The following is a 72,089-nucleotide window of genomic DNA, read 5'->3' as shown; positions in this document are numbered from 1 at the left end:
CTGTGGCTGAGGATGTGCCTCAGCTGGGAAAGTACCTAATTAGCAAGTACTTGTTTCTGGGATTGATCTCCAGTACTGCACAACACTGAGTATGGTGGTATACATCTTTAATCCCAACAACCTGGAAGTGTAGGCATGAGGATCAGGAATTTAGTGTCATCCTAGACTATATTTTGAGTTCAAGAGATAGCTACACAGAGAAGAGCATGGTTGTGACAATACTAACTAGTTCTTTGGATGCTGTACACACTGGAACAAGTTCATTAAGACTTTACAACTCACTGGGTGGTGGTGGTGCACGCCTTTAACCCCAGAACTCGGGAGGCAGAGGAAGGCAGATGTCGAATTCAAGGGCCTGCCTGGTCTACAGAGCAAGTTCCAGGACAAGCTAAGCAGAGAAACCCTGTCACAATAAACAAACAAATTTAAAAAAAGACTTTACGACTCATCCTAGCTCTTACAGATTACAGAAGGAAATGATGTAAAGCATGTATATTCTGAGATGTTGTGAGTACTGAATAATATAATTTATGATAAGAATAACAATAGAAACGTTAAATGAATTAAGATTTAGACCAGTAACATTTATTATTTAAACTTCTAGTTAGAAAGAGGTAGGGCCATCTTTAGAGCTCAGCCATGCTTTTAACCCTGGTCCACATTATGTTCCTCACTATATCCAGTTCCCTGTCACTTTGTAATATATGATGCACTCCATAATCTTCAAATCATTGATATAAGAAATGTTACACAACAAGGAAGGACCAATGGAAAGATGGAGGTGCAAAAGATCATCTCCTTATAACAGCCTTATCATAGGATACACATCACCATTCTTTAACAGATGAAACCATGGCTCTGAACAAGAAGGGACTTTGTAGAAACAAGACTTTTTTGCCAATTGTCTCTACTACTTAATATGCTCTTTTCCTGTCTATGAAGTGAGTACTTGGCACACGGGAGATGGCTCACTATAAAGCCTTTGCCATGTAATAAGAACCTGAGTTCGGATCTCCAGCATCCATCCACATAAAAACCAGATATGGTGGCATATCTATGACTCCCTCTGTGGGAGAGGGTGGAGAGAGGAGGATCTGAGGAGTTTCCTGGCCAGACTAATCCATCATTAAGTTACAGTCTCAAGGAGAGTCTTTACCTCAAAAAAGTAAGAAAGATAAAGAGTAACTGAGTCTGATGTCTAATGTTGATCACTGACCTCCCCACATGTACACTTATACACATACATGAACACAGATAGAAACCCATACAAACTAAATTGATTATTCTGTCCTTTTGATTTCTCCTCAAGCTAAATCATCTCCTCTGCCATTTCAAAGCCACATTCTCTTTTTTTAAATGATACCAATTAACTGAGGAGTTCTCACTGTGCTATCAGCTATCTTTCCAAGCTACTACATATACAAGTCCCTGAGGGGAAAGAGTTGTCATTCACTTCAAATGGCCTCTTCACACACACACACACACACACACACACACACACACACTGGCTCTGTATCTGTCTCACACCCAGAAATTGCACTCTTAGACTCCTGAGTTTTTTTCCTTCTCTTTTCTTCCTAACCAAGACAACACATGAAGATATACTTTCCAGCAGACCATTCTCATTGACATGTGAATGTTGTCATGTCACTTCCCTTCTAGAATAAATCATTCCCAGGCAATCCTTATCTTTCACACCAGTAATCCCAATTGTTTTGGGAGGCTGAGATAAGAATTGCCTATTTGGGCTGGAGAGATCATTCAGGAGATGGAGAGAGGTTAAGAGCACTATCTGTTTTTTCAGAAATTCTGAGTTCAATTCCCAGCAACAAGGTAACTCTCAACCATCTATAATGAGATCTAGTGCCCTCTTCTGGCATGCAGGCATACAGACAGACAGAACACTATATAAATAATAAATAAATAAATCTTAAAAAAAAAAAACAATTGCCTATTCAAGGCCTGCCTCAGCTATCGGACAAGTTCCAGTTCAGCAGTTTACTGGAATTATGGTTCACAATAAAAAGTAAAAAGAAAGGGGCTGGGATGATCACTCAGCAATTAAAAGCATTGCCTGCTCCTTTAGTGGATCTGAGTTCAGTTTCCAAAATTATCGTGTAGACTTAAACCATCTATAACTTCAATTCTAGGAGATTCAGTGGTCTCCTCTGGCCTTCTCATGCACCAAGAAAGTGCATGGCACATGGACACACATTTATGGAAAATACCCATACACATTTTTAAAACTTTGGAAAAGGAAACACAATGCTGAGGATGTAACTAGAATCTGCCTAGAATCCCCCAGTAGTGATGGACTTGGCAGTGTTACTCAGTGGTGGAGCACTTATATAGTATCCCCAGTAAGGTTCAGGATTCATCAGTGCAGCATTTGGCTAGCACATGAGAGACATTACATTCAGTTGAGAGTGGAGGAGAGAAGCAGAAAGGAGAAAAGAAAAACATAAGCTTTGTTTCATTGAAGAGATTTCTTCCCCTGAAAAGAATTTATAGCTATAAATTAAAAAAACCTATAAATATTATTTATATTTCCTTACCTCCCCACTTCTCCTTAACTCACTGCATATTGATCCATGTCCCTGTCACTGCACCAAATTGGCCTCATCAAGCATGTGGACTCCAGGTTGCCAAATCCAATGAATCATTTTCAGTTCTAATGCTGATATCTCCCAAAGCACAGTACCAATTAGACACCTTTTTCCTTCCTAAGTAACATTTCTCTTGTGCTTTAAGATAACAAAAGATGTACAGAGCACATTCTTAGTTGCTTTTATATCTCAATGGCTGGATGTATAACCGCCCAAAAAATCATACTGCCTCCACTTGATGTTTTATAAGTGGATTCAGCTTGGGTCTGCATTCTTGTAAGGCACATACTTACAGACTAACCCTTCTCCCCATACCTCCAACTGTATTCTATCTTCAGCATATTCTAAACCATGAACTCTGAAGTCACCTATTGAAAGTAAATGTTATACTGAACATCTCTGCACAGGATTTTAGAAAGTTTCCATTATATAACAGACATTTAAAAAGTAAGTTTTCAGTTGTTGGAGTATGACTTACCACCAGCTGAGGTCCTCTTCCTATGGCTAACTTCTGGGTTCCTATGGTGTAACTGAAGCAACTGAATGTCAGGAACATTTACCACAAGCTATTGCAGGTCATAAGACAATTACAGCTGATTCTGAAAATTGTGGCTTTCTTCTGCAATTTCACTTGTGCAGTAACAACTATACTATCTTCCCATCACCATGCAGTTTCATATAATGTGTACATGTACTCTTATGATTGCATCTCAAACTTATGGGCACACACATCCATGGATGGTGAAATACATGACTTTTCATTTAGCTATATAGTTTGTTGTTGTTGTTGTTGTTTACTATAATACTGTTTTAATCACTTTCTAGGATGTAATACATTGAGTTTTTATTACTTTATAAATAATACCAATCAAAATTCCCACTTCCCTCTTCCCAATTCTCTCCCACTCTCCCACCCATCCTCCCCCACTCACCTTCCTTCCCTCTCCCTCCAGTCCTACCAGAGGGCAGGGTACCCTGCCCTGTGAAAAGTCCCCCCTCTGTCCAGGCTTAGGAAGGTTTGCATACAAATAGAATAGGATCCCAAAAAGCTAGTACATGCAGTAGAGACAAATCCCAGTACCATTATCATTGGCTTCTAAGTATGCCTCAATTGTCAGCCACATTCAGAGGATCCAGTTTGATCCCATGCTCATTCAGTTCCAGTCCAGCTGAATTTGGTGAGCTCCCATTTGCTCAGACACACGGTCTCCGTGGGTGGACCAACCCCTTGTGGTCCTGAATTCCTTGCTCATATTCTTCCTCCTTCTGCTCTTCAACTGGACCTTGGAAGCTCAGTCCAGTGCTCCAATGTGGATCTCTGTCTCTATCTCCATCTGTCGCCAGACGAAGGTTCTATGGTGATATTCAAGATAGTCATCAGTCTGACTGCTGGAAAAGGCCAGTTAAGGCACCCTCTCCTCCTGGGTCATCTCCGTAGACTCCTGGGAACCCTTCTAGAGCCAAGCCTCTTGCCAACCCCAAAATGGCTCCCTCAATTACGATATCTCCTTCCCTGCTCCCATATCCGTCCTTCCTCCATCCTAAGCTCTCCCCATCCTCCCTTTCTTCCTTCACTCTCCCCCTCTCCCTTCCCCCCCCACCCCACCCATATCCCCATACTTCCAACTTTTGCCTGATGATCTTGTCTAATTCCAATTTCTAGGAGGATCTATATATGTTTTTCTTTCGCCTTATTACTTAGTTTCTCTAGGATCGCGAACTATACACTCAATGTCCGTTGTTTATGGCTAGAATCCACTAATGAGTGAGTACGTACCATATTCATATTATTGGGTATGGGTTATCTCATTCAGGATAGTGTTTTCTAATTCCATCTATTTGCATGCAAAATTCAAGATGTCATTGTTTTTTACCGCTGAGTAGTACTCTAATGTGTAGATGTGCCACACTTTCTTTATCCATTCTTCCATTGAGGGGCATCTAGGTTGTTTACAGGTTCTGGCTATTACAAATAATGCTGCTATGAACATAGCTGAACAAATGCTTTTGTAGGATAATTGAGCATCTCTTGGGTATATTCCCAAGAGTGGTATTGGTGGATCCTAAGGTAAGTTGACTCCCAATTTTCTGAGAAACTGCCACACTGATTTCCAAAGTGGTTGCACAACTTTGCATTCCCACCAGCAATGGATGAGTGTTCCCTTTACTCCACATCCTCTCCAGCATAGGCTATCCTTGTTTTTTTTTTATTTTAGCCAATCTGACAGTGTAAGATGGTATCTCAAAGTTGTTTTGTTTTGCATTTTCCTGATAGCTAAGGAAGTTAAACATGCCCTTAAGTATCTTTTGGTCATTTGAAATTCTTCTGTTGAGAATTCTTTGTTCAGTTCAGGACTCCATTTTTTAATTGGGTTATTTAAAAATTTTAGTGTCTAGTTTTTTTGAGTTCTTTATATATTTTGGAGATCAGACCTTTGTCTGATGTGGGGTTGGTGAAAATCTTCTCCCAGTCAGTAGGTTGCCTTTTTGTCTTAATGACTGTCTCCTTTGCTTTACAGAAGCTTCTCAGTTAAGGAGGTCCCATTTATTCATTGTTGCTCTTATTGTCTGTACTACTGAGGTTATACATAGGAAGTAGTCTGCTATGCCCATGTATTGCAGGTTCTATCAGGTTCAGTGTAGTCAGATTTATATTGAGGTCTTTAATCCATTTGGACTTGAGTTTTGTGCATGGTGATAGATACGGATCTATTTTCATTGTTCTGCAGGTTGACATCCAGTTATGTCAGCACCATTTGTTAAAGATGCTTTTTTTCTTCCATTGTACAATTTTAGCTTCTTTGTCAAAAATCAGGTGCGTTTGCCAGGCGGTGGTAGCACATGCCTTTAATCCCAGCATTCAGGAGGCAGAGGCAGGTGGATCTCTGTGAGTTAGAGTCCAGCCTGGTCTACAAGAGCTAGTTCCAGGACAGGCTCCAAAGCTACAGAGAAACCCTGTCTCAAAAAAAAAAAAAAAACCAAAAAAGAATCAAGTGTTCATAGGTTTGTGGATTAATATCCAGGTCTTCAATTCAATTCCATTGGTCAACATCTCTGTTTTTATGCCATACCAGCTGTTTTCATTACTGTACCTCTGTAATAGAGTTTGATGTCAGGGGTGGTAATGCTTCCAAAAGTTCCTTTATTGGATAGGATTGTTTGGGCTATCCTGGGTTTTTTGTTTTTCCATATAAAGTTGATTATTGGTCTCTCAAGGTCTGTGAAGAACTTTGTTGGGATTTTAATGGGGATTGCATTGAATCTATGGATTGCCTTTGGTAAGATTGTCATTTTTACTATGTAGATCCTACCAATCCAAGAGCATGGAAGATCTTTCCATTTTCTGGTATCCTTTTTAATTTCTTTCTTCAAGTACTTAAAGTTCTTGTCAAATAGATCTTTCACTTCCTTGGTTAGTGTTACCCCAAGATACTTTATGCTATTTGTGGCTATTGTGAAAGGTGATGTTTCTCTGATTTCTCTCTCAGCTTCTTTATCCGTTGTGTATAGGAGGGCTACTTATTTTTTTTTTTGGTTGATCTTGTATACTGCCATATCACTGAAGGTTTTTATCAGCTGTAGGCATTCTCTGGTAGCGTTTGGGGGGGGGCACTTATGTACACTATCTTATCATCTGCAAATAACAAAAGTTTGACATCTTCCTTTCTAATTTGAATCCTCTTGATCTTATGTTGTCTTATTGTTGTTGCTGGAACTTAAAACACTATGTTGAAGAGATATGGAGAGAGTAGGCAGCCTTGTCTTATTCCTAATTTTAGTGGAATCACTTTGAGTTTCTCTCCATTTAATTTGATATTACCTATTGGCTTGCTATATATTGCTTTTATTATATTTACATATGATCCTTGTATCCCTAACCTCTCCAAGACCTTAATCATAAAGGGGTGTTGAATTTTATCAAATGCTTTTTTTGGCATCTAATGAAATGATCATATGTTTTTTTCTTTCAGTTTATTTATATGATGGATTACATTGATAGATTTTTGTATGTTGAACCAGTCCTGCATCTCTGGGATGAAGCTTACTGATCATAATGGATTTTTTTGATGTGTTCTTGGATTTGGTTTGCCAATATTTTATTGAGAACTTTTGCATTAATGTTCATGAGTGAGATTGGGCTGTAATTCTCTTTCTTGGTTTAATCTTTGTGTGATTTTTGTATCAGGGTAACTATAGCTTCATAAAAAGAGTTTGGCAATGACTTTTCTGTTTCTGTTATGTGGAACACATAATGGAATATAAAAATTAACTCTTCTTTTAAGTTCTGGTAGAATTCTGCACTAAAACCATCTGGCCCTGGGCTTTTTTTTTTTTTTTGGTTAGGAGGTTTTTGATGACAGCTTCTATTTCCTTGTGACTTATAGGTCTACTTAAATTGTTCACCTGGTCTTGATTTAATTTTGGTATATGGTGTTTATCTTTTAAAAAAAGTCCATTTCTTTTACATTTTCCAATTTTGTGGCATACAGTCTTTTGCAGTAAGAACTAATGATTTTCTGAATTTCCTCAGTGTCTGTTGTTATATCCCCTTTTCATTTCTGATCTTGTTAATTTGAGTCTTATTTTTGATTAGTTTGGATAGGGGTTTGTCAATCTTGTTGATTTTCTCAAAGAACCAGCTCTTTTGTTTCATTGATTCTTTGGATTGTTTTCTGTGTTTCTATTTTGTTGATTTCAGCCCTTAGTTTGATTATTTCCAGTCTTTTACTCCTCCTAGGTGAGTCTATTTATTTTTTTCTAGAGATTTCAGGTAAGCTGTTAATTCTCTACTGTGAGCTTTCTCTGTTTTCTTTATATGGGCACTTAGTCCTATGAATTTTCCTCTTAGCACTGCCTTCATAGTGTCCCATAGGTTTGAGTATGTTGTATCTTCATTTTCGTTGAATTCAAGGAAGACTTTAATTTCTTTCTTTATTTCTTCCTTGACCCAGGGGTGGTTTAGTAGTTGACTGTTCAGTTTCCATAAGTCTGGGGGTGGTACTGTTGTTAAATTCTAACTTTACTCCATGGTGATCCGATAAGACACAGGTGGTTACTCCAATTTTTTGTATCTGTGGATGTTTGCTTTGTAACTGAGTATGGGATCAATTTTAGATAGCGGGCGGTGGTGGCGCACGGCCTTTAATCCCAGCACTCGGGAGGCAGAGGCAGGCGGATCTCTGTGAGTTCGAGACCAGCCTGGTCTACAAGAGCTAGTTCCAGGACAGGCTCTAAAAGCTGCAGAGAAACCCTGTCTCGAAAAAAAAAAAAAAAAAAAAAAAAAAAAAAAAACAAAACAAAAAAAAACAATTTTAGAGAAGGTTCCATGAGTTGTTGAGAAGAAGGTATATTCTTTTCTGTTTGGGTGGAATGTTCTATAAATATCTGTTAAGTCCTATGATTCATGACATCTCTTAGTTCTCTTATTTCTCTGTTAAGTTTTTGTCTGGATGTCCTGTCCATTGGTGTAAGAGGAGTGTTGAAATCTCCTACTATTTGTGTGTGGGGTTTCATGTGTGATTTGAGTTCTAGTAATGTTTCTTTTACATATGTTGGTGCTTTATATTAGGGGAATCGATAATCTGGATTGAGACTTCATCCTATGAACTGTTCCTGTTATGAGTATAAAGTGCCCATCTCCATGTCTTCTGATTGATTTTAGTTTGGAATCAATTTTGTTAGATATTAGGATAGCCACACCTACTGTTTCTTAGGTCCATTTGATTGGAAAACCTTTTCCCAACCCTTTGCTCTGATGTTGTGTCTGTCTTTGAGGTTGCAGTGTGTTTCTTGTAAACAGTAGAATGTTGAATCCTGTTTTCATATCCATTCTCTTAACCTGTGCCTTTTTATAGGTGGATTAAGTCCATTGATATTAAGAGATATTAATGACCAGTGGTTGTTAACTCTGGCTATTTTCTTGGTGGTAGTGTTTGTGTTTCCCTTCTTTAAGTTGTGTTGGTAGAGGGTTATCAGATGTCTGTGCTATTGTGAGTGTCGTTGGCTTCCTTGGGTTGAAATTTTCCTTCTAGTAGTACCTTCTATAAGGCTGGCTTTGTGGCAATGTATTGTTTAAATCTGTTTTTGTCCTGGAATATCTTGTTTTCTCCATTGATGGTGAAAGAAAACTTTGCTGGGTATAGTAGTCTGGGCTCATATCCATGGTCTCTTAGTGTCTGCAGCACATCTATCCAAGATCTGGCTTTCATGGTTTCTATTGAGAAGTCAGGTATAATTCTAATAGGTTTCCCTTTATATGTTCCTTGACCTTTTTCCTTTGCAGCTCTTAATATTCTTTTATTTTGTATGTTTTGTATTTTGATTATTATATGGTGAGGGTATGGATTCTTTTTGATCTAGACTATTTGGTGTTCTGTAAGCTTCTTGTACCTTCATAGGTATATCCTTCTTAGGTTGGGAAAGTTTTCTTCTTATATTTTGTTGAATATATTTTCTGGGCCTTTTGAGCTGTAATTCTTCTTCCTCTTCTAACCCTATTATTCTTAGGCTTGGTCTTTTCATAGTGTCCCAGATTCCTGGATGTTTGTGTTAAGAATTTATTAGATTTGATGTTTTCTTTGATCAACGAGTCTATTTCCTCTATAGTAACTTCAGCATCTGAGATTCTTTCTTCTATATCTTATATTCTGTTGGTTATATTTGTCTCTGTAGTTCCTGTTCATTTACCAAGATTTTTCCATGTCCAGCCATCTCTGGGTTTGTGTTTCTTATTACCTCCATTCAATCTTCAAGTCTTGGACTGTTTCCTTTGCCTTTTTGATTGCTTTTTTCTTGGTTTCTTGGGTATCTTTGAGGTATTATTAATTTCTTCTAAACTTTTGTTGCCTCTCCTCTTTCATTTCTTTAAGGCAGTTTTTCACTTCCTGTTTAAAGGTCATTTTCATAAGGTTACTTTTTTTCTTTTTTTTCTCATTTTTTTTATTCAAGATTTCCATCTCCTCCCCCCTTCTCCTCCCCCTTCCCTCCCCCCCTTCCACCCATACCCCCACTCCACCCCCTCTCCAAAGATAAAGAGCCATCAGGGTTCCCTTCACTATGTTAGTCCAAGGTCCTCCACAGCTCCCCCCTAAGTCCAGGAAGGTGAGCAACCAAACTGACAAGGCTCACAGTGAGCCCGTCCATGCTGTAGAGTTCATGTGCATTGCCATTGTCCTTGGTTTCTCAGTCCTCCTCCACCATCAGCCACATTCAGAGAGTCTGGTTTTGTCCCCTGTTCCATCAGTCCCATTCCGACTGGACTTGGTGGTCTCCCGTTAGATCTGTCCCACCGTCTCAATGGGTAAAAGCACTCCTCGCGGTCCTGGCTTCCTTGCTCATGATCTCCCTCCTTTTGCTCCTCATCAGGACCTTGAGAGCTCAGTCTGGTGCTCCTATGTGGGGCTCTGTCATTTTCTCCATCCACTGCCAGGTGAAGGTTCTATGGTGATATGCAAGATATTCATGAGTATGACAATAGGATCTGGACATTTCTGGCACCCTCTCCTCAGCTGCCCAAGGAACTAGCTGGGGGGCGTATTCCTGGACACCTGGGAACCCCTCTAGAGGTCAAGTCTCTGCCAACCCTAGAATGGCTCCCTTAACTAAGATATATATTCCTTGTTCCCATATCCACCCTTCCTATATCCCAACCATCCTATTCCCCCAAGCTCTTCTTCCCATCCTCCACTTCACACTTTTCTCTCCCCATCCCCCCCTCCCACCCCACCCCCAAGTTCCCATTTTTTGTCCGGCAATCTTGTCTACTTCCAAATCCGGAGGATAACTATATGTTTTTTTTTGGGTTCACCTTCTTATATAGCTTCTCTAGGATTTTTTTAGAATTATAGGCTTGATGTCCTTTATTTATGGCTAGAAACCAATTATGAGTGAGTACATCCCATGTTCATCTTTTTGGGCCTGGGTTACCTCGCTCAGGATGGTGTTTTCTATTCCATCCATTTGCATGCAAATTCAAGATGTCATTGTTTTTTACCGCCGAGTAGAGTACTCTAATATGTATATATTCCACACTTTCTTCATCCATTCTTCCACTGAAGGGCATCTAGGTTGTTCAAGGTTCTGGCTATTACAAATAATGTTGCTTGCTATAGACATAGTTGAACAAATGCTTTTGGTAATATGATTGGGCATCTCTTGGGTAAATTTCCAATAGTGGGATTGCTGGGTCTTGGGGAGGTTGATCCCAAATTTCCTGAGAAACCTCCACACTGCTTTCCAAGCGGTTTTCACAAGTTTGCATTCCCACCAGCAATGGATGAGTGTACCCTTACTCCACATTCTCTCCAGCAAAGGCTTATCATTGGTGTTTTGATTTTAGCCAATCTGACAGGTGTAAGATGGTATCTCAGCGTTGTTTTGATTTGCATTTCCCTGATTGCTAAGGAGGTTGAGCATGCCCTTAAGTGTCTTTTGGCCATTCGAACTTCTTCTGTTGAGAAATCTACTGTCGTTCAGTGCCCCATTTTTTAATGGGTTAATTAACATTTTAAAGTCTAGTCTCTTGAGTTCCTTATATTATTTTTGGAGATCAGGCCTTTGTCTGTTGCGGGGTTGGTGAAGATCTTTTCCCAGTCAGTAGGCTGCCTTTTTGTCTTAGTGACAGTGTCCTTTGCTTTACAGAAGCTGCTCAGCTTCAGGAGGTCCCCATTTATTCAATGTTGCCCCTTAATGTCTGTGCTGCTGGGACTATACTAGGAAGCGGTCTCCTGTGCCCAGATGTTGTAGAGTACTTCCCACTTTCTCCTCTAACAGGTTCAGTGTGTTCAGATTGATATTGAGGTCTTAATCCATTTGGACTGAGTTTTGTGCATGGTGCTAAGATATGGATCTACTTTCATTGTTCTACAGGTTGACATCCAGTTATGCCAGCACCATTTGTTGAAGATACTTTCTTTCTTCCATTATGTGCTTTTAGCTCCTTTATCAAAAATCAGGTGTTCATAGATTTGTGGGTTAAGATCTGGGTCTTCTATTCGATTCCATTGGTCGACTTCTCTATTTTTATGCCAATACCAAGCTGTTTTCAATACTGTAGCTCTGTAATAGAGTTTGAAGTCAGGGATGGTAATGAGTCCAGAAGTTCCTTTATTGTATAAGATTGTTTTGGCTATCCTGGGTTTCTTATTCTTCCATATAAAGTTGATTATTGTCCTCTCAAGATCTGTGAAGAATTTTGATGGGATCTTTTAGGGGATTGCATTAAATCTATAGATTGCCTAAAGTTGATTTCTTCTACTTCTTCTGGGTTAGGATGTTCAAGTCTTCCTGTTGCATGTTTGCTGGATTCTGGTGTTACCAATGTTGCTTTTCACGATGTTGGAGGAATTCTTGCAGTAGCACCTGCCCATCTCTTCCTTCAAATGAGGCCAGCAGAGTCTTGGCGTCTTGGTCCAATCTTTGCTGTTGCTTACTATATACTTTGGAGTTTTCTTGGTCTGCCCTCTCTTAGGTCCCTTCAGCACTGGAGCAGGCTCTCAGATCCCCTCCACCCTGAAGCAGGCTGTGTTGGGGGATCCAAGGACCTAGCAGATGAAAAGGGGGGCATGGGGGCAGGGTGGAATGGGGTAAAGAAAGCCAGCATCCAGGAACTCACCCCGCTGGATGGCCAGAAAAGTTTAGGGAATTGGAGGGGGCCTGGATTCAGTCCCCTGTGACTGTCCAGCTGTGTGTCCACTTACTCATCTCTCCGGACTCCCTCAGCATGGGTGCAGGGTCTCTTGCAGGGTTCTAAGGACCTTGCAGACAAAAAGGCAGGCTTGGCTGGGCAGGGTGGGATGGTAGAAAGAAGGACCAGCAGCAGGAACTCTCCCTGCTAACTCTCCGGACCCCTCAGCCCTGAAGCAGGCTGTGTTGGGGGATCCAAGGACCTTACAGATGAAAATACGGGCTTGGGGGCAGGGTGGTCAGCTATATAGTTTTGATAAATAGAATATATACTGGGATATACTTCATAACTAATCAGTTGTCCAACAAGGACTACAGACACCTAAAATCCTGCCTTGCTAACAATACACAATCAGAAGAAGCTCAACTCAATTAAAGGAAAACTTTATAGCTTACACAAGGTCAGAGTCATAAGGTTACTTAGCAAAAGCATGCCAGTTCTTCACTTGCCAGTTTACTAACAATGGATATGTGTCTCAAAGTTGTCATTGGACACTGTGCCCCTACCCTGTCTGATCAAGGTTTTACTCCTATGGACTTGGACCTTTGTGTTGCCATGGTAAGTGGCTCAGCTCCTTATCGCTTCAAGGCTCCTATAAGAGAGGAGGTTTTTAAAATGGGGAAAAAGGCTAGAAGAAGAAGCATGGAGAAATTAGAGGTAGGACAGGATTATTAGAGTAGAAACAAAACAATAAAGAGCACATGAAATAATGGGCATGCCCCTCAGATTGTGTGTGACATTACTATAGAAATCATCTACTCCCTCCTTCACTCCTGAGAAGCACTTCACCTTTGAGACCAAAGGAGCTGGAGCCGGTCTCTTAGCCCTTACATTTGGCTCTCATCAGAGACTTAAGAAAACACAGAGAGGAACAAGAAAGCTGGAACCAGTCTGGTGGCAAAAATCCAAGGTTTCTTAAGATTTTCAGAAGCTATGCAAATGTGATGCCATATGAGTCATTTTATTTTATCCTATTGTGTGTGTGTGGAGGTTTTGCCTGTATGTATATCTGTGCACCCAACTCACACATTCATGGAGTCCTCAGAGGCCAGAGAGAGCAATGGATCCCTTGGAACTGGTGTTAAAGGCATTTACTGGGAATGAATCCGGGTCTCTGGAAGAGATGCCAGTGATCTAACTGCTAAGCCCCTCTCTAGCCAAAGTGAAGTTATTGGAAATACAGAAGTGCAAATATCCTCCCACCAATGATCTGTGGAAACACATGAAATGTTAATCCTGTCAAACTCAAAGTTCTGGTTCTTTACATCCCTGATCTGAAATTACAGACAGTGTGAACAGCCCTGATGTGAGCTTTGGTCCTCACCAAGTCAGGTCCTCTACAGGAGCTGTACTTGTTCTTAACTACTGAAACATCCCTCCAGGCCCCCTCATTCTTAAGAAAAGGGGTGGGAGTATTCAATGGATGGCTCTGAGACTCAGAACACTGAATGCTCTTAAGAGGATACCAAGTTGGACTGCTGTCATCCCCCCATCTGACTCACACCATCTGTCCATGGGATTCAAGGTCTTCTTCTGGTTTCTGCAGGGACCAGACACAAACACGATGCACAGTCATACATGCAGGCAAAAAACACCTCATATATTTAAACATAAATAAATAAATCTGCTTTTAAACAAAAAGAACAGTAGCTGGATAGATGTCTCAGTGGCTAAGAGCACGTGTTCTTCCAGGGGACCCAGTTTCATTTGTGCCCACAACAAACAGCTCACAACTGCATATATCTAGGGAGAGATAAGACATCTCCTCTGTCTCTTTGGGTGCAGGCATTACACACATGAAGACGAGACAACGCAGTTTTGCCCCCACTGCCTATTAAAACAGCATGTGTCTGGATTTCTTTCCACACCCAAAATTATTCAATTTTTTTGTGGACACTAACTGGGGGACCCACCAATTCAGTTTTTTTCCTGACTCAGAAGTAACAAAGAAAGGGCATAGACACTACGATTGCTGTAATTATAAATATGCTGGCCTTGCCTGTCACCTGGGTACCTTGTCCCATTAAGAGACAAACTCTGCCCACCCCCAATTGCCCCCTTCCCTCCAGCTAAGGCAAGCTCATCTCAGGCCTCCTCTCCATCTATTTCTCTCTCTCTCTCTCTCTCTCTCTCTCTCTCTATATATATATATATATATATATATATATATATATATATATATATATATGTATGTATGTATGTATTCTGAAGAGCATCTTCTGCATCTCCCTTCCCCCTTCTTTCCTCTCCCTCCCTTTCTCTCTTTCTCTCATTCTTCCATAACCCCCTTACCCTTATACCCTTCCCAATGTCCACTAAATAAACTCTATACAAGCTCTCTCCACATGGCTGTCTGTATCCCACCTGCTGTGCCTCCCCCCACAAGAGCAGAGGTACCTCTCAGGGTCACACCACCACAAATCATCACAACCATAGTGAGGAAAATGTAAAAAAACAGTGTCTTGGTCATGTTCTTTCTGTATATACCACTGCATCTCTGCCTCTGTCTCTATCTCTCTCCATGTCCCCACCCGCCTCTCTTATGCCTACATTTTGAAAACATGTTCTCATATATCACCAAGCTATCTTTTTAAACAACACCAAGTATACATTAAAATTCCATATCCCCCTTTCTTCCACCCCCGAGTACTGGAATTACAGGCATGCACTATCACACCCAGTTTATACAGGACTTCCGGCAGGCTAGGCAGTCACCCTCCTAACTGATCTACACCTCCAGTCTGTGGCCATCTTCTTTAATACACCGTAGGAACTGAGTAGATTTGAGGTCACCTTAAAGGTAGGAATCCCTGAACTAAAGCGCCATGGGTTAGTTTGCTAAGGCTGTCACTACAAAGCACCACACACTGGGTGTCTTAAAGCACAGCAACTAATTTTGTCAGAGTTAGGGATGCTGGTGGTCCAGATCATGATGATGGTCCTGGGGCTGCTCTTTGGCTTTTAGATGGCCATCTGTGTCCTTCTATAGACATCTCTGTAAACTTACACAATCCTGGTGTTTCTCTCCTATCAAAAGGTCACCACTTATATTGGATTAGGGTACCACCCTTATGGCTTCATTTATTTTTAATTAGTTCTTTAAACACCCTAACTCTGAACATTCACATTGTGAATAAAGTGGGAGTTCGGACTTCTTTAACTTGAGAGTGAAGAAGACCCCAGTTTAGGACAGAAGACAGGATTAAGCAAAGTTGATGAGAGGAAATTCTAGAGGTGGGCCTGAAGGGACAAGTGATCCTAAGGTGTGCCTGCAATTCAAGAGCAAATTCCGAGCTGCAGACAGTGCGTAGAGGGAGGTGTGATGGAAATGTCTACTCAGAAGATAAGAATGTCAGCAGATAAGAATGGTTTCGAAGATGCAGGTAATATTTATTACACTGGAATCTGTGGTACGTGTACTGCATCTTTATCTTGTTTAGTCTACTGAAATAAAAATTAATTTTGTCACTATTATGACTTTGAAGTCACAGGTGAGGTTACTGAGCTTCCTAAATCATGGTCACATCTAGTCCTCACCTGTTCGGTTGCGATCTGTAAGAACATCAAGCGCTATTGACCATTTAGGCCCACTAACACTAGTTTTTGTACAGCCTGCAGGCCAGGAATAGTTTTTTTGTCAGTTCATTTGTTTGTTTGTGGGGGGGGGGGGTGCCTAAAGGACAATAAAAGAATAATAAAATATGGCATGTGACGTGATGTGAAACCCAATTGCTGTGTTATTAAATGATGTACTGTTGGTATATTATCTGTGTATTCATGCCGTAAAGCTGAGCTGAGGACCCTGAAGCCTACCAGGTATTAAATATTGACTTTCTCACCCTTGATAGAAAATACTCAGCTCTGGTTAAATGGCTTGTCATGTCACCCAACTAGTGACGAACCCAGCCCAGATTCTGAGAACTTTCACAGTTCCCAAAGGGAGTTGCCAGTAGTCTGTTTTCTGACAGTAGAATTGGTATCTCAAACAGGGATTCCTCCAACCCAACACAGCCAGGACCACTTCCTTTGGCTTTACCTATATTGTGCAAGTGCGGTCACACAAAGCAGAAGTCCACCCTGGGACTTTCCTGCTTTTCTTCACCCTCTAAACTCTACTGCATGCAGGCATGCCTCTGCAATTTCACAGGTGCTGTGTGGTAATCACAGGCTATTGAGCAGCAAAGAGCAAAGCCACCCTGTGCTTCAGGAAGAGATGTGGTGGGTTCTGAAAAAGCTGTTGGGGGACTCCCATCAAACCACTTGACTTCAAATGACCTCCAGGTCTGTTCAACAGTTGCTCTTTACTTATTTTCTTATTTTCTCTTGGGATTTGGGTTCTTCCCTATGTAAATTGATGTCCTTTGTTATGCCCAGATCACGGAGTTCCCCCTCCCAAACCACCTAGGAGACAGAGTCCTGTATGTAAAAGCAAAGAGCCTTTATTTTTACATAAGTTTGCAAACTCAGACTCTCCATGTGTCCAACCTGTTGGAGTGATCAGAGAGCCCCAAGCTCACTCAGTGTTGGGATTTGGTGGTAGCAAAGGTTGGAGTGAGGGATTTCTAAAGTTCAGGACCCCTGATTGGCTGACATTTGTCTAGGGGTGCACTGGTGAAAAGTGATGGGTGTGTGCTGGCCAGTGACCCTATCTACAATGATTGGAACATTAGGAATTTCCTTTGGAGGGTCTGTTTCTGTGTGGTGCCTGGGTAATCTCAGTTTGTAGTCTTTCTTGTAACTAGGTATTACCTTAGGGCAAATTACTGAGACCCAGGCCTCTATTGAACTTGTCGTGAGTGGGTCCTATATCCTTTACCACTCAATTCCTTGTGAGTTCCTTATGCCTTTGTATAACTTCACTTGCATGCTCCAATATTTTTCCTACTGAGCTATTCCACCCTGGAGAGAGGATGCTTGAGGTTCTAGGCATTTAAAAGTTAAAACATTTCCCCCTAGGAATAACATGTTGTCAGGGCAGGCAGAAACTTACAAAATATATAGGCCCCTCTACAAGATTAAGAAAGCAGTAAACAAATGCTTGGGAGAAGAGAGGAGGCAAAGTTGCCTGGAGGATGCTCTCAGACTAACCAGCCTGCCTATGAGAGAGTCTCCAACCTGAAGAGTTGCCTGCAAGTTCTGCTGCAGAGAGCTCCAGGTTGGCTATGTTTCTTTACTGTCACTCAGGCATGGTGGGCTTTGGGTGATGCAACAGCCTTTGAGTCATCCTGGTCCCTATAAGTAAATACTCACACATATATACTTTTGTAAGTATCGCCAGTGAGGCCAAGTTGAACCTGGCATGTTCCTACATTTCTTTGTCCCTGGTGTCCTGTCTGGGTGAATAGACCTCTTTGATGCCCTTCCAGAAAAGTCAATACCTTTCTACCTTGGAAACTTTCTAAAGGGTGTCTATTATGAATGATCAAGGTGACTTGGTAGAAGTGTAGGCTCTTATGGGACTGATCTTGGCAACTGTGGTTAAGTGTAGAATGTGTGGGTATCTCTGACTGTCTGAATTATTCACTTTAATCTTCTTTTCTCTGGGTCTCTCATTTCTATTTCTCTCCCTCTATCTCTGTCTTTGACTCTTTCCCGTAGCCTCCTCCTCTTTCCCATTGCTGAGGAGGTTTCTGAACACCCAGATCCCTTCACCTTTGATATAAGGAAGGTTGGACCATCTATATCCCACAATGAGGAAGTAGAGAAAGGTTTTCTGGCTCCTGAGCGTCTAAGAAGGATCCAGTCCAGTCACCAAAAGCTTTTGAGAAAAAATGTAATTTGGGTATTATCTTATGGTCAATGCAAATCACAGGAAGCCCTGGCTTCCTGTTTTCTGTTTCCCAATTCATTTCTGCTCTGTTACCCTCCCCCGTTCCTTTGTATATTTTCTGTTGGGCCATCGGAGACAAGTCACTCTCTCTAGCAGGTCAGACTTAGAGCTGTCTGGAAGAAAGCCCACAGCTGTTGGAAAGTACAGGTGAGAAAACTTTGCCTGAGGGTCTGCACAACTTGGGAGGTTGTTTTCAGCTGATTGGTGGCAGAGTAGAGTTTGGTCTGTGTAATAGAGGGCTGGGGATGCAGTTTCGTAGACAGAGTGCTTGCCTAACAAGCACTGAGGTTTTTCTCTCTACTACCACAAAAATCAGACACAGTGGCACACTCATGCCATATAAATATTGGAGTTGTAGATGCAAGAGAAGCAGAAATATAAGGTTATCTTTGGCTTTTATAGTAAGTTCAAGGTTAGCCTAGACTACATAAGGGCCTGTCTAAAAAGATAAAGAAAAAGAAAAGAAAAAATGATTTCAATTGTAGTGAAATATAAGATAAAGAGGTAAATGCAGGAATATATATCACTCTTTCACATGTTTTGTTTCAAAAGAAAGTCAAAGGCATGGTTGAGATACAAAAGGTGATATAAAAGTGAATGATAACTTGTATTAAAGATGCTGTGTTCTAGAGCATATTGATGTGCTCATTCATTGGGAGGAATCAAGAAAAGGTGTTGAATGTGCACTGGTGAGGGATAGCACTCCTAGAGAAAAGTAAGTTGTGGAGGATTTGAGGAATGAACAGAGGGAAGGTCTGAAGCTAGAAAACTGGTCTTCTGGTCATAGATGTGGGGCCACAGAAGGTCCTTCAGGAGTGTGGAGGACAGTGACTTTGCTGGAGGATGAATAGAAGCATGGTCTGTGTTTGGGTCAGTGGAGAAAAGGCTCAAAGCTTTAAACACAAGGCAGAAAGAACAAAATTGTTCTTATAAGTCATAGAAAGTTCACAAAAAGGGCATATATGAGAGCAGTGATGAGCCTGCAAGAAGACAGGACCAACATGCTTCATGGCTTCTGTTGGAGAATTTGCCTCTGCCTCCTCCGGAACTACTAATTTTAGTTGTTTTCCTATTCAGTCAAGTTTGGCTTTATCAGGTTCTGAAGAAGATGGTACAGTGATTGGTAGATTTAAAGGCTTCCCTAAACATTGGCTAACAACATTTCTACTCATTCCAAACCATGTTCTTCTCTCACCAACCAATGGTGGGGCCATTTCTCCACCTTGTTCTTCTGCTCTGGCGTGTTCTGACCCGTCACTGCAAAATCTTCCTTGTTCATTTTGTAATCCTCTTTATTGTTGACTCAGAGATTCTTGAGAACAAACAGCACTCAGCCCAATTTGATGGTTGGTAGTTGGTGGAAAGTGGGGAAAGAGGAGAGACTTCCAAATTGTTTCTCAAAGAGTCAAGCATTGAGATTCAATAATAATGTGAGCTATAAGTATGACTGTAGGCTCTCCGGTGGGTGCTTTTTTTTTCCATGGTTTATTTTTTTTTATATTTAAAATTTCCATCTCCTCCCCTCCTCCTACCCCTTCCCTCCCCTCCCCTCCACCCATATCCGCCCTCCCTCCCTCTCCAGGCCAAGTAGCCATCAGGGTTCCCTACTCTATGTAAAGACCAAGGTCCTTCCAACTCCCCCCAGGTCCAGGAAGGTGATCGACCAAGCTGAGAAGGCTCCCACAGAGCCCGTCCATGCAGAAGAATCAGAGCCCAGCGCCATTGTCCTTTGCTTCTCAGTCAGCCCCCACTGTCGGCCACATTCAGAGAGTCCGGTTTGGTCGCATGTTCCATCAGTCCCATTCCAACTGGAGTTGGTGATCTCCCATTAGTTCTGTCCCACCGTTTCCATGGGTGAACGCACGCCTCACGGTCCTGACTTTCTTTCTCATGTTCTCTCTCCTTCTGCTCCTCATCAGGACCTTGGGAGCTCAGTTCAGTGCTCCAATGTGGGGCTCAATCATTTTCTTCATCTATCGCCAGGTGGAGGTTCCCTCACGGTCCTGACTTTCTTTCTCATGTTCTCTCTCTTTCTGCTCCTCATCAGGACCTCCTGTGGGTGCTTTAAAGAAATAAAGAGAATTGCAGGGCTGGGGTTGTAGCTCAGCAGGAAGATAGTGTGTCTAGCATATAAGCCCTGCGTTCAAAACCCAGCATCACGAAAACTGAAGATTGTGCATACCCACAATCCCACAATTTGGGAGGTAGAAGAATGAGGACCAGAAGTATAAGTCTATACATTTGGAATTCATGAGACCGTTCTCAAAATACAAAACCAAAACAGATGAAGAAAAGGAGGATGAGGAGAGTAGAAGGAAAATGCGAGCTCTCTGGGCTTGATAGCACACATCTGTAATCCTACCACTTTGGAAGCAGAAACATAGGACCATTACAAATTCAAGGCCAGTCTGTTATGTACAGAAAGTTCCAGGTCAATTAGGGATACAAAAGAACTTAGGTGAAACAGGAGGAGGGGAAGGAAGAGGGAGAAATGGAGGAAGGAGGAAAAAAGAGGAGATGGGAAGGGATTAATTTTAATCCACTATTTGTCCACCAACTACATAAACTTATCAAATCAAATTATCACCTCAGCATGTAGTCAAGAACTGTAAACATTATTAATGAGGCATCATAAGTTCCTTCCTCCATAGACTTTCAAACCTGAGGGTCACTGTTGTTCTTTCCCTTCTCAAATTGGAGTTGATACTACGGTAGTCAGCCCCTGTTCCAAAAAAGGTAGTGTGCCAGAGCAGGGTCAGAAAAGGGCATTTGCTGAAATTTCAGATCGAGAGACTGAGTGACTATAAGAAGCTAATTTTATGTTTCAGGTCTGTTCCGTTTTCACAAATGTAAATGATAAAAAGAGTAGAACTTCTGACTGAAGAGATTGCTCACTCAGTGAAGTCAATGAGGACCTATCTTCAGACCACCAGCACCCACCAGGCCAAGTGCAGGAGTGCTGACCTTCAACTTCAGTAATAAAAGACAGGAGAGGAGAGGGTCAGATACCTGGAACACATTGACCAATCAGTGTAGCTCTAAGTTTAGTGAGAGACTTGTTCTCAAAAACATAAGGTAAAGAGTAATCAAGGAAGACATCAGACATTGACCTCTGACCTCTGCATGCATGATCACATGCACACACGTGCGCACACACACACACATACACACACACCTTTCATTATTCAGTAAATTCTACTTGTCAATCACTGACTCACGTCCAAGGCTATTAACTTATTTTACCCCTGCCCCCATTTAAGGAAGTCTACAGCTAATATTAGGGAGTCATTTTTGACATGAGCAATTCTTTGCATACTTAATCCAGTAAAATTTCACACCTACCACATATTGGAACTCTAATTTCTCTCTTGACCTTTCCTACCCTCAAGCATCTTGAGATCTCATATACAGAGAGAACATCATTTCCTTCCTCCAAGGGTAACCTTAGAGAAGTGGCTGGAGAGACAACTCAGTTGTTAAGAGTGCTTGCTGCTGTTGGAGATGACCTGAGTCCAGTTCTGAGCACTAAGTCAGGCAGGTAGCAACTGGGGCCCATCATTTCTGGCCTTTTCAGGCATCTGCACTCATGCACATATTCACACTGATATTCACATATATCTAATAAGAAAATAATTTTTAAATTGATTTTTAAAGGCTAATTTTAATTGGCTATCCAATACCAAATGATTTCCCTTGGAAACATATATGCAAGTAACGACATACAGATTGAGCATGTTCTATTTAACACTATGTGTGTTTGTGTGTGGGTGTGTGGGCATGGTGTAACAACAATTAATGAAAAAATAAGGCCATGCAATTGAAAAAGAGCAGGGAATGGTGGGAGAGCATATGGGACAGATGGTTTGGAAGGGGGAAAATAATGAAATTATATTATAATTTTAAATATAAAAGAAATACTATAAAAGAGACAATTTTAGAGATGTCATCAGAAGCCAATACTCATGTAAATGTCTCCTCTAAGCAGAAGAGAGGGGTCTCTACTGAAGCCCTAGGAAGAAGGTAGGTGTATAATGAAGTGCTTTTACAGAGAGATGGGTTCGTGACTGGTTTTTCTGGGCCACTGAAGCTGTCTTCTGCCAGTTCCCTGATGTCCACACACCATATTTTCTTTGTTTTGGTAAAATGCATGTAACAAAAGTCCACCTGATTTTGCTGTTGTTGTTGCTGCTGCTGCTGTTGCTGCTTGCATGAAAAAGCCACAAGCCTCAATTTTTGAGACAAGGTGTCTCATTGGACCTGGGGGTCACACACCCAGTTTGACTGGTTGCCCTAAGGAAGCTCCTGTCTGTGCTTCTCCACCATTGAGAATTTTAGACGGGCAAATGCCACCTTACTAGTTTTACATGTAGGCTGGGCATCCACACCGACATTCTCACACTTTTGTGGCAAGCCCTTTTCTGACCAAGCAATTTCTTCAGTCCCTTGTTGTTTGTTTCCTGAGACAAGGTCTTGCCATGCCTTTCAGTCTGGTCTTAAGCTCATTATGTAGCCCTTACTAGCCACAGAGTCAAGATCTTTCTGCCCTGGTCTCCCAAGAGCTGAGGTGACAAGTGTACATCCCCACCACACCCAGTTTAAATTTTACCACTTGAAAATTAAATGTCATTAAGTGCATTTAAAATGTTTTGCAACCATTCCCCTATCTAATTCTAGAATGATTGCGTCACTCAAAGAAAAACAAATTCCATACCCTTTGAGCAATAATTCTTCTCACACCCTCCATCAGGCCTCTGTATCCACTAACGTGTTGCTTCTTGTATACTTACCTATTCTGGATATTTGTTATAATCTGAATAATGTATCATATGACATTTCATGTCTGGATTCTTTTGTGCTATAACTTTAAAGCATATCTGTCATACCATGTGCTAGTTCTTCATTATTTTGGTTTGCTTTTTGAGAGAGTCTCATTGTATATTGTATGGAATACAGGCCTCAAACTTAGTAATCCTCTTCCCACTGAGCAATTGCCTCAATCAGATTGGCCTGTAGACCAGTTGTGAGTCATTTTCTTGAATTGATATAGGAAGGCTGGAGAGATGGCTCAGAAGTTAAGAGTACTGGTTGTTATTCCAGAGGTCTTGAATTCAATTCCCAGCATCCACGCAACCATCTATAATGAGATCTGGTGCCCTCTTCTGGCATGCAGGCATACATGCAGGCAAAACACTCAATACATAATAAATAAATCTTTTAAGAATTTGATGTAGCCAGGCAGTGGTAGCACATGCTTTTAATCTCAGCACATGGGAGGCAGAGGCAGTTGGATCTCTGCGATTTCGAGGCCAGCCTGGTCTACAAGAGCTAGTTCCAGGACAGGCACTAAAGCTATACAGAGAAACCCTGTCTCAAAAAAAAATTGATGTAGGAGGACTCAGCTTACTGTGTGTGGTGCTACCCTTGAAGCGGATGGTCCTCTTTTATACAAGAAAGCATGCTGAACAATCCACAAGATCAAGCCAAAAGACAGTACTCCTCCATGGCCTCTGTTTTAGCTACTGCCTCCAGCTTCCTGCCTTGAATTTTCTTCATTATGGAGTATAAAATATTTACTGAAATAAACCCTTTTCTTCATAAATTGTTGTTGGAAGGCAAACTAGGGCAGGTTGTCTTTCTATTCTAGCGATAATGAGAAACACAGCTATAAAATGTGTGCACAACTCGTGCTTGAATACAAGTTTTTTAACCCTATCTTTTATTTATTCTTCAACAGCTGCATACACAATCACCTTCACACTCTAGCCCTTATAACACCACCCAGCACACACCCCTCTGACACCAAGTCCTCTTTTTCTGCTTTTAACAGTCCAGTAAGGGCTACCTGTTGGAATATTGATCCATCCTGTTGGCTTGATCTTGTACTGAAGTGTTGAACACAAATTTTATCTACATGTTCTTCATCCAGTTATGAGGGTGTCCCCCCGCCCCTTGTATGTTAAGGATCTACATCAGCCAAGGAGTTGCCTTGGAGCAGAAGGCATATTAGTAATTGTGGAAACATAGGCACTACCTTCCCCTATCTGGTAAGAGGTTAACAACAGCCAGGCAGTGGTAGATCTTTGTGAGTTGGAGGCCATCCTGGTTTACAGAGCTAGTTCCAAGACAGCCAAGGCTTCACAAAGAAATCCTTTCTTGAAAAGCAAAAACAAACAAACAAAAAAGAGAGGTTAACAACATGGGTAAGCATGTCAGGCGTGGAAGCTTGCTCTAGCTTGGCTGTGAGGGGCTTAGAGGGAAAATAGATTCAGTACAATAAAGGCAAGGAAAACTGTCTTTCTTGGCATTTTCAAAAAGGTACTGAAGAGATAGCTCAGTAGTTAAAGTGCTTACATACACATGTAAAGGCCAGAGTTTGGATCAAAAAAAACATGTAAATATCATCTGGGCATAGTGGTTTACCTATAATTCCAGTCTCAGAAGGTGGAGAGAGCCAATCCTCAGAGTAATCTGCCTACCAAGGATAGCCATTTCTGTGAGTGCTGGGTTAAACTGAGAAACCCAGTCTCGATGAATAAGGAGGAAGAGTGGTAGAGGAAGATGCCTGCCATCAACCTCAGGGTACCACATAGGTGTGCACATATGCACTAATGCATATGAAGAATACATTCACTCATAGTAAATGAAAAGAAAACTAAAGCCAGGCATGGTGGTAAATGCCCTTCATCCCAGCAGGTAGAAATAGGCAGGCAGATTTCTGTGAGACTGCAGCCACTTGTGTCTATAGAGTTCTAGGCTAGAAAAGGATGTGTACTGAGACTCTGTCTCAAGGAGAAAAGAAAAAGTTAAATAAATAAATAAGCAAACAAACAAATATCCCTGTTTCTTAATATTCTAGGTGTGAACAAGATGGACTCCAACATCTCTCTTCTCATGAATATGTCTGCAGGGAACCCCATGAATGTGTCTGCAAGGACCCAGTCAGTATCTGCTGGTCATATTGCTCTGAATGTCTTCTCATATTTGATGTTTGCAGTCACCTTTGTCCTTGGCGTGCTGGGCAACGGGCTCGTGATCTGGGTGGCCGGCTTCCGCATAAAACGCACAGTCACCACCATCTCTTACTTGAACTTGGCCATTGCGGACTTCTGTTTCACCTCCACTTTGCCATTTTTCATTGCCTCCAAGGCCATGGGAGGGCACTGGACATTTGGTTGGTTTATGTGCAAGTTCATATTTACCATAGTCGACATAAACCTGTTTGGAAGTGTCTTCCTGATCGCCCTCATAGCACTAGACCGCTGTATTTGTGTCCTGCATCCTGTCTGGGCTCAGAACCACAGAACCGTGAGCCTGGCCAAGAAAGTAATCATTGTACCCTGGATTTGTGCTTTTCTCCTTACCTTGCCAGTTATCATTCGTGTGACCACAGTTCCTAATATACTTGGGTCAGGGAAAACAATCTGTACTATTGATTTCTCCCCCTGGACCAAAGACCCTGTAGAGAAGAAGAAGGTGGAAGTCACCATGCTTACTGTCAGAGGGATCATCAGGTTCATCATTGGGTTCAGCACACCCATGTCCATTGTAGCCATTTGCTATGGGCTCATAGCCACTAAAATGCACAGGCAAGGCCTGATCAAATCCAGCCGTCCCCTGCGGGTCCTTTCTTTTGTTGTGGCTGCCTTTTTCCTCTGCTGGTGCCCATATCAGATAGTGGCCCTAATAGGCACAATCAGAGTCCGTGAACGCCAGAATGGTATGAGTCTAAACCTCAAAGTTGCAGTGAATGCCACAAGCGCCTTGGCTTTCTTTAACAGCTGCCTCAACCCAATACTCTATGTCTTCATGGGCCAGGACTTCAGAGAGAAACTAATCCACTCCCTGCCAGCTAGTCTAGAAAGGGCTCTAAGCGAGGACTCAGCCCAGACCAGTGACACAGGCACCAACTTGGGCAACAACTCCTCTCTACCTTCTAAAGACAATGTACAAGCAGTGTGAAGAGAGAGCTCCACCATTAAGCTTTATCTGCTTTCAGTTCCCCGGTGCTTTGTATAGACATTCTTTGTTGACCTATACACTCATTAGAAAAAAACTTGAGATGAATTTTTGGACTTTTATTACCTCAACCCAAGATAGTCAATAAAGAGAAAAGGCAAAAGGAACATACATTTTCTTATTAGTCTGAGATACTTATAAATGACAGCTAGTGCTATAGTGTTGTTACTAATACTATCCACCTCTTGTCCCCTTACAGGATGTAAACCCACAAATTCTCCTAAGTGTCCATTTGTGGCTAATGTGTGTATGTTTACTTTAGAAAATGAAGGAAGAATGGGAAAAACTCCTAACCCTTGAACTGCACAATTTCCTGACCCCTTGTGTTGATATATTTTAAATAATTGAAATATCATGTCACTTGCCCTCATAAGACCAATGTTTTCCCTCATGGCTTTCAGTATAGCTACAACCAAATTAGTCCACTTTGTACAGTGTCTGGTATCTGAGGTACCTGCTCCAAGGTGAATGAACCCAGAATGGTACTCCAGGTTTTATTGTCAGCAACAGTGAATAATTGCCACCCATCACACACCACCATCCCACCAGCATGCCCCCCACCACACACCTGGGTTTGTTGTTATTTGAATTATTTTGATCTTGACCACTCTGACTTGAGTAAGATGAAACCTAAAAATAGTTTCCTGCTAGATAAGGATTTTCAACATTCATTTCAATGTTTTGTAACCATTAGTAATTCCTCCTTTGAGAAATCTGTCTTTAAATTGGGTTGTTTGCTTTCTTGATGTTTAGCTTTTTATTTTTATTTTATTTATTTGATTTTTAGCTCTTTGTATGCTTTAGATACTAATCTGCTGTCAGATGTCCAGTTGATAATGATTTTTTCCATTCTGTAGACTGCCTCTGTACTTGAGTGCTAATATTCCTTGTTGTATAAAAGTTTTTTAGTGACATTGGGTCCAATTTATTTATTGGTGATCTCAATACCTGTACTTTAAGGTCCTATTTTAAAAGTCTCTCCTATGTCAATGAGTTCAAGTGTATTCATTGCTTTTTCCTATATCATATTCACGTCTCATGTTGCAGTCCTTAATCCATTTGGAGCTGAGTTTTGTGCAGAGTGAGAATAAGGAATCAGCTTTTTTCTTCTACATGTGGCTATCAAGGTTAGCCAGCACCATTTGTTGAAGATGCTTTCTACTGCAGTGATTATTGTGGGAGTATAGTATTGTGTCTAGATTGCAGTTCAGTTTCAGTGATCATTGGGTTTGCTTTGAAGCCAGGGACAGGCTGTTTTTATTAGATCTGTGCTAGGAGGTGTTAATCATGCCACTGGAAAGGAATCAGCAGGCTTATCCATTGGTGAGCACTGAGAGCTCCAATAACAACCATCCTGACAAGTCATATCCATTGGTACAATACTGGCATAAACATCATGAGATTAACCAGCAACATTTTTATTGGATTTAAAGTCCACTACAAAAATCAAAACCCTTATCTGCCACCATGATCAGAGCCATGAGCCTCTGACTAGAGAGATTATAGGCCCTAGAGGAGAATCTTCGACTGCTATTCTAACTAGACAGTGTTAACCAACTAGTAGTGTCATTCTACACATAGAGTAGTGCATCTCTCAGCTCTCATCAGGGAAGGTTCATTTTCCTGGAGATAATAAGGACTACAGAGATCCGCAGTTGGTTAAGATTTAGAGAACAAGAGACTAATGAATGCTCAATCCCAAATGGAAAACGTATATCACACGCAACCCTCTCCAGGTTCAGAGATCATTGTGAAACAGAGATTGTGTTAGGGCACAAAAAGATTGTAAGAGTCAGAGGTGTCAGCTGTATACAAGGGAAACAGTGTTTTCTGGACATGACAGGGCAGTTGCACATACAAAGCTACAAGGTTCATGACAGTGTGAACGATGCCCGTGCAAGCTAAAGCCAAATCAAATCTCAGTATGGAAAGGAGAGGTGAGCATGAAGTACCACACCTAACTGAGGAGCTATTGACAACTGGAAGATTTTAAGGGTATAGTCTCTGGAAGATCAACCATGCTCCACTGGAAGGCCACATATCACAGAATATGTGATTTATTATATTTATTGGAAGGGCTTTTTTAGTATTTATTTCATTTTATTCTGTCCTTTAAAAAAAACTTTTTTTATTAAAATTTCCACCTCCTCCCCTCCTCCCATTTTCCTCCCCTCCTCCCATTTTCCTCCGCTCCCCCCATCCCCCTCCCCCTCCCTCTCTGGTCCAAAGAGCAGTCAGGGTTCCCTGCCCTGTGGGAAGTCCAAGGTCCTCCCCCTCCATCCAGGTCTAGGAAGGTGAGCATCCAAACAGAATAAGTTCCCACAAAGCCAGTACATGCAGTAGAATCAAAACCCAGTGCCATTGTCCTTGGCTTCTCAGTCAGCCCTCATTGTCAGCCACATTCAGAGAGTCCAGTTTGATCACATACTTATCAGTCCCAGTCCAGCTTGCCTTGGTGAGCTCCCATTAGATCAGTCCCACCGTCTCAGTGGGAGGACGCACCCCTCGCGATCCTGAATTCCTTGCTCATGTTCTCCCTCCTTCTGCTCCTCATTAGGACCTTGGGAGCTCAGTCCAGTGCTCCAATGTGGGTCTCTGTCTCTATCTCCATCCATCACCAGATGAAGGTTCTATGGTAATATGCAAGATAATCATCAGTGTGGCTATAAGACAAGGCCAGTTCAGGCACCGTCTCCTCTGCTGCCCAAGGAACAAGCTGGGGATATCTCCTTGGACACCTGGGGACCCCTCTAGAGTGAAGTCTCTTGCCAACCCTAAATGGCTCCCTTAATTAAGATATCTACTTCCCTGCTCCCAAATCCACCCCTCCTCCATCCCAACCATCCCATTCCCCAAGCTCTCCCCATCCTCCCCTTCTCTCTTCTCTCTCTCCATCTCCCCTAACCCCCACCCAACCACCACTCCTGTGGCAGGACCTGGAAACAACCTAGGTGCCCCTCATAGAAGAATGGATAAAGAAGGTGTGGCATATATACACTTCAGAGTTTTACTCAGCAGTAAAAAACGACATCTTGAATTTTGCATGCAAATGGATAGAAATAGAAAACACTTTACTGAGTGAGATAACCCAGACCCAAAAAGATGAATATGGCATGTACTCACTCATAAGTGGATTCTAGCCATAAATAAAGGACATTGAGCCTATAATTCATGATCCTAGAAAACTTAAATAAGAAGGTAAACCCAAAGAAAAACATATAGTTATCCTCCTGGATATTGGAAGTAGACAAGATTGCTAGGCAGGGGTTGGATGGGCTTTTTAAAAAAAGAAATAAAAGGGGCCTGGAGCTGAGCAGTTAAGAGTACTGGCTGTTCTTCCAGAGGACCTTCATTCAGTTTCCAGCACCCATATGCCAACTCACAACTGTGTGTAACTCCATTTCCAGAGAATATGATACCCCCACACCAATGCACATAAAATAAATTTAAATAAATTTTTTAAAAAAAAAAGGAAATAAGAGGATGCAAAGCCAAGTAGGAAGGGGGAGGGAAGGGAAGGGAAAGGAAGTGAGAGAAGTTCTGGGAAGAGCTAGATGATAAAATAAATATGCAAAGTATATTGCATGAAATTCTCAAAGAACTAACAAAGAAATGGAAAAAATAAAATTTTCCAAGAAAAAAAACTTCTGAGCAAATCCTTGATTTGCAACCAAGTCAGACAGATGTGTAAGTAACTCTGCGAAAGCCCATTTGGGGGGAAGGGGAGAACAGGGTCTCATACATTCCATGTAAAAGATGACCTTTAACTTCTGTGTGCTTGCGTGAGTGCAAGCTTGCATGTCTGTGTCTGTGCGTGTCTGTGTCTGAGTCTGAACATGCATCTGGATGCCAGACGTCAATATCCGATATGTTCCTCTTTCACTCTTTGCCTTATTTTGAGAATGATTTTCTCAGTGAATCCAGAGATTAACAATTTACTGGACCAGACGGCCAGTGCACTCTGGATTTCTGCTTGTCTTGGCCATCTCTAGCTCTGGCGTCATGTATCATGGGTGTGCACTGTTCTTACCTTTTAAAGACTTTCTGGAGATCTGAAATCAGGTCCTCATGTCTCTATAGCAAGCACTTAATCTCCTGAGCCTTTCATCTCCCTCAGTCCATGAACAGGTCATCCTGCCTGCATGTTAGGATTAAAAACACATCACCACACCTGTTTTGTGTGGTGCTGGGGATGGAATGCAGAGTTTCCTGACTATCAGGAAGCAGGTTACTAAAAGACTGATATCCCTAGCCCAAGGCTACTGAGCTGTTAACTCAGTAATTAGCATCTCTAGGCTGCCCTAACCCAGGGTACAGTATCAAAATTGATTCAAATACTACAGCTCTGCAAAGGTATACATACACACACACACACACACACACACACACACACACACACACACAAAAAGGAGAATTGCTTAGGACATACATTTGTTTACACAAGTGCTATAAATAAATAGGATTTTCCCTTTAGTCCCCATCTCAGGGTAATAAAACAACCGCCAAAGTGAAGAATACCGTGAGAAAGGGAGCTTGGTTATGGTTTACTCAGAATGTAAAGAGTTTAGGACTGAGAGGAATGGGCGGAACCTTAGTTCCATGTGGTTCTGTCTTAACCACTAGTTGTACTGACACAGTGAAACCACATCCCTTGCTATTTGAAAATCAGACGGAAACCTACTTCCTATTACTCAAGTAGCCCCACACCTACTTCCCTCTTTTTTTCCTCATTTCTGTTCAGAAATCCCTGAAGATTGAGCCACACTTTACAGATGACCACATCCCAGAGAAACCACAAAGTTAGATCAGGAGGAAAAAGTCTGTGTCTGACATATATATTCCTAGAATAGAGAATTAGGATGGCTTGAAGAGCTGACGGGAGAGAGAAGTCCATACTCCTGGGATTCAGGACTTCATCTCTCTGAACTTCTGTCTTCTGGTTTGTAAAATGAGTGACTGGCCTGTAGGCAGGTCTGCAGGGCATTTTCTTAATTGATGATTGATGTGGGAGGGCCCAGCCCACTGTGTGCAGTGCCACCCCTGGGTGAGTAGTGTTGGATTGTATAACAGGAAAGCTGTTCAGCTGGAGAGACAGCTTAGTGATCTAGAGAACCTGACTGCTCTTGCAGAGGACCTGAATTATATTTCCAGCAACCACATGGTGATTCACGAACTTCCATAACTCCAGTTCCAGGAATTCCACTGACTTTTCCTGGCCTCCTCAGGTAGCAAGCACACGCATGTGATGTACATACACAAAACACTCATATTCATAAAATAAAATGAGTGGATTTTTAAAGAAGAAGAAGAAGAGGTGATGACAAGCTGAGTAAGCCATGTGAAACAAGCCGGCTAGTAAGCAGCATTCCTCCATGGTCTTTGCCTCTGTTTCTGCCTCCAGATTCCTGCCTTGAGCTCTGGTCCTGAATTATTTCCCTTCATGATGAAATGGTAAAAGTTATAAGAAGGTGGTTGTGGTGTTTATCACAGCTATAGAAACCAACTATAACAAAGAGTCTACTGACAATCCCTCCCAGATAAGATTGCATGATACAAAACCAAAAATTCAATGTTTTACAGGATGGAGTAATAAATTATCACAATGTTAGCTACTGTGGATATGCCTCACAGACATCAAGTTATGAAAGACACCAGGAATAAACATAGATATCCTAGGTAGCTCCACCTACATAAGGTTGAAAAAATAAGGAAGCTAGGGGTATACAAGATGGCTCAGTAGGGAAGGGTGCTTGCTGCCAAGCCTTCCATCCTGAGTTCAATCCCAGGAACTCACAAGGTTGAAAAACAGAACTGACTCTTAAAAGTTCTTCTCTAACCTCTATACACACATTGTGACATAGACACACACATGAAAATAAATATCAAAAAAAAAGAGACAAATGATGCATGCTCTGTAGCCTCTGGCTTTGGTGGGGGGGGTTGCTTATTTTATTTATTTATTTATTTATTTATTTATTTATTTATTTATTTATTTGTGTTTTATGTTTTATGTTTTATGCTTCGTGTTTTCTGGTTATTTAGTTGCTTTTCTTGTTTTTGTTTTTTGCCAATGTGTTGGGGCTGGGGGTCCAGTACAGAAAACAAAAACTGACCTCTGTGGTTGATGAACAAAATAGCATACTCTCTATAATCAGTCACACACCTAGACACTCACTGTGGATTCTAGGCAGGGATTCTAGCATTGAGCCACCTCAGCCCCTCATTGTGAGATTCTAGGTAGTGGCCCAATCATCGAGTCATGCCCCAGCCCCTCACTTAGGATATATAGGAAATTTTTCTGCTACTAGGCTACATTTCCCACCCTCCTTATATTTTCATTTTATAACTAACTAATTAATTAATTGGTCTTTGGTGACAGGGTCTCTTTATGTAGTCCTGGCTGTCCTGGAGATAACTATGTAGACCAGGCTGTCCTTGAACTCACAGAGATTGTCCTGACTTTGCCAGGTAAGGGTTAGGATTAAAAGTAAGTACCACCATACCTGGCTCCGGCACCTTATTTATTTTTATTTTTTATTTTCAGGTAGGATCTCACTAAGTTGTTCAATATAGCTTTGAACTCATTATGTAGTGCACACTGGCTGGAATTTCCTATCCTTTTTCCTCAGCTGCCTAAATATCTGCAGGCCTTGCACCAGGGAAACACATATCAAGTATAGATAAGACAATACTTATACTTACAGTGGGGACTGAGAAGTGAGACAGGTCTTCTCCTTCCTGACCCAGAGCTGTTTACACAGCATGTTAACACAGGCATGTTAAGACAGACATGTTAGCATGTGATGTGGGATTCCCCTCTGTATGCTGTAAATATGTCTTGTTTTATTACCATTAATAAATAAAGAAGCTACTTTGGCCAGTGAATCAGGCATACTTCTAGTTAGCTCTTCCATCTTGAATTAACCCGTTTGTATTAATCTATGTATTACCACGAGGCTATGACCTACCGGTAAAGTTCCAGTGGTGTCTTTCTCCTTCAGTACATGGTGTCTCCTTGACTCTACCTTCTAACATGGGCATGTTAACACGGGCATGTTAACTCTGTGAACATTTATCAAGAAATCCTGGGAGGTGGGTGGAGAGAGAAGAAGGAAAACTGGGGTTGGTACGTAAAATGAAAAATAAATTTTTTAAATAAAAAAACAGGCTTGTTCCCCATCAATAAATAAGTAAATAAGCAAATAAATATATTCTCAACTTTTTGGAGCAGTGGTTTTTCTTTACAGATATGACTCCATTCAGTAACAGCACTTTTTATTCTCCCAGGATATTCTATTTTACCATTGGAAACCACAGACTGTTTGTAACAACTAAACAATTCATCTCTAATTAAAAAAAAATTGGACAAACAAAAATCCTCTGTTCTAAGTACATTCTCTGTGTACACTGTACTTCAATTTTTATATTTATTTATTTATTTATTCATTTGTTCATTTACTTTACTAAGAATAGAGCGACAGAAAGGGCAGATAAGAGGATGCGAAGGGAGAAAACAGAAATAAGCAGAGAAGGTGGAAGAGATAATTTCCTGGCATGTAGGAAATGAAGACTGGCATTTACAATTATTTTGCTCCTGAGAAGGTAAGGTGGGATAAGATGGCACAGCAATTAGGAAAACCACTGAAAAATCATTTCTAGGAGTTGTGATGTTTTAGCGGGTACCAAGCCTGGCAACCCAAGTTCCATCCCAAGAATTCCTGGAAAGAGAAGACTAATTCCTTCAAGTTATCCTCTGTGGCATTATGTCCACTGTGGTACAACATGTACCAACACACAAATAAACAACAACAACAACAAAAAAAAAAAAGAAAATCTAAAGTCACTTCCCATCCTTTCCTACCCCCTCCTTCATCTGAAAATCCAGGGGCACAGAGTGGAGGTTGGGAAGACACCAGTTGTTAGGGAAGGAACATCTGGAGACTAAGTATATCTGTGCCAGGTATTTGAGACATCCGGTGTGCACCTAGGGTAGAAATGTCACATCTGACAAATTTACTTTAGCACACTACTATTTCCATGGATGGTTGGTGGCTTTCCTGATAGGTTTCCATATCCTGATAATAGGTTTCACTGCTGATGCAGTAAGTAGATCAAAGCCAAATTATATCATATTATATTATAATATGATATTATATTATATTATATTATATTTTATATTATATTGCCAGGTGTATTTGAGCAAAGCACTCCTGGGTGACTCTCCAGCCCCAGAGATACGATGAGAGAAGGCGACAGGGAAAAAAATCGCCTGACCTCTCTAAAGGAATGGGCTTAAAGACCCTGTAGGTGTGGCATGATGACACATCCTCCACAAACTGGATTTGGGTCTTGAGCAGCCTTAGGGGAGGAGCCATTGCCACCAGGAATGGACTGGCCAGGAACTGGACTCCCTGTGGCTTTTCTGGGAGGGCTGGATTTGCAGAGGGAAAAATGGCAAACAAGGAGGACCTAGAGAGTCCAGCTGAACACTTTCTACCTTCCATATCACAGAACTGGCAGCGTGTTGATCTCTGGGAATCAGACATGAGAAGAACCCAAATTTCTCTTTTTTACACATATACAGGGAGTTCCCACACACACACACCTCCAGTGAGGTTTTATGATGGGTTGCAATGACATTGTTGTTACAGTTTCAACAATTTTATGTATCTTCTCTCTGCCCACCCCCTACTTTGTCCTGAATTCTCAACAAAACTTTTGAGGTATAATATGCATACAAAATGTTGCACCTATTATTTATATATTGCTCAAGAAGATAAGTGAAATAGACACAAAGCAGCTTATTAAACCACCAGGCTCAGAGAACACTGTGGAAGAGTAGGAGCTGAAAGAACATTGGAGCTGGAAATTGGGGGGACTGTTGGGAAATGCTGTTTTCTGGATATGACTTGGCTGCTGCACTATGAATTCACAGCAGCTCTATTTATATATACTAGATCTGCAGATGATAATGCCAATTAAAATTTCCAATACAGAAAAAAAAAGCTAATGTGGAGTAGGGAATGGGCTCCTGAGGCCACACCACGACAGAGACATTATTGGCAGTAGATAGCTGCTGAGGAATGGAGAGTCATTTTCTTTTCTCTTTACCTTTAAATATTTATTTTATTTTATGTATCTGAGTATTTTCTGCATGTGTATCTGTGCGCCATGTGCATGCCCGGTGCCCACAAAAGTCAGAGGGTGGCATTGGATTTCTTAAAACTGGATTTACATATGGTTTTCAGCAGTCATGGGGGTGCTAGAAATCAAATCCGGGTCTTCTGAAAGAAAAGACAGTGCTCTTAATTGCTGAGTCATCTCTCTATCCCTGAATTATGTGGTTTAATATTTGTGGTGTGATATTCTGAAATGGTTGTTGGTCGTAGCATTAGAAAAATTAATGTTGAATCTGCAGATAATACTAAGTTGGTAGAGTGTTTACTTAGCATTCAAAAATCCCCAAATTTCATCCCCAGTACCAAATAATCTAGGCATGGTGGTATATGTCTCTCATTCCAGCACCCAGGAGATGAAAGTAGAAAAATCAGTTCAAGATAATCTCCAGCTACATAGAAAGATCTAGGCCACCCTGGACTACATGAAAACCACTTTCAAATGAACAAAGAAAGGAGAGAAGAAAGAAAGGGAAAAGAAAGAAGAGAGTGGGGAAAGGAGGGGATAAAAAGGGAAAATATGGGGGAAAAAGAAACTTGATAAATTTTCTAAGAAATTCTCTCCCTCCCTTCCTCTCCTCCCTCTTTTTCCTCTCCCCTTCCTCTCTCCCTCTCTCGTCTCTCTTCTTCCCTCCCTTGTTCTTTCTCTCCCCCACCTCAAGAAATTCCACCAGAAGTGGTAAGTGTATGAATTTACAGTATGAGAATCATATGTTGTGTCCACATTCACAACCTGCTATTGTCTCTAAAATCAGTAGGTTTGGGCTAGAAAGATTGCTCAGACATTAAGAACACTTGATATTCTTGCAAAGGACCTGAGTTTGATTCCCAGCACATATATCAGGTTACTCATAGCCACCTGTACCTCCAACTCTAGGGAAATCTGACACCAATTTCTGACTTCCACAGGTATCCATGTAGTAGGGAGAGGGGTCCCTTTGTTCCATCCCACCTGACTAGCTTATACCCGAAATAACCACACAGTAATTGTATTAATTAAATCACTGCCTGGCCCATTATCTCTAGCCTCTTATTGGCTAATTCTCACATCTTGATTTAACCCATTTCTAATAATCTGTATCACCACGTGGCCGTGGCTTACTGGGAAAGATTCAGCATATCTGACCTGGCAGCTCCATGGCAGCTCTCTCTCTGCCCTTCTTCCCAGCATTCAGTTCTGTCTACTCCCTCTACCTAAGTGCTGCCCTATCAAAAGGCCAAGGCAGTTTCTTTATTTAACCAATAAAAGCAACACAAATACAGAAGGATCTCCTACACCATACCCACATCCATATGCACATATAGATATATACATAAACACAAATGATAAAAAAATAAACTTTTAAAATTAGCAAGTTTCATTGGATGCACACATATTTAGACACACACACACGGTGCTTCAGAATGTCACCTATTTGCATACTGGATCATTGCTGATATAATTACTTAAGTTAAGATTGTGTCATACCAGGGCAGGGTGGAGCTGTAATCAAGTATGACCAGAATATATATATATATATATATATATATATATATATATATTCTCTGGAAGGCCAATTGGTAAACACTTTCCAGCATGCCACAATATAGATAGCATATGTGTTTTGAAACCTGTAAGAGCCTTATTTAAACCCTCGCTTCCTCACTACTCATGTGAACTCAGTCTAATTGCTTTTTTCTTCAGCCTGTTTGCTACCTATCATAACTATTGCAAGAGATCTCTTGAATACAGCTTGTAAATACTGAGAGGGGAACCAGGATCTTAGCATAAATCATAACCACCATCAACATTATGTTAGCTTACATCTGCTGTTCTCACTCGTCTTCTGCATTCTGAGAGTGAACCTCATTGCCCTAACACTTCCCATCTGACCTGTTTGTCTCATTTTCATATCTACTTATGATATGAGAATGTCTGTTTAGGCCAGTGGTTCTCAATTTTCCTAATGCTGCAACCCTTTAATACACTTTCTCATCTTAGGTTATCCCCATCCATAAAATTAATTCATTGCTACTTCATAACAGAAAGTTTGCTACTGTTATGAATCATAATGTAAATATCTGATATTCCATGTGTATTTTTACTGTTGCAAATTGACCCAAAGAAGTGGCAACCCATAAGTTGAGAAACGCTGATTTAGGCAATCAACAAGTTGGAGAATCATTCTGAAGCCTTTATTCTGAAATCTTTGGAATTGGGTCTTCAGGGGAAAAAATCTCCATGATCCATTTTGCCCCTGATAACTTTAGAAAAGGAAGGTCTCTGTGAATGTCTCAGGGAAAAAGCCAGACATTGGTTCACATGCCTATGTATACCAAGTAATGAGCTAGTATCTTAGTAACCACAAACCAAGCAATGGTTTAAAATTTTAGAAACATCTTGTCTCATATGTCTGAAATCAGAAGTCTGAAATTGAGCTTTCACCAGAGTTGGTTCTGCTTTAGAAACTCTGTAGGGAAAACCACACCCCTTCCCCTAGCTGATGTCAATGCCTAGGCATTTCCCAACACCTCTCCTGTGTGGAAGTCCTAATCCATAGTGCTTCAGAATGTCACCTATTTGCATACTGAATCGTTGCTGATATAATTACTTAAGTTAAGATTGTGTCATACCGGGGCAGGGTGGAGCTGTAATCAAGTATGACCAGAATTCTTACGTAAAGGGAAATCTAGACATAGACACACACACACACACACACACACACAGGACAAACAGTGCGGCAGTAGCTGAGTTATGGACTTGGAACAGATCCTCTCTCACAGAGTCAGGAAGAACAAATTCTACTAACACCTTGATCTTGAATTTACAGCTTCCACAACTGTGCAGCAGTAATTTTCTGTTGTCTCACCAGTCTCCGTTACCAAGGAAGCTATAACAAATGAGTATGCTTGGCTCATAGATGCGTCACAGTTCAGCCTATCTTCCCATCACTTTCTCAGCAGTGTCAGAATTTAGGACCCACCCTACACACAGGGTGAGCTCATCTTAACGTTTGTAACTTCATTATGTCTGCGAATGGAACCAGTGTCCTCAGATTCTGAAACTTAGAGCTAGCTTTGGGAGGCCATCAACTGGCTTACTACATACAAAGGTCCTTGTGCATTCTGAGATCTAATCCTTGTTCCAAGAATCAAAGGAGGAAAAGAGAGGCTCAGAGAGAATGTCATAGTCTTTCTGATGTTATATGCATACTTCATATGCATATTCAGATTGGAGGTATTCTAGTTTGATGCTTATCACTCAAATAGTCCCCATTCATGCTCTCGTAGTATTTATTCCATTACCCTCACTCTTCTCCCCTTTCCTGTGCACCCCTAAGATCTTTTCTACCCTCTTCTACCTCCAAGAACAATTGAATTTCTTAATAATACTGAATACAGCAGACTCTTGGTTTCTCTTTCTTTAAAAATGGGTATTATAGCACTTCCTTCAGATGTTTCTGGAGGATGCTAAATGAGAAATTGTACCCAGTCTAATGTCATTTATAAATTAATAGATTGGACTATGCTATTTTACCTCAGAACCCATCATTTCCCTAGTCATGTGATCTCCAAATTTTATAGCACATGAAGGGTTCTGGGGTCCCATGCTCACAGAAACATAAGGTAAATGTCCTTTAATCTGAATCTTAATGAATGTAACAGAGCGTTAGATGATTTAGGGACTCGGAGTCAAGAGCACTAGCTGCTCTTCTGGAGGTATTGTATTTAGTTCCCAACATCCACATGGAGGTTCACAACCATCTGTAATTCCAGATCCAAGGAATCCAATAACCCCTTCTGCCCTCTGGAGGCACTGTATTCAGGTGCACATATACACAAACACAAGGGTAAAAAAAAATGCTTGGTTTTTGAAAATAGCTACTTTGGAGCTCATACGATCTGCAAAATTATTAGATAAGACAAGAGCTGCTGAGGATGTGCCTCAGTTGGTAGGGGCTTTGGTTAGCATGGGTGAAGCCTGAGTCTGATCCCTATTGTAAGTCCCAAGTCCCAGTCTCTGTCCTCCATCTTTGGAGGATCCGTCCCTGTGCCCGCCAAGCCTTGACCCCTCCCCAGAGGAGTGTCAAGACGAGACCACCAAAATCTTAACCACGCCCCCAGTCTACTTAAACTGCTTCCCCAGAAGGTCCCCTCATGGTCTCTTTCCTTTCCCCTCGCTGTTCGCGTTCATGGTTCCCCTTTGGGACCACCTAAAAGTGCAGGAATCCTTTTCTTTCCTGATGAATAAAAAAGAAAGAAAAAAGCAAGACATGAATGCTCCCAGGTATGATGAATGAGGTTTACTGTAGATAAAAGAAAACATAGGCAGAGGCAGGGACATCTGAGAGCCCAAAGTGAACATGACCCTGAGCCACGCCATGTGAGAAGAGGGTGAATGAGAGACAGCAGAGCCAGAAGACCAAGGAGGGTAAAGGGTGGACAAAGGGTGTCAGATAACAAAAATGGCAGAATTATATAGAGAAGGGGCACTCTGCTTCAGTACTGGAGAAGTCTATTGTAGGGCAGTAGGCTATGCCAACCAAACCCTACAGCAAGTAGGGATTGAGGAACATTGGGAGAAACTGGAGGTTAGGTCCACTCTAGTATGTTAAACAGACACCTCAGTTAGCCATTGCTCTTGGGTTTGAGACCTAACATCCTTGCCTTTTTGTTGATAATAAAAGATAAGGGGTGATGTGATCTTTTTTACGATTACTTCCTGCTGACATTGCAACATCTTTGTTGGGGGGCCCAAGAATGCTAGAATGCTGGTCAAGGACTGATGTGGGAAGGTCTTCTGTTTGAGTTGATTTCATTGGTTAATACAGAAACTGCCTGGCTCCTTTGATTGGCCAGCCCTTAGGTGGGGAGAGTAGACAGAACAGAATGCTGGGAAGGGAAGTTAATAAATCGCCATGCCTCGCCTCTCTGGGGCAGACTGCCATGCCTTTCCTCAGGGAGAGAGACACCAGACGCCAGATGCCATGAAGCCAGCCACCAGGTCAGACGTGCTGAATCTTTCCCGGTAAGACACCACTCGTGGTGTTACACAGATTATTAGATATGGGTTAGTCAAGATGTGAGTAAGAGGCTGGGCCAGGCAGTGTATAAAAGAATGCAGTTTCCATGTAATTATTTCGGGTGTAAAGCTAACCATGCGGGAGCTGGGCAGGACGATAAGCAGGCCTGCTCGCTCTTCACTACAAAGGACAGGAAGAAAGAGAGAGAAGAGTGAAGGCTGTTTCACTTCCTGTCCAGGCTCTGTGCAACCCTCTGGGGCTAGGGAAGTGCAGGTCACACTGGAGCAGTATGTAAGGCTGGATCACCTGGAGCTACATGCTTTGGAGTCATAGGCTGTAGCCAGTCATTTTGGAAATTTTATCAGAAGCACCTAGGGCTGGAGAGTTTGGAGCAGTTAGCAGACTTTAGTTGATTAGGAATCTGCTGGGACAGACATAGAAACAGAAGGTTAATCAAGCCGTAGACAAATTAGCAGAAAAAAAGCAAGCACCTTTGTTTCAGGCATACACAAGGAGGCATCCCGAGAATGCAAAGTAAATATCCTATAAGATTTAAAATTATATGTGCCCTTCTTTATATCAAAATGGAAGTGAGGGCTGTAGGCCATTTAGAGGAAGAAAAATTACTTTTACAGGACATGAGTGATAAGTGTAATGATCTGGGAGAGTAAGCCCAGCCCACTCTCCTCCCCTCCCCCCTCCTCTGCCTTGCAGATCTTCCTTCTGCTTCCAGTCTGAGCCCTTCCTTTCCATGTGTCTCTCTCAATCTCTCTCTCTCTCTCTTTCTCCCTCTCTCTCTCCCCACTCTCTGTCTGATTTTCTCCCTTCTCCTCTTCCCCCTATTTCCCCTCTATAATCCACTAAATAAATACCCCCTTCCTCTGCCTTGGGTTCTCACCTACCATGCAACTCTGTGCCTAAGACTGGCTGGCCCTCATATCCCACAGGCCACTTGGGGGCTCCCTGCCTGGGAACTGGCTGCCTTCATGGCCCAACATGGTCTCAGGACCCACTGCCAGCTGCTTGCCGCCACTTGGAGACCTGCAGCATGGTCTCACAGGCCGTTGCCCACTGCTGCCCCTGGGGGACCTGCAGCATTTCTGCTGCTGTGCCCCTTGGGGACAGCACAACCTTTTTATCTAAGCCATAACAATGAGTATCCCTGAAAAGTAGACAGTATTGAGAGGGAACAGTTACCCAATCTTCAGTGTGGCACTCATCTCTCAGTCTCTTCTATGATGACAGTTTAATTTTCCCTGGTTGATCAAATAACAGACGAGGTTGTGGGCAATTGTATTCCTTTCTTGTAGAGCCTATCCTTATGCAGACAAAAGAACTTGGAATAAAAGCCCTACCTGCTCTTGCTGCTACACTGATACTGTTTGCAATCCAAAGTCATGGTTTTATATTATTTTTCAAACCTCAGCAGTAGAGAGGAAACTATGGCAATACTATTTCCATTTTTCTATCTCACTGGGAATGTCATTGTTATGGCTTTGGCCTACTGCCCTAAGGGTAACTAAAGCGTTTGCCACAAAAGAGGTCTCTTCACTTCTGACCTAACATCTTCCACTTGTCTCCTCCCATGCACCCCTTTGTGGATCCAATGTCTATGCTGCAGACTCTGCTAGTCCCCACAACATTCCATTGTTCCCACTGAGCAATCTCCTCTAGTGGAGAAGAATGGTCTCCTTACCCCACACTCTAGAATGAGAATGATCAGTCCATGCACTAAGGCTGTTCACATACATAAACATAGTGATTGGATGTTGTGATCAAATGTGGATAAAGACAAGTTTGGGTATGAAAGTGGCTGGCTCAAGCAACCAGTCTTGGAATCCAGTGTGACTCAGAACATGGGCTCTTTCCAATTTCCACTTGGCTGATTCTTCAGATAAGAGATAATGTAGTCAAGGAAGAAACAGTCTTGTCTCTGCTCTCAACCCAGCACATTCATCAGCTCTCCCCCTCCCCAGAGATTGCTGGTTCAGTGCCATGCTCTAGTTTGAATCTGAAATGTCTCCACTTCTCTCCTAGCTAGTGATGTTAACTTGGAAGGTTGCCAGCATTTAGAATATGGAGGCTTGTGATGGTATTCTCTGCTAACCTCACAGAATATGTATTACTTAAGAGACAAGCCTCCACAGACTCCTATGAGAGATTATTCATATTAGGTTAGCTTCTAGCCATGCCTGTAGAGGTTATCTTGATTAGGTCAACTGAGGTGGGAAGTGTAATGGTTTGCTCCATCCCTTTAAAAGACAAGCCATGCCCACTCCCCCCTCCCAGGCAAGCTGATCTTCAGCTTCCAGCCTGAGTCCCTCCCTTTCTGTCTCTCTTAAAGAGGCAGCTTCTGTCTCTCCCTCTCCCGACTTCTCCCCTTCCCCCCTCTCTGCCTTCTCCCTTTCTCCTCTTTCCCCTCTATAGCCCTCTAAATAAATATCCAACCTCACTCTGGCCTATCCATGTGTCTGTCTCTCACCCGCCATGTGGCTCCCTGCCCCAGACCAGCCATGGCTCCTTGCCTGGAACCAGGTGCCTTCGGGGTCCTATGGCATGGTCTTGAATGCCCATCTGTCTGTCTCTCCTTGTGGGACTGGCTGCCCCATCGAGGTCTCTCACCCACCCTGCAGCTGCAGCTCCCTGCCTGGGACTCATGACCCTCTGCAGCCACTCGGGAAACTACACCATCCTTACCTAGGACTGTCTGCTCTCAGGACCCGCTGCTTGCTGCCTGCCACCACTTTGAGGACCTGCAGCATGGTCTCATTGCCCGCTGGCCACTGCAGCCACTTGGGGATCCACAGCATTTTACTTTTACCATTACAGGAAGAACTGCCTATTGTGAGTTGCACCATTCCACTAGCTGTGGTTGAACAGCATTCATTGTCCTCTGCCTCCCTGCTATATTACAATGTGACCAGCTGCCTCAAGCTTCTGCTACCATGACAGAGGGGCCTTTGCAGCTCTGAGCCAAGATAAAAACCCTTCCTTAACCAAACTGCCTTTTCAGAGTATTTCATCATAGCAAGAGAAAATAGCCAATACAGGCCCGGGAAGGGGAAATAGGACACTAGAGCAAGATTTTACAGGTTATTCACAGTCCCTACTCCCCCATGCCTTCCTTGTCTGCCATAATAAAATCAGACTCTACAACTTGGCTACTATAAAACTGAGCTTCTCTGACATGCTTTCCCCACTGTGGTGAACTAAAATCTTTGAAAAGCATGAGCCAAAGTAAATCTTTCCTTCACTGAGTTTGTTTCGGTCTGGTATTATGATCACAACAAGGCAAAGGCAATGTCCACAAAAGAATAACATCACTTCATGACCTCTGTGCTGGGGAGACCCTTGCTTGATTAAGATTTAGGACATGAGAAACAACTTGAAATAATTGTAATCCCAGCCCCGGACTCCATTATTGGAGGCCCTTTCCCTGCGCCCCTCGAACCTTGACCCCTCCCCAGGAAAAGTCAAGATCACTCCCACAGGCTACTTAAACTGCTCCCCAGAAAATAAACACGTGGTTTTCCCTTTCCTCTCCAGTGGTCGTGTTGGCAGCTTTCTGTTCCCCTCAGGGTCACCCGGGAGCACAGGTGTCTAATTAAACCTCAATAGCTGATCTGATTTGGCTTGATTGGGATTATTTTGCATCAGCGGAGAGGTTCAGTTAGGAAAATATTTCTAACAATAATCTCATCCTATAGATGATGAAAGAGAGGTTCTGGGGAATGAGCCTTTCAAATAGCGTGTAAGTATCTGATAAAATCAGGGCTTGTGTCTCTTTTTAAACCGTAATGGGAATCCTAAGAAACAAGTTGATGGTGCACTGGGAGGAGTGAACCCTCAAGATAGGCAACAGGTCTAATTTTCTTTCTGTTGCTGTGACAAACACCCTGACAAAAACTATTTTGAGGGAGAAAGGGTACATTTGGCTTACAAATTCAGGTCACAGGCTATTACTAAGGGAATTCATGGCAAGAACCCAAAGGCAAGCATGCTACATGCTACCTTATCCGCACAGCATTACCTGCAACTGAATATGGTAGGAACCACAGAGGATTCTGGCTGCTGGCAGGTTCATGTTCAGCTAGCTTTCTTATACAGTTTAGAATCACAAGCCTAGGGAATGGTACCTCACACAGTGGGATCCCTGGGGTCAATGTAGTAAAGTGAGATAAACTACTGCAAACTGTCTTATGACTTTCAATAACTTCAGAAACCTTCTGCCCTGGCATGTGTGTACAAATCCCCAGTACATGTGCAAATATTACATACAAAGAGTAAAAATAATTTTAAGAAAAATGAGCCCAGGTTTCTTTTCTTTCCAGTATCAAGGCCTTCTCTCTTCAGGCCCGAAGTCCAGACCCTAACTCTCCTCTCACAGACATAGAGGTCCAAGTTCTAGTATTCCTCCCTCTGACCTGAGATCCAGACCCCATCTTTCCTCCCTCAGACTCAAGTGTCCAGATCCCAGTCTCCTGCCTCAGATCATGGGTCCAAGCCTTGTCCCTTCTTCCCTCCTACACAGAGGTACAGGTCTCGGTCCCTTACCATAGAAAGAGACCTCCTAATTCAGAACACCTACTCTGTCACCTGGATCAACTAGCCCTCATCCTTGCATCTTCCAGCTGCCATAGTTTTCTTGGGCCTCCATTCTTCTCTGTGGAAACCAAGATCCCTCCTCTCTTGCTTGTCTGAGCAGAGATATAGGGCTCTGAGAAAATTCCCTGTCCTCTTTCATTCTCTTCTTCTTTCTTTTTCCTACAGGGTAAGAGTAGAAGTGTTTAGAATCCCTGGAGAATATCTAGGCATGGGGGCCTCTGTCTGGGACAGCTATCTTCCAGAGGCATGGAATTAAACTCCCTCCATTGGGTGGTTTCCCAGGAATCTTTCTTGAAGGCCTAGGTATTTCCTGGAATCTTGAGTGTGGGGGAGGAATAGCTCAGTGAGGCCCCACTGGCAGTAATAGGATCCAAGTCCTCCCAGTTCCTGGAAGTCAGTAGCAAATTGCTTGCATGTCTGGGATCTGTGCCCATCCTGGGGACGCCTTGCCTCAGGTCCCACTTCCACAGCTGGGAGTAACACATCCTGCCCAACTGAGTGATAGCCATAGAGCTGTGGGGTGTGGGCCTCCCAGATGCTGGACCCTCTTCCTCCTCCTGTCACTTGCTCTCCTCCTCCCTCCTCTCTGCTGTCATCCCACCTCCCCCATCACTTCTGCCTTCCTGGGAAATCCCAGTGTGTGAGCAATTGACTCTGCTACTACAGGAGTTACAGCCCAGGAGAGGTGGTGCAGCTGGCTGACGAAAGATAAGACTGAGCAAAGGGAAATTCTAGGGAGTTGGGGCATGGGGAGAATGGAGAGAGAGAAAGAGAATGAGAATATATGTATGAGAATAAAGAGGCAGTTCAATAGACAAACACACAGAAAATAAAATCAGGGAGGGCAGGCATTAGGGCAACCCACACACCCTTTATATCTTTAATCTAGCACTTCCTAGGACACAGGAAGTGGCAAGTTAGAGAGTAATCTGGGCTACAGGGTGAGTTCAAGGTCAGCCTGAGATGATAGGAAGGAGCAGTGAGTAGAGAGATAAAAGAAAGAGGAAAAAGAGGGAAAGGGAAGGGAGGGAGGAAGACAGAAAGAGGACATAAGGATTAGAAGTTTAGAGAGAAACAAACTTTAGCCTTTCTCTTTTCTTTCCCCTCCCCCCGATTCTGATTTTTCATCCTGACCATAAAAGTGAGAAAAATGTGACAGTTGAATGACTTAACTTGTGACAGCAGGAGCTCATTACATGGTTTGTTCACATTTTGGGAGATCAAGAAAAGAGACCTGGCTTCTAACACCTAAAGCCCTTCACTGGCTTACCAGTAATACTACCAAGTGGCCAGTGTCTGCCAGCTAGACACAGTGACCCCCAAACTCTAATTCTGAGTAGACAAGGAGTTCAATATGAGGTGCTCTAGCTTCTTTTCTGTGATAAAACACTGATCAAAATCAACGTGGAAGAGGAAAAGATTTATTTGGCTTATAATGTCAAGTCACACTTGATCATTAACAGAACTCAAGTAAGAGCATATGGGACTGATGGAACATGAGACCAAACCGGACTCTCTGAATGTGGCTGACAGTGGAGGCTGACTGAGAAGCCAAGGACAAAGGCGCTGGGCTTTGATTCTTCTGCATGGACGGGCTCTGTGGGAGCCTTCTCAGCTTGGTTGATCACCTTCCTGGACCTGGGGGGGAGTTGGGAGGTCCTTGGTCTTAACATAGAGTAGGGATCCCCGATGGCTCCTTGGCCTGGAGGGGGAGGGGGTATGGGTGGAGGGGAGGGGAGGGAAGGGGGAGGAGAAGGGGAGGAGATGGAAATTTTTAAATATAAAAAAATAAACCATAAAAAAAAGAAGAAACCATGAAAGAATGCTCCTTGGTTGGCTCGCTTGCTGGCTCATGTTTAACTAATTGTATTCCACAGCCCAGGGCTACCTGCCTTGGGAAAGCACCCATAGTGGGTGGTGCCCTCCTACATCATCAGTCAAGACATTATTGTCAGACATGGCCACAAGCCAATCTGATCTAGAAGCTCTCCTCTGAGATAACTCTAAGCTGTGGAAAGTTTACACTTTACGCTAAGGAGGAAAAGAGGTTATCTGAGGAGAAACTGTAACTGCATCTTGATTGGTGTGTCTCCCTGTGGTCAGAACCTCTTTGTGCTTAAACATTTGGAAGCGGTTAGGTTTTTCTTGTTATATCAGAAAGTAAGACACCTGGAAATTCTCTAACGCATGTGTAGTAATCCAGGGTCTACATACCCAAATTACCTGATATATATATATATATATATATATATATATATATATATATATATACATATATATATATACATGTATATATATATATATTCACTCAAATTCTGGTTGTTTACTGTCTTTTGTAGACTGTTTTAGAGGTTGAAGAAATACTTTAAAAAGGAGACCCAGCCCATCATGATTTGGGAAGAAGAAAGGGTTACTTAATTCCATGAGTATGTCACACACCTCATAAATATTTGTTACAATTTCTTTAAAATCTGCAACACTAAATCCATTGTACTACTCTTCCACCTTCATGCAGTCCAGTTCAGTCTTCCCCTACAGTTTGTTTGTTCAGCTTTTTAAAATAAACTTTTGCTCAAACTGTCTGATCTTTTGACTGAATATTTTTTCAAGAACTGAAAGACAACCCCAGCTCTCTCTCTCTCTCTCTCTCTCTCTCTCTCTTTCTCTCTCTCTCTCTCTCTCTCTCTCTCTCTCACACACACACACACACACACACACACACACACACACACACACACACACGCACTCCATAACAGCTCCTCAACCTTTAGCATAGCACCACCAGCTGGTTACTAAGTGTTCAAGCACATGACCCTGTGAGAGCTACCTCCCTCCACCTCTCCTTTTCAGTACTGGATTAAAACGCTGGGTTTTTCAGAGTATTTCCTCTCCAAGTCAGAACACTTTACAGAGTAACCACCTAGATCGACAGCAGCATTTAAGAAAATGCAGATTTTTTTCAAGTTAACTTTTTCAGTGGCCATTTATCCTCCTGAGTTCTCCAGGAAGCTCAAATGTCTCTTACTTTAAGCAGGGGCTGTAGTTCAGGTAACACAGTGTTTGCTTAACATGCAAAAAGTCCTGGATTCCTTCCCCAAAACTGCATAAACCAGTCATGCTACCACACACCTGCAATCCTAGCGCTTGAGAAGTAGATGCGTGAGGATCAGGAATTCAGTGTCATCTTCAGTTGTCTGGAGAGTTAGAGCACAACCTGGGCTGAGAGAGGTCAGGTTTCAAACCCAGGACAATAGGCTGAGGTGCCTACTTACCATATCAAAGTGAACCTGGTTCTCCAAGCCTCCCCAAATCCCTATCTGTTACAGGGCCCTCCTGGCTGGCACACCCCTCCCCTAAACTTTTCCAGCCCAGAGGCTGGGCTGTCCTTCCCTATATAATACAACCATTTTATTACCTGGTCTTTTTGTCTACTCTCTTTTGCAATACCTTGCTCCCATCTCCTCATTTTTCTTCCCCTCTTCCTCTCCTCAAATGGCTCAGGGTCATGTCCACTCTGGGCTCTCCCAGATGCCCCTGCCTCTGACTATGTCTATCCCCCTTTATCCACAATAAACTTTCTCCTCCATCTTAACTGGGAGCAATCATGTTCCTTTCCTTTTTATTTCATTTTTCATTCATGAGAAACTATGCCTCAAAACACTAATAAAACCCCCTCCTCCAATTATCTAAGGGGCATTCTCTCTCTCTCTCTCTCTCTCTCTCTCTCTCTCTCTCTCTCTCTCTCTCTCTCTCTGATTTTTCAAGACAGGGTTTCTCTGTAGCTTTGGAGCCTTTCCTGGAACTAGCTTTTGTAGACCAGGCTGGCCTCAAACTCACAAAGATCTGCCTGCCTCTGCCTCCCTAGTGCTGGGATTAAACGCATGCGCCACCACCGCCCAGCTAAGGGGCATATTTTCAAGACCCTTCCCGAATACTTGAAATTATACATAGCACCCAGTCCTACACACACACTAAGAACCTTGCACCGCATGATTTCTTTTTAGTACACCTGAATTTGCAAGTGTACACAACCACGCCCAGTGCTAAATATCAAACCCAAGTCTAAATGCATAGTAGGAAATCACTCTCCAACTGAGCTACATCCTCATCATGAATATATAATTTTGCCTTTCAATCTAAAAGTCATTTTTAAAGATTTTATGTGTACAAGTGTTTGGCTTACATATGTGGCTGTGCATCATGTACCTACAGTACCCACAAAGGTTCAAAAGAGGGCACAGATCCTCTGGACCTGGAGTCATAGGCAATTGTGAGCAGTCATGGGAGTGCTGGAAACTGAACCCATGTTCTTGTCAAGAGTGGCAAGTGCTCTTACCACTGAGTCATCTCTGCAGCTGCCCATGCCTTCTTTTTAAAAGACTTATTGTATTTTTATGTGTATGTTGCATGTGTATAGGTGACCACAGAGGACAGAAGAAGGCATCAGATACACTAGAGCTGGAGTTACATGTGGTTGTAAGCCACCCAACATGAGTTCTGGGACCCCAACCCAGATCCTCTGCAAAAAAGCACTCTTAACCACTGAGCCGTTTGTTTATCTGCCCAAGCAATTTAAAAAGTAATCTTACCTTTCCGGTACCTCATTACTTCTCAGCTACTTTGCACTTCCACAGCACCTCTCACTGTGTGCTTTGTCAACTAACCACACCATGTCTTTGCCTGGGATCCCTTTTCCCTTCTTCCCTTTCCACTCCCCTAATTACTCATTGATCAGGAGCACCTCCTCCAGGAAGCCCTTCCTGCCTTTCAGTTGGGTGGAACTGTTACTCCATCCGAGCCCAGTCCTCTATTTACACAGCTGTCTCCCCTAGGGGAATGGCATCTCCTCAGAGGGAGGCAGGGCCCCCTGCTGAGTCATTTGTGTGTGTGCCTGGCATCACTTAGCCCAGGGCCTCACCCATCAGCAGCTCAAGAGTTGACCCTACAATGAACACATGTTTTTCTTGTTTCTTCTCCATTTGTGGCTACCACCCTTACCTTTCTCCCCTGTCTTCTCATTGTGAAATTAAATAATAACCCTCCTGGAGAAGGAAGGTCATTGTGGACTCAGGGCAGGCACCAGTTAAAGCTACCATCAGAGGGGAGAGAACTGGGCAACAGTGCTCAGCTTCCTCTGTCTTTGTCATCTTGTCTTTGCTACATTCAGTCCTGATCATCTATACTTGCAAGGAATTATGGGATAGAGAGGGCTAGGCTTGAACTCCTTTTCTGAGAGAAGGCTGATGTCTAGACTCCTGAGCCTGAAGGCGGAGGATTAAATACTGGACCTCTGGGTCTAAGAGAAGACGACTGGGGTCTGGAATCCTGAGTCCAGGGAAGGAGAGCTAGGGTCCTATAACCCTGTATCTAACAGAGGAGACTAAAGCCTGGATAGGGTCTGAAGGGGGAGTCTTGCCTGTGGCCAGATCTCTAGTATGCTGGCAGAGAAAAAACCCTAGGATTTGAAACCCTGGTCTGTCTCTCATGCACACTCTGGTTTTAGAAACATCTGGTTTTATACAGCTGCTCCACCCAGTCAGGGCGGTGTTCAGGCTAGGCAGTCAAATGCCCAGCTCCTGGGCGGAGGGAGCTTGGGCTATCCCTTCCTAGCCACAGGAACTCCTCTTATCCCCTGTTCTGGGCTTGCCTCCATCATCCTGACACAGCCAGACACTAAGCATCACAGGCTCCCGGCAAAAGCGTCAGACACAGCTTGCCCCACCCTGACGGGCGGGTGGTACCCAGGTTCCCACCACCAGGGAGCTTCTCCCCAGTGGCCAGGCTCAAGCAAAGGCCCAACCTGGCACTGCCCCTACACCCTGTCTAGCAAAGTTCTCACAAGCTGGGTGTGAGAACCTGGTTTTGTTCAGGAAAGTCCTGAATGACTAGGAGACATGAAGCAGCAGCATAAAGGAAAACCAAAGACATAAAAGTCAGGGGGAGGGGACAGGGGAGTGAGAGAGTCTCACAAAGAGACAGGCAGGCAGATGATAGCTAGAGACGTAGAGGGATAGAGGAATACATAGATGATAGATACACATAGGTAGATTATTAAAAGATGAGAGATGACAGACAAACAGGCAGGCAGATGAGAGATGGTAACAGACATAGAGGGGAAGACTGGGATAGGAAAGGAGAGGAAGAAATGGGAATACAGATGGGTAGAGAAATAATGTCGGGGGTAAAGGACAAAATGAGAGAGCAAAAGAGAGTGAGGGAGACAGAGAGAAAGAATAGAAATTATTAGTATCCACCACACAGAAGGATGTAAGAAGAGACAGTTGCTGTACACTACCCACCATCAGTTCACAGTGAGAGGAACTTAGAGAAGGATAGTCTTAGAGCTAACAACAAAAACAAAACCTTATAAAAAGAATATAAAAGAGTAACAGGGATCACTGGCCTTCTGAACCCCAAGGGGCTGAGTACATACACCCTGGCACCCCATCTCATCGCAGCTGTGTTCTGACCCAGTCTCCATGATGGTGTATCACAACACCTCAGCCCAGACCACTCCCAAAAGTCACTTGAAGTCCCTCAGAAGACAGACCCCAGTATTTCAGTCCTCAGCCACAGTCAGACCTTGACAGGGACACATGTGTGTTCACACACACACTCCACAGTCAGACAGACAGACAGACATCAGCCCAGCAAAGAGCAGGCAATTCTGGCTGTAGTTCCAGGCTGCTTTGAAACACACGCCAGCAACACAGGCACACCCACAGACATGCATGTGTGTGCACTTTATCTATCTGTCAGTTGCTGATATGTGCTCCTGCGGGACTCATTTGTTGAGAGTCTAGAGAGAGGAAGGTGGGCTCTGGGGAGATGAGGAGTAAGTGAGGAGGAAGAAGGTGTGTGGGCAGGGCGGGGAGACAGGGGGACAGTGTGGGTGATAGAAAGTGATAAGACAAATGGGGCAATTGGGGTGAGATGGAGACAGAAATACGGACAAAACACAAGAGAAGCAGCTGAGGGAGATGGGGAAGACAGACATGGGGAAAGGTGGAAAGGGATATACAGATAGGATAAATGAAAGGTAAAGTGAACTCAATTCAAGGAAAAGGGGGAGAAAGAGAAAATAGAGTGGAAGGGCTGGAAAAAAGAGGGTGTGAAGACAGGTCCTATCTGGTGAGGGGGATGGGGGCAATGTCGGGAATCGAAGAGGGTGGAGTTACAGGACTGTCTGACCTCAGAGCCCCTGGACAGGCTAGTCGGCTGACGTCAACCCTCCTCCACCCCCGCATTTGCTGGTCTTCAAATGGCCCCCCTCCAGCTAGCTCTAGACACACACGGACTGCAGAGCAAGCCGGAGAGGAGAGAATCCATCAGTATCCACAGCCATGAGACACGTATGTATGTGTGTGTGTGTGTGTGTGTGTGCGCCTGTGTGTCTGTTGCCATAAAGGATAATTACTACCATATGTGAGACCATGTGTATCAGGGACTATTGAGAATGTGTTTGTATGCGAGTGTATCTACTTGTGACAGCAACTGTATGAATTCAGTGAGCATGTGCGGTGGAGTGAGCTTCCTTTGTCATTCATGTCTATGATTCTATAAGTGCATACTAGTAGTGTTCCTAAAGAAGACTGCATGTGTGTAATACATGTTTTTTGGTTTCAATTTAATGAGTTTAGAATCTATTTAGCTGAACTACATGCATTCACCAACATTCAACCTCTCTTGACCTGGAAAAAGAGTAATGTCATATGGCTGGCATCCACTTAAACCAGTGATTCTCAACATGTGGGTCACAACCCTTTTGGTCAATTTGCAACAATGAAAATATATCCTGTATATCAGGTATTTATATTAAAATTCATAATAGTAGCAAAGTTAGTTATAAAAGAACAACAAATAATTTTAAGCTTCGGGGTCACAACAGCATGAGGAACTGTATTAAACTGTGGATAACTACTGATCTGAATTATTGACTATTTCTTCTGAAACCTATTTCTGTCCCTTCACCCCAGACCCTTGGTGGCTGTCTGGGTGTTTACTGGCATGTTGTTTATTGTCTTGATATTGTTTCTTCCTCATGCCGAGGGCTTGTGTCCTCAGGTCCCTTGCATGACCATTAGTGGAAGATCACTGGACCCCCATTCTCAGCCTTTGATACGGTATATGAGGTTGTCTTGTGGAACATGGGTAGTTTCGTTCTTTGTGGCTCTTAATGTTGCGAGTACAGCTGTAGGTGGAGGTGTCTGTGTTGCTGGCATCAAAAACGTCTTCATAAGCTGAGCCGCCCCCAGGAGCCTAGGCAGAGCTGTGTTTGAGACAAAAAGACAGGAATAAAAGAGTCTAAAAGAAAGAATAATTGTTATTGAGTATTTAAAAGTTCTATCTTAAGTTGGATACCACATACTTGAGATTTCATATACCTGGGAGGCTGAGACTGTAGGATGCTTAGGTCTAGGACAACACAGGGAAACCCTTCATCTTCTTTTAAAATCCCCAAAATACCTAACTCACCTCTACTGATTGAAACATAAGGTGAATTATTACATACGATTTTTAAAACCTCTTGAAAAAGTAAAGAGGGGCCTACAAGATGGCTCTCGAAGGAAAGGTGCTTGCTTCTAAGACTGACAATCTGAATTTGGTCTCCAAGACACAGGGTAGGAAGAGAGAACCTAGACCCAAAGCTGTCCTCCAACCTACACACACACACACACACACACACACACACATATCCTGTGACACACATATGCCCACATACAAAATAAGCATAGAAATAACTAATTTTTAAATGAAATTAATTTTGGTAACTTATTTGCATCAACTCAGTGTGTGAGATGACTGTAAACTTTTCTACCAAACAGCAGAGTATATCCTGATTTGGTATTCTACTGTGGAGTCAGGACAGGCAATGGTGAATGAGAAGTGCAGCATTAAGGACACTGACCTTTGAACTGCTAGTAACTTTCACACTCCACAAAACATTTTTGTTTCCCTCTCAGCTTAAAATGATTTGGGAATGTAAAAAGATATCTGTTTGTAAGTGGTAGTAGAAATCTGTGTCTTGACCACTATTGTATACTTAAAAAATATGGTTACTTGGGGCTGGCAAGAGGACTCAAAGAGAAAGGGGCTTGCTGTTAAGCCTGATTACTTGAGTTTGTTCCCCTACATGATGGAAGATGAGAATTGACCCCTGAACGTTGCCCTGACTGCCACTCACACACCATAGCATATGTGTATGCATACATGCACAGATAGATAGATAGATAGATAGATAGATAGATAGATAGATAGATAGATAGATAGATAAGCAAACAAACAAATAAATTTTTTTGAAGCATGATTATTTCAGGGACTTAGGATGTAGCTAAGTTGGTAGAGTGTTTGCTCAGCATACACAAAGCCCCAGGTGTAAGTAAACTCCAGCACCAAATACACTGAACGTGATTGCTTACCTCTGTCATGCCACACTCGGAAGACCGAGGCAGAAGGATCAGAAGGAATTCAGCGAAATCTCAGTCACACAGTGAAGTCAAAGCCAGCCTGCACTTCATGTAATCTTGTCTAGAAAACAAATTATTTCAAAATATTACCAACACAAAAATATTAGTGAGAGCTTTTGTTTTTTTAATCTACCCCAGACTAAGGCTGCAAAATACATTGTGTATGAAAAAAAAAATGATTTACCTGGGCTTAGTTTTTTGTAAAATTTACAGTTAAAAGAAGAAGTGTCATGCATCACACTTATTCAAGGCATAATTAAAAGTTTTTCAATAATTGAATGAGACTAAATGGAATATTTGTTTTAATTTATATATTTAAATTGTGCATTTATAATTTAATATATGAGAGAGAGGAAGGTGAGTTTTTGATATCAACCTATGGTCCTCAAGTTTGGGAGCAAGTACTTTTACCTACTAAGCCATCTTGCTGGCCTCTTCATTTTTATTTTGAAAGAGGGTTAAGAACTAAGTTAACCAGGTGGGACTTACGCTTGAGATCCTCTAGATCATTTGGCCTCAAAAGTAGCTAGGATGACAGGCTTATGTCACCAGGCTTTTTATTTTAATGACTGTTTGTATGTTGTATAGGTGTATGCTCAGCTGTGCCTACTCCTGTGGAGGTCACAAGTCAACATTAATGTCTTCCTCTATCTGTTCTTTACTCTTTGTCTTAAAGACAGGCTTCCCACTGATCATGGAGCCTACGGTTTCAGCTATAATGGCTGGCCAGCAAGCCCCAGGCCTCTACCTGTCTGTCTGCCTGGGGATGGGATTACAGGCGGCACTCAGCTCTTTTTGTACGTTGAGTCATCTCCCCAGCCTGTTAATGCTAAATTTTAAATTAAGATTAGAAACTCACACCCTGGTTAGACTGGCTGCACTTCAGCTGTGGGCAGTGTGACCTACCATACATTGATGCCTTATCCTAAAGTCAGTGTGTCAGGCAGGAACTGATAGCCTAAGATGGAAGAAGCACAGCAACCAGACCATTTGTGTTTGAGCCCTAAGCCCTCTGCATATTATCTGAGTGATCTTTAGTGAGAGAATTCATCTCTTTTGGCCTCGGTAACAGGGCACAGCAAGAGTACCCACTGCAGAGGGTTGCTGTAGAACAATGTCTGGCTGGGGAAGCAACTACTTACCCATCTTATGCATGAGAAGACAAAGTCCCTTCTCAGCCTCTACTGATAAACATGGCCCAGTCAAGTCACTGGATAGAGGCAAGGGGACACATATCAGGATTCTGGGAAGTCAGAGGTGCCATTCTGTCACCTGTAGCTGCTCACCTGTCACAAGCTTTTGACTATCCTCTTTTGCTATCTATACTACGACTGCAAATGCTGTCAATAGAGGCTCTCCTGAAAGGGGAAAACAGTCTAGGAAGACTGTGATTAATGACTGCAATCCTGGGTTCAAATCCTATAACCTTAGGTATAATCTTGGGAGTTTAAATTTCTGTAACTCCGCAGCTCTGCCTGGAAAATGATGATAATGAATCAGATTGGTAACTGACCTAGTTGTCATCATAGCACCTTTATCCAGTAACTGATAGAAGCAGAGGCCGATACCCACAACTAAACACTGGGCCAACCTCCCAGAGTCCAGAAGAGAAGGAGGGGGGATTACATGAGCAAAGGGGTCAAGATCATGATGGAAAAATCCAGAGAGACAGCTGACCCGAGCTAGTGGAAGCTCACTGACTCTGGGGAACCTGCATAGGCCAGAACTGGAACCTCTGAATGTGGGTGACAGTTCTGTGGCTTGGGCAGTCTTTGTGGCCAACTGGCAGTGTATCCCTAGTGCATGAACTGGCTTTTTGAAGCCCATTCCCTATGGAGGGATACAGTACTCAGCCTTGATACAGAAGGGAGGGGCTTGGTCCTGTGTCAACTTGATATCCAGACTTTGTTGACTCCCTTACACTTTCTGAGGAGTGGATGGGGGTGGGGGTGAGTGAGGGGAGAGATGAGGATGGAGTGAGAGGAGAGGAGGGAGCGAGAATGGTGGTTTGGCATATAAAAGGAAAAAACCTTTTAAATAAAAAAATTTTTTTAAAAAAAGAGTACTTACCTGGGGTTGGAAGTATAGCTCAGTTGGTAGCACACTTGCCTAGCACTGCAGGAACTGGGCATGGTGCTGCAAGCCTGTCATTTCAGCACTCCAGAAGTTGAGACAGTAGATTCAGAAGTTTAAAGTCATCCTTGGCTACATGTAGGATAGGCTAAGATACAGGAGACCTTGTTTCTAAAACAAACAAGTTCATATAAAAGGGTTAAAACAGCACTTGATACATATTTGGTATAATCTGCTTAGTACATGGTATTGGTGTCTTGACACAGAAACTTTTGTTGGGTTATTCTTAACTTCATTATTTTTTTTAATGTTTAAAATTACTTTTTGGGAGATGGCACGCAAACGCATGTGTTTTAGTCACAGCACAGCAAGTTCACTTCTCTCCTTCCATCCTGAGGGTTCCAAGGATCAAACTCAGTTGTCAGATTTGGAGGCAGACACTTTTCACCCACTGAGCCATCCCACCAGGCAGCACCATTTTATGGGCCACTAACAAACACAGGGAAAGCCTGAGAAGTTGCACTGTGTAACCTTTTGTATAGAAGAGATGCTAAAGCTGGGTGAGGGGAGGCATAACGGCTTACTTTAGAGGGCATCAAGTAAAATCCTGGCTTGGTGGCTCACTCCTCTTACCAGCACTCAGGAGGATAGGGCATTCTAGACCAGCTGGGGTTACACAGACTCTTTCTACAAAAAAAAAAAAAAAAAAAAAAAAAAAAAAAAAAAAAAAAAAAAAAAAAAAACCTCCTGGGGTGCTAGAGAGATCGCTATCTTCGCGGTTAATAGCACTTGCTATTGCGAAGCCAAAAGACTTCACAAGTGTTGTAACTCGAACTCCAGGGCATAGGAGGCCCGCTTCTGGCCTCCATAGGGATCGGGTACAATGGTGCACCGGCATATACATGGGGGAAAAACACCCACACGAATAAAATAAAAATGCATAAATAAACAAACCTTTAAAACATAAGACAGATCATTTGAAAGTTCGGGAATGTTCTTATCCAGCTTAGACCAGAGATCCCCAGAAATAAAGTCATCTTCAGAAAGCCCTCAGGACTGATCCTTCTCCTTGGCTCCCCACAGGACATGCCGAAGCCCTCAGAGGCCGCACGTCGCTGCTCCGGCCTGGCTCGACGGGCGCTCACGATTATGTTCGCACTGCTCATCCTGGGCCTCATGACCTGGGCCTACGCCGCCGGCGTCCCTCTCGCCTCCGATCACTATGGCCTCCTGGCCTTCGGCCTCTATGGGGCCTTCCTCAGCGCGCACCTGGTGGCGCAGAGCCTCTTCGCTTACCTGGAGCACCGGAGGGTGGCGGCGGCGGCGCGGCGCGCCTCAGCGAAGGGACCCCCGGATGCGGCCACGGCACGCAGCGTGGCGCTCACCATCTCTGCCTACCAGGAGGACCCGGCGTACCTGCGCCAGTGCCTGACCTCGGCGCGGGCTCTGCTGTACCCGCGTGAGCGGCTGCGCGTCCTCATGGTGGTGGACGGCAACCGCGAGGAGGATCTGTACATGGTGGACATGTTCCGGGAAGTCTTCGCCGATGAGGACCCCGCCACCTACGTGTGGGACGGCAACTATCATCAGCCCTGGGAACCGGCGGAGGGGGCGGGTGCAGTGGGTGCCGGTGCCTACCGCGAAGTGGAGGCGGAGGACCCCGGGCGGCTGGCGGTGGAGGCGTTGGTGAGGACGCGCAGGTGCGTGTGCGTGGCGCAGCGCTGGGGCGGCAAGCGCGAGGTCATGTACACAGCCTTCAAGGCGCTGGGAGACTCCGTGGACTACGTGCAGGTGAGTGCAAGGTATCCCATGCCTCCTGTGAATGTGACCTCACACCCTCCACTTCAGAAAGAGTAGAGTGCATGCACCCTAGGCCCTGGGAGGTGGAAGAGGGAGGATCAGAAGTTCAAAGTCAGGCTTTGCACTTTGAAACGGGACGCTGTTTCAAACAGATTTGAGGGAACTGCTTCATTTCCTCTTTTTATCCATTCGGTGAAAAAATCTTTCAATACTTACTCGTGCTTTTATCCATCTTCCAGCAGATCATTTCTTCAATGTAGAGTCAACCCTGTCTTCTCTTATTTATGTATGCGTGTTTGTGTGGTGTATATACATGTGTGTGTGCACTGTGGAAGCCTGAGGAAGACTTGTCCTGCTCTTTCACTCCCCTCCTCCCTCATTCCTTTGAGACAGGACCTCTCATTGAACTTAGATGTAGGTTGGCAATCAACAAGAACCAGTGTTCCTCTTGTATACACACACACACACACACACACACACACACACAAAGAGAGAGGGGGGGAGGAAGAAGGAGGGAGAGAGACAGAGGAGAGAGAGAGAGAGAGAGAGAGAGAGAGAGAGAGAGAGAGAGAGAGCACACTATGTTATAGGCATGCATATGCAACCACCCCTATCTTTTTACATGGATGCTGAGATTCAAATCTGGGTTCTGTTATCCACCTAGCTATCGCCCCAGGCTCAAATCGTTTCTTTTCTCATCACTCACCACATATTCAGACAGAAACTCTAATTCATCCATTTCATGGATATTTAGTCAGTCTTTTCCGTCCATTTGATATAATGGTTCTTCCTTTTTTTCTTACTTTGGTGTAATTCTTTCATTCAGTGGTACACACATCTGCCTAGACACCCAATTCAGTGCTCATTCACTCTACCCATTTGTATACTTGTTGTTTTGAAAAAAATACCAGACCAAAGGAACTTAGAGAAAGAAGGGTTTATTCTGGCTCACAGTTTGAGGGTGCAGTCCATCATGATAGGAAAGACATGGATTTGGGAGCTTGAGAAAGTTGGTCATGCTGCTCCTGCAGATAAGAAGCAGAAAGAGAAAAGGAAGTGAGACCCACTAGCTGGTCCCCACCTCCTAAAGGTCATACAACCTTCCAAAACAGTGCTACCAGTTATGAGACCAACTGTTCAAAAACACGAACCTATGAGGGACATTTCACATCCAAACCACAACACTGAATGAAGAAATTCATTCACTCTTTCACTCACGTAGCCACTGAAGACAGAAGGAAACTCTGAGCATACATTCATTCATCCTTTCATGCAGCTACTCATTCATTTAATACAAAGATTCATTCACTCAATCACTCACCCACAAATCAAGACATTTGATATAACGTTGCTTTCTTTCTTCATTCAATATGGAAAGGCTTTCCTTCACCCTTCTTTCCACCCAGGCATCAATACATCCAGTGTGGACCTCATCCATTTGTTTATTCATTCGCTTACCCTTTTTATATAGAGGTTAGTCCCCCCCCTTTCCTTTTTGCTTTCTTTCCTTCAATGTTGAGACGTTTGTCACCCATTCGGCTATGAAATACAGACCTTTATTTCATCACGCATCCATCCATTCAGTGTGGTCATTTACTAACATGCTACTGTCTTAGTTTCTTCTCCTGTTGCTCTGAGAAAATACCTTTACAAAAACACCTTAAGGGAGAAATGGCTTCCTTTGTCTCACAGTTCAAGGTACAGTTCTTCATGGACAGGAAGTCAAGACACAGGAGATGGAAGCAGCTGCTCACACCACCTGCACAGCTTGTGTGAAGCTCACGTCCTCTTTGTTTTTTAAAGCTTTATTTTTTAAAACACAAACATTTGGGTTTTTTTAAGATTTATTTATTTATTTATTTATACAGTATCCTGCCTGTAGGCCAGAAGAGGGCACCAGATCTCATTATAGGTGGTTTTGAGCCACCATGTGGTTGCTGGGAATTGAACTCAGGACCTCTGGAAGATCAAGCAGTCAGTGCTCTTAACCGCTGAGCCATCTCTCCAGCCCCTCACGTCCTCTTTTAATATAATACAGGACCACAGCCCAGGGAATAGTGTGAACAATCTACAAGCCCTTTCAAGGACCAGCCCTGTGTAGGATTCTGGTCTGACCCTAGTCCCATTCTTTTCACAGGTCTGTGACTCAGACACAAGACTAGACCCCATGGCACTGCTGGAGCTTGTGCGAGTGCTGGATGCAGACCCCCGGGTAGGGGCTGTTGGGGGTGATGTGCGGATCCTTAACCCACTGGATTCCTGGGTCAGCTTCTTGAGCAGCCTGCGATACTGGGTAGCCTTCAATGTGGAGAGGGCTTGTCAGAGCTACTTCCACTGTGTGTCCTGCATCAGTGGTCCTCTGGGTGAGTGAAAGCAAAGCTGGGAAGGCTTGTGGGTGAGTCAGGAGTAAGAGAGGGAGACAGAGGCAGGGTAAAGTTGTGGGCAAAGATAGGGCTGGGGTCAGGATTGCAGACCGCATAATATTGGGGAATAGGAAGAGATGGTGTTAGAGCTGCACTGGTTTGCAGGAGAGAAATGAAGCTGGGAAAGGATGCAGACTGGACAAGTTGCTGCGAAAGGGCTTGTGGAAGGGAGATGAGGTTGGGTGGAGATGGGGTTGAACAGGGAGGGCACTGGGAATGCTGGGGCACTGTGGGAGGAGCGGTGACTTTACAGTGCATGGTCATGTGACAGACACTTTGGAATGGGCAGGGGCTTCAGATAAGACTGGTGCTGTACTGGGGGGAGTGATGAGGGACAAGGCTGAGACTGGGATGGAGATGAGGAAGCACAGAGTGGGAAACAGAGATGCACTGAGCACAACATTGACCACATCAGAGGCTGATGCTCTGGTACTCCCCACCCCACCTAGGCCTTTACAGGAACAATCTCCTGCAGCAGTTCCTGGAAGCCTGGTACAACCAGAAGTTCCTGGGCACCCACTGCACTTTCGGGGATGACAGGCACCTCACCAACCGCATGCTCAGCATGGGTTACGCTACCAAGTAAGTAGAGGGGACCATGTGGTCGTGTGTGAAGAGTGTCCCTGAGTGAGAGAGACAGAGGGTCCGAGAGGCAGAGGACAATATCATAAGAGATAGAGGAGCCATGCGTATTTAGCCAATGGCTTCCAAAGAGTTTGATATTAGAAGAAAATTGGAGGTACCATAAAGGTTGTAAAGGGTTTTGTGAACCATTTTCACCTCCACCAAACAAGACAAGGTGAGGGTGAGCAATTTCACATAGAAGGAACAAGGTAGATGGGGTAAGTGGGCTATCCCATGGAGACCGAGCCAGCGTGGGCCACTCAGAAGGGGAGTGAGAAGGATGAGATGAGTAGATGAGGTGGGTTAACACCAGTGGGAGAAGCAGCAAGAGAAGAGGAAATTGAGGAGGAGAGTCTCTGATCTCCATAACCACTATACAGGAGGTCTTTCAGTGACAATAAGTTGGATGCCCTACAGGCACAGCAGTAGGCAAAAGGGGCAAAAATTCTTCCTTACACTGAGGAGACAATATATCTACCAAGTGTGGCAACCTATAGAGTATATTGTGTGACTTTTCCTGGGGAAGAAGTGGTGTTCTATTTTAATTTTTGTTTTAGTATCCCTGACCAAAAGCAAATTAAGGGAGAGATTGTTGATTTGGCTTACCATTCTAGATCACGGTCCATCACTGACAGAAAGTCAAGGCAGGAACTCAAGCAGCCAGGTGTATATAGCATCCACCATCAAACGCAGAGAGAAATGAATGGACCCTAGCAGGCTGCCGCCTTCTGCTTAATATTTAGCTAGCCTTCTTTACACTTATATTCAGTACCTACCCTGTGAAATAGTGCTACCCAAATTCAGGGGGAGTCTTTCCACCTCTGTGAACAATCAAGACAGTTCCGACAGACATGCCCACAGGCCAATATGGCCTAGCCAGTTCCTCAGTGGAGGCTTTCTTCTCAGGTGATGTTAGCTTGTGGCAAGTTGACAGTTAAAACTAACTAGCATAGATGTAAGCAAATATCCATTCACCCCAGACAGGGCACACATAACAGACCAACAATAAATAAATTAAAAAAGAAAGAAAAAATAATTCACCCTATTGTTTGATGTCGGTCGTATGTGCCAAAGTAGAGAGAGAAACTCACTAAGATGCTAAGCCTTCATTTTTCGAAGGAGCTTCTGAAGGAGCAGAAGAAGGGCTTAGCCTTCTTGGAAAAGACTGACCCCCAGCTATCTCACTCCAGTTACTTTATTCAAACATAGAGAAGATTAATAGGGGCTGAGAAAGGTTTCAACTTCCAAAGGTAACTTGCTTTTGCTGCCCGTGAGAGCAGACAACCCACACAAATCTCAGTCCCTTTTGATTATCAAAAGGAAGAACTCCAACTCTGCCAGGAGTGTCTTAGGACCAAGGTTGGTGTAGCTGCCAGCTCTCACTTAGCACCAAGTGCAGTTTCTCCAGAGAAACATTTTTTTTCTTTTTCTTTTTAAAGATTTATTTATTTATTCTGTGTACAAAATTCTGCCTCCATGTATGCCTGCATGCCAGAAGAAGGCGCCAGATCTCATTACAGATTACAGATGGTTGTGAACCACCATGCGGTTGCTGGGAACTGAACTCAGGACCTCTGGAAGAGCAACTAGTGATTTTAACCACTGAGCCATCTCTCCAGCCCCCTGGAAACATTTTTTTCAAGGTTGAAACAGTCTCAAAACAATTTCACAGCATCTACTAATCAACCAAATGTAGCAAAGGCTTTGCTGAAACATTTCTTTCAAAGCCAGACACAAAGGCTTTACTATACATTTCACTTAAAGGCAGACATAAAGGCTTTACTTGCATATCACTGCATCTACCCAAGTCTAACTTGATACCAATAGTTGGGTATACTTATGCATGAATGATTCTGAGGCAGCTTAGACTGCTCTCAATAGCTGCATCTGTAGAGCTCCCTGCACACCTTGCAGGCAACTCCACTAAACAGTGCCCCCAAACCGCCCCCCCCACACACACAGAGTTGTTCACTTCCTTTAGGAGAGCTCTCCGTAATCTAGTTACATTTTAAGCCTCCTGGGTCTTGTTAATTCCTTGAATTTCCATTAACTTTTTAAGTCTTCCCTCCTCCCTCCAAGAGGAATGTGTCAAGCTGGAGGAAACAGAGTTGGAACAATAATCTCATTTTAGCCAAGAGCACCAGGAGAGAGGACAGAGAGCTACCAGGGGTCCCTTCATGAAAGGCTTGTAGGACCTTCACTAAAATGAATCATGGAGGGCTTTGAGCAGAAGACTGGCATGTGAAAGCATCCTCTAGGCAGATGTTTTGGGTACAAACAGCAACAGCAGAAGCAAGCAGAACATTGAGGGTGCCAAATGACACAATGAAGAGAGACACTGTCAAGTACTGCCCTTGGTGAGAGACTAATTTGACGTCACCTAATAAGCTAACTGCTGATGGCCACCTGTGGCTTTTTCTTAGTTGAGATTCTATCTACCTTGCATGGGTATGACTAAGGCATGTAAGGACAGATTAATGCTTTCTGCCTCAGCCACAGGAAGGGGTCCATCTGCTCATTTGAGAACCTCTCATGCAGACACTAACCTGGGTAGAGGCCAGTCTTGCCCTACTCCTCATGGAAGGACTTGCCAATTTAGTCAGCACTTAGTCATGTCACTGATGGTGTTAGTGTCAATGACTAATATTCGTCATGTCTGTAGTAACAGTGTTAGTCACAGTAAAAACAGCAGTAGCTCACACTGATTGAGCAATTACTAGAAACTGCTTGGCATACGACCTCCATGTAATCCTGGCTGTTGTAAATATTAAACAGTGATATAGGCCCACAGAAAGGATGCTGAAGAAGCTGGAGAGATGGTTAAGAGGACCTCTTCCATTTCAGCACCCACATCTGGTGGCTAACAGTGCTTGTAACTCCATCTCCAGGGGACCTGGGACACTCGTCAGACCTCTTTGTGTGTCCATACTTAGGCACACATACACACACCACACACATGCCTACACATACACACACCATGCACATACACACACACACCATGCACACACCACACATGCACACACATGCGCACGCACACAGACACCAGCATTCCATCCTCTCTGCTTCCTGTCCATGGATGCAATGTGATCAGATGCTTCATATTCCTGCTTCCATGCTTTCCCTTCCAGGCCAGACTTTATTTTTGAACTATGAGCCATAATAAAACCCTTCCATCCTTACCTGTTGTCAGCTGTTTTGACACAATGACAAAAAAAAAAATACTACAAAAAGACAAAACAAAACAAAAACTTGCCCCAATAGCAGTGAAAGTGGGCACTTCAAAATTCTGCTCCCTGGACTGGACAGATGGCTCAGTTAATTAAGAGCACTGGCTGCTCTTGCTTAGGACCTGGGTTCGATTCCGAGCACCCACATGGCAGATCACAAGCATCTGTAGCTCCAGTTCCAACGGCTGTGATGCCTTCTTCTAACCCCCTCAGGCACAAGGAACACATGTAGCACACATGTGTACATGCAAGCAAACCATTCATACATATGAAATGATCTTTAAATTTAAAACTCCTGCCCGAGCCCCAGGGAGAACCACACTGATGCCCGCCCTTGTTTCTCTGCACCTGTCAGGTACACTTCGCGCTCCAGATGCTACTCAGAGACACCCTCCTCCTTTCTGCGCTGGCTGAGTCAACAGACCCGCTGGTCCAAGTCTTATTTCCGTGAGTGGCTATACAACGCCTTATGGTGGCACCGCCACCATGCGTGGATGACCTATGAAGCAGTGGTCTCCGGCCTTTTCCCTTTCTTCGTGGCTACCACAGTGCTGCGGCTCTTCTATGCTGGGCGTCCATGGGCCCTGCTCTGGGTGCTGTTGTGTGTACAGGGCGTGGCGCTGGCTAAGGCGGCCTTTGCAGCATGGCTGCGAGGTTGCCTGCGCATGGTGCTGCTGTCACTCTATGCACCACTCTACATGTGTGGCCTGCTGCCCGCCAAGTTCCTGGCATTGGTCACCATGAATCAGAGTGGCTGGGGCACCTCAGGCAGGAAGAAGCTGGCTGCTAACTATGTCCCGGTGCTACCGCTAGCACTCTGGGCTCTGTTACTGCTTGGAGGCCTGATCCGCAGTGTAGCCCAGGAAGCTCAGGCCGACTGGAGTGGCCCATCCCGGGCAGCAGAGGCCTACCACCTCGCTGCTGGGGCAGGCGCCTATGTGGCCTACTGGGTGGTAATGCTGACTCTTTACTGGGTGGTTGTGCGGAGGCTCTGCAGGCGTCGCAGCGGTGGCTACCATGTTCAGGTGTGAATCTGGTCATGGACATACTCACAGAGGGAGGCAAGTCTTGCAGGGTAGCTGTAGGAGCCATGAATTCCATGGGGACTCCCTGGACTCAGTTTCCCTTCTTGAAATGAGAGTGTCATCCAAGATTCTTGGAATACATCCGATGAACTGTTTTGGACCTCAAGACTTCTGGGTCTCGGGGGAGGGGTAATTTATTGATCAGGGTGTGGGTTTGTAGGACCAGGACCAGAAGGTCCCTGCATTCTTCCTGTTTCTATTTAATATGTTTGTACTGTGATTAAGATGTAATAAATTTTTTATTTATTTTCTTCCAAGCACCCCTTCCCATTTTTCTTGTCATTGGGAGCTGGGGGGGGGGGGAGGCAATAAGGGTTGATGGATGTTTGAACCTCTACAGGGTACCCTCCTTCCTGAGAACCTAGATTCTAATGTCATACAATACAGGTATTGGAGTTGGGGAGACGGCTCAGCAGGTCTTCCAAAATACCTGAGTTCAATTTCCAGCACCCACATGGTGGCTCACAACTTCTGTAACTTAAATTCCAAGATATCTGACACCTTTTTCTGGCCTCTGAGAGTGTAGTGCATAAGCACACATGCAGGCAAAGCACCCATACATCTGAAAAACTGAAAGAAAATACAAGTAATAGACAGATGATGTGAGGCACACCTATCATCCATATCACATTAGAAGTTCGTGGTCATTCATGATTAGTTCTGTTCCCTATGGCTGTGAGAAAAAATAGCCTGGTAAAAGCATCAAGGAAAAAAGGGTTTATTGGGCTAATTCCAAGCCACTGTCCTGTTATTACAGGGAAGTCAAAGCAGCAGGAGCTTGAAACAGCTACTCACATCACAGTCAAGAGCAATGAATTAATGCACACATGCTTTTTGGCTCCATCTCCTTTTCAACCAGTCCAGGACCCAGCTCATACAAGGATGCTGCCTGCATTTGGGGAGAGTCATCCCACCTCAGTTAACCCAGTTAAAATTACCCACAGTCATATCTAAAGGCCACTCTAATCCAGGTAATTCTACATGTCAAGTGGACAATCAAAACTAAACACCATGCTCTGCTACACAGGGACTTCAGTGCCCCCCTGGCTACATGAAATCTTGTCTCACAAACCTCCTAAGACTCTCTCAACTTCAGTTTCTTCCTAAACTACCAAGCCACTTCCTTTTCTGTGGATAGCAACATTCCATGAAAAAACTCAGAGTTTAGTAACTTGATCACTGTGCAGCCATAGCCGTAATCTAACTCTATTTCCATCTCTCCCCGGGGGACTCCATACCCAGTGGTGGACGCCCCTCATCCCACTGCCCCTCTCACACACACACTCAAGGCAGTCACTCATCTTCTATATGTGAATTTACCTGTTCTAGATAGTCCTATAAATGGAAGCAGGCAGTCTGTGACCTTTTATGGTTGATTTAGCATAAGACTTTCAAAGCTCATTCAAGCCATTGAATCTCTGATTCATTTCTTTTTATTGTTAAGCAGTATACCATGACAGGTCACAAACCATTTTTATCCATCCTGTTATCAGCAGACAGATATTCAGGTTGTCTCTAACCTGGGACTATGATGTTCTTCAGTAGGTTTTTGTGTGGACCTATGATTCTAATTCCTAAGTATAAACCTAGGGAAAAAACTATGAGGTCTTATAGTTCTTTTTAACTATTATTTTTAATTATATTAATATAATTATTATATATAAATCATTTATTGTTATTTTAAAATAATTATTTTTCACTTATTTTGAGACAGGCTCTCATAGAACAAAGGTTAGTCTCAAACTTGGTGAGGATGACCTTGAGCTTCTGCTCCTCCAGCCTTCATCTCCCGGTTCTGAATTGATAGACACAAACAAGCACATTGTGTTCACAGAGTCCTGAGGATGGGAGCAGGGGCTTTGAACATACTAGGCAGTTACTCCATTTACTCAGCCACATCTACAGCGTCAGCCATTTCATTTAATTTTGTGTTATCTTTGTGTGTATTCTCATGTGTGACTGTGTGCACACGGGGCTGTCAAAGGACATGTCACCTGTGCATCCAGTTTTTGCTTTCCATCTTTTTTGAGGTAGGGTCTCTAATTCTCCACTGCATCTCCCAGCCTGGGTGGCACACAGCTTTCTGGGATTCTCCTGGCTCCATCTCTCATCTTGTATAGGAGAGCTGGGATTACAGAGGCCCAGTATCTTACGCCGCCATTTTACATGGGTTCTGTGGATCCAACCGGGGTCCTCATGACTCAATGCAAGTCTTTTGCTCACCAAGACTGCTTTCCAGACCTGAATTCTAGGAGGAAATGGCAGACTTTTCCACAAAGACTACTCCATTTTACCTCATTGCTAGTAAATGTGGTGAGGCTTTTGATCTCCCCACCCCCTTGCCAAACTTGTTGTAACACTAATTACAGGCTATCTCTGTGGCTGTGGTTTCGTTTCTCTTTGTGGTTTTGATTTCCATTTTCCCAAAGACTAATGTGGACTCCCATTGTTAAAAAACCCAAGCCAATCATATGACCAGCAGGCACTCCTTCCTCACCTCTCCCCCATTTTACAAAACTATTAAATTAACCTCATTAATTATATCGTCATTGCCAAAACCAAGAGCTTACCACTGAGGCAGCAGCTTCTGCAGTCAATCTGTCTGTTTCTCTCCCCTCTGTGCCCTGTATATATGTGAGGAAGCATATTGGGTATTTTGTTTGTTCTTTTTGGTTTCTTTGTTTTCTTTTGTTTCTGTCTATGAAACTCTGGCTGGACTGGAACTCACTGTGTAGACCATTCACTGGCTTTGAGCTCAGAGATCCTCTACCTTAGCTTCCTACGTGTTGGGATTAAAGGCATGTGCATGACTGGCATGAATGATTTCTTCACTCGGCTGTCAGGAAAAAGCAGGAGCCTCAGCAACCTCCCTCAGTTTGCTCTTCATTTTTTCCTGGTTCTGAAGCTGGGACACTGCTTATCTGCTACAGTGCTTCCATTCTGAGCACGCATGAAGCCGAGTTTGACCCAGCACTGGGAAACTAAGAATGTTAGTGCACACCCATGATCCTAGCACTTGGAATCCCTGCCCATGGAGGTGATAGGCTCAAGAGTTCAAGGTTCTTTTTGTTCAGTCTAGCCAAGAAAACACAAGCTCCAGATTCAAGGAGAAACTCGGTCTCAAAGGAATAGATGGAGAGTGGCAGAGGACTTCTGAGACACCCTCCCTTCATCCCTCCAAAAAATGCTCATACTCTCACTCAATATAAACAAGCAAATGTTTCGAAACTTTGCTTTGGGTTCCTTTTGATGCAGCCATTAGAGAACCATGTTTCTCATCTGTGTCTACAGATGGCCCCACTAGGTACTCAGCACTGTGGCTCTAAGTGCCCTAATTACACTCTCTACCCAGAGGCAGGTTCCTAAATATTGTTTAAATCCCAGCCTAGTATACCAAATAGCCTGCAAGATGTTTTCACTTAATAGTTAACCCACTTCTTACCCCCATCTCCAAACTTTTCTCCTTTCTATCCACCTCCCTTTCTCAGCAAACACAAGGGCATCATCTCAGTTCCCTGGGCCACAGATTCAAGAGCTATGTTGCTGATCAGAGTAACCACTACAGCTTTTCCCTCGATCACTGATTCAGTCACAAACCCCTTTATCATGTAAACTACCAATTCAAAAGGAAAGAGATGCAGATACGCTCGCACGGGGCTCCTAGCCAACACGTTGATCAAGATGCACACACCTTTAATCCCAGCACTCAAGAAGCAGAGGCAAGAGGACCTCTGTGAGTTCAAGGCCAGCCTGGTCTAGAGCAAGAGTTCCGGGACAGGCCTCACAGCTAAGGAAAAACCCTGTCTTGAAAAACAAACAAGCAAACAAAAATTTAAAAAGACTACCTAGAAGAGTTAGGTACGGTGGTATACACTTATAATTCAAGCACTTGTGAAACAGAGATAAGACCCCAAGATCCAGGCCAGTCTATTTTAGACAGGGAGATCCTGTCTCCAAAATAAAACAAACAAAAGTTAAGACTATCTAGATAATGAGTGTGGTGTCACACAGAATCTCCCAGCATTTGGGAGGCAAAAGAAAGAAAATCTTGAGTCTCAGGACAGCTTTGGCTATAAATTGAGACACTGTCAAGAAAAAATGGTAATTTGAGGAGGGTGTCTTGACTGGAAAAGTGCTTGTTGCACAGAGACCTCAGTCCTTGCCCCATAATCTACACAGAACTCCAGGTGCAGTAGTGCATGCATGGCTGCAATTCCAGGTCTGGGGTGGTAGAGATAGGTGGGGATACCTGGAGGCCAGCAAGTCTAATGATGTGGCTGAGCTCCAAGTTCAGTCAGAAACTCTGCCTCAAAAATATTAGCAGGGTTGAGAGTGGTTGAAGATGTCCAGCATCAACCTCCAGCTTCCATACACAGCCACACACTATTGTAAGCATATACATGCAGACAAAAAAAAATCCCAGCCATGTGCCTCTGTGACTTCTGCTGGCCTGGAGCAAGGACTGCACTAATTCTACTACCTCTAGCAGCCAAGGCATTCACCAAGACTTATCCCTTTCAAGTGATTTAGAGTGTAGGCAGCTGGTGCTTCAGCCCTAGACAGCAGAATTAGGCCAGGTCCATTACAGAGATTTCTGCTGTCCTTTCCTTACTGTCTTCTTGTCTCTTAAACCCTGCATTCACATCTGCCTGCAGATGCTGTTGAGTTAACCTTTGGGTAGAATGAAGGTATGGTTTACGTGAGATATGCTCCCATGTATGTGAACATGTAATCCCCAGTTGGTGCTGTCTGGGGAGGTTAGGAATCTTCAGGTGGAACCTTGCTGGAGGAAGTATATCTCTAGGGTATGGCTTTGAGTGGTTCTAGCCTCATTCTACCTTTTATTTTCTCTTTACTGTCTATGTGTGGATGAAACTATGACCAGTCAGCTTCCTGCTCCTGTCTTCATGCCTTTCCCTGCCCACTGTTAAGCTTTCCCCACCATAAGGGACCTGTCAGTAAGTCTGAAACTATAAGCTAAAATAGCCTTCTCCATTAGGTTCCTTTTGGCCACGGTATTTTATCATAGTAAAAGAAACGTAACTCTTACATTACTCCCCGTTCCCCTTTTTCCCAGAACTTTGGTTTTTACCTGATTTCTGCAGCATCTCAAAGTGCCAACTCCGAGACTTGAATTTGAAATACACAAGCTTGTTTGTTTCCCAGTAGATCTCAACATCTGGGAAGACTATGCAGCCTTTTATGAGGTGTGGGGCCCACCAGAATATGTCACTGGCGACAGGCTCTGAAGGTTTATTAGCCAGGCCTCTGAATCCTTTAACTCTTCACTTGTGGGCAGGTGACAAACCTGTAGTCACACACTCCTACTGCCTTGTATGGAGCTCCTCAACCCTGCCAAAACCTAAGAGATTCAAAACCATGGGCCAAAATAAAGCATCCCTTTCTTGTTTCTATTGGGTACTGTGGTTACAGAAACAGGGAAGTAACTGATATAGTACCTGTGCAGTGTATGACCTTCCATGGCTCAGTGTGGTGATCCGAATGAAAAATGTCTCCCATTCATTCACACATACGGGTTCCCTTATTCTCCTGTTGTGCTGTTTGGGGGAGGTTATGAAACTTAGGGGGTAGAGTCTTGCTGGATGATGCATGTCGCTATGGATGGCCTTCCTGAACTTACAGCCTCACCCCTCTTTCATGTGACTCCCTTGGCTTCCTCTGTGCATTTTGAGATACATTCTGCTTGCTGCCATATATCCCTTGCCCTCATGGCCTATCCCTCTGGAACCATAAGCTAAAATAAACTCTTGCTTCTGTTTGCGCTTTCTCATAGCAATAGAAAATTCACTAATACATTCAGAAACTGTTGGTGACTTAAGGCAGAGAAAAATTGAAACCTTGCGATGGGAAATACCCTATACAACCTGACCTGCCTTTCCCTTTCCTTCCATGCTGAGTTCACAGTGTGTTCATCCCTAACACTTCGCTTCAGTCCCTCCTGCGTACCTGCAACTGCTGCACCGGGGCTCTCAAACATGTACACAGCTCGCATTCCTTCCTCAAATGTCAGCTTCCCAGTCAGACTGTCTTCAGAGCCAACTGCCACTGTTCATCACACAATTTTCCCAAACTCTCCCTCATTTTTCCCTCACAAATATTATGTGTTTTAATTTCTTGTTTACTGCTCAGGACGTAAGCAATACAGGGGTTTGGGAAATGGCTCAGCAGCGCTTAGCATGCAAGCAGGAGGACCTGAGCACCGAAACCCCACCAACTAGGAATACTGGCACATGTAATCCCAGTTCTGGAGAGGTAGAGCCAGCAATATGCCTGAGACATACTGGCAGGCCTGTCTAGCCTAATCCACAAGCTCCAAATCCAGTGAGAGACCTTGTCTCCAATTATAAAAGTGGATATCAATTGAGGAAGACACCTGATACCAATCACAGTCCTCTACATGTACCATGTTCCCACACACATGTACACAGAGCACATTGAAAAAATGAAA

General features: G+C 43.4%; 2 protein-coding genes across 2 annotated transcripts; both read left to right on the top strand.

Moving 5' to 3' along the window:
- Positions 1-18,208: 18,208 nt before the first annotated feature.
- Positions 18,209-26,819, top strand: Fpr1 (formyl peptide receptor 1). The gene is made up of 2 exons (XM_038339554.1): positions 18,209-18,268; positions 24,978-26,819. Exon 2 carries the CDS (start codon positions 24,989-24,991, stop codon positions 26,078-26,080), a length of 1,092 nt encoding a protein of 363 aa, XP_038195482.1. The 5' UTR covers positions 18,209-18,268; positions 24,978-24,988; the 3' UTR covers positions 26,081-26,819.
- A 22,938-nt stretch (positions 26,820-49,757) lies between these two features.
- Positions 49,758-65,566, top strand: Has1 (hyaluronan synthase 1). Its single transcript, XM_042055570.1, has 6 exons — positions 49,758-49,806; positions 50,445-50,767; positions 57,467-58,252; positions 60,399-60,624; positions 61,134-61,266; positions 64,891-65,566. The coding sequence occupies exons 1-6, from the start codon at positions 49,758-49,760 to the stop codon at positions 65,564-65,566; spliced, it is 2,193 nt and encodes a 730-aa protein (XP_041911504.1).
- Positions 65,567-72,089: the final 6,523 nt, after the last annotated feature.

This window comes from Arvicola amphibius, chromosome 8 (genome assembly GCF_903992535.2).
Source record: "Arvicola amphibius chromosome 8, mArvAmp1.2, whole genome shotgun sequence".
Taxonomy (NCBI): Eukaryota; Metazoa; Chordata; class Mammalia; order Rodentia; family Cricetidae; genus Arvicola; species Arvicola amphibius.
Note: the sequence above shows the minus strand (reverse complement) of the source record. Positions and strands in the feature narration are given on the sequence as shown.

Excerpts from the sequence above, each read along its gene's own strand:
- Has1 (XM_042055570.1), top strand. The coding sequence starts at position 49,758 with ATGGCATCTCCTCAGAGGGAGGCAGGGCCCCCTGCTGAGTCATTTGTG. Across the intron at positions 60,625-61,133 it reads CTGCATCAGTGGTCCTCTGG|GCCTTTACAGGAACAATCTC; the intron begins GTGAGTGAAAGC and ends CACCCCACCTAG. Across the intron at positions 61,267-64,890 it reads AGCATGGGTTACGCTACCAA|GTACACTTCGCGCTCCAGAT; the intron begins GTAAGTAGAGGG and ends TGCACCTGTCAG.
- Fpr1 (XM_038339554.1), top strand. The coding sequence starts at position 24,989 with ATGGACTCCAACATCTCTCTTCTCATGAATATGTCTGCAGGGAACCCC.